Source organism: Rattus rattus, chromosome 12 (genome assembly GCF_011064425.1).
Source record: "Rattus rattus isolate New Zealand chromosome 12, Rrattus_CSIRO_v1, whole genome shotgun sequence".
In the NCBI taxonomy this organism is placed as follows: domain Eukaryota; kingdom Metazoa; phylum Chordata; class Mammalia; order Rodentia; family Muridae; genus Rattus; species Rattus rattus.
Window position 1 is genome coordinate 64,759,259 of NC_046165.1, and position 62,292 is coordinate 64,821,550.

A 62,292-nucleotide genomic window follows, 5' to 3' on the forward strand; every position below is an offset into this window, starting at 1 on the left:
CTAATACCTGTTGAAGATCAGATATCTAAAGAAATGACTAGAGGACTGTAGTTCCATGAGCTCACTTGCATAGTAAGGGCAAGCCCTGGGTTTGATCACCAGTACTGTAAAGCTAATTAATCAATTATGACTGTTCATAACTTTGCTGCCTGGAGTCAATATGAATCACACAGAGGTAATCATATTTCAGGTGCTGGCAGTCGGAAAAGCTGCAAGCTCCACCATGCTTTTCTGTGAGTTTTTGCAAGACCGGACGTTTCTTGTCATCCACACACCCAGCAGCAGTCTGCTAATGAATAGTTTCCCCTTCATTCACGTCTCCCTCCGTTTTTTTGTGAACAGGAGGGGTACTGCAAATTTCACATTTGTTTAATGCTTAAGTATTTGGGTTAACCAATATGAATTCAAAGTGTAAACCATTATGTTAATTTACATTTTAAAAATTTTTCTCTTCCTCCTCCTCATTATTATTTTTATCCCTTTAACTCTAAATCTTGCTCCACTGTTTTGTCTAACCCCTGTTGGATGCTGGCTGTTTTATCATTTCCCTTTGGAAATATGGGATTAGGAGGCATCCAAGACACAGAGGCAAACCCAGCAAGTATATAAAATGATTGCACCGGGGCTGGGGAGACGGCTCAGTGGATACAGCAGTTGTTATGCAAACATGGAGAACAGACTTTAGCTCCTTAAAACCCACTGCTGCAGGCAACTGTAATCCCAGCAAGTCCGCTGGCTACCCGCAATCCCAGGATTTAGGAGACAAGCCACAGCATTTCCAAGCTATGTGTTTAAGGAGAGACCCTATCTCAATGTGTAAGGTAGAATGTGATCAAAGAAGACATCCAGGGCTGGAGAGATGGCTCAGGGGTTAAGAGCACTGACTGCTCTTCCAGAGGTCCTGAGTTCAATTCCCAGCAACCACATGGTGGCTCACAACCATCTGTAATGGGATCCAACGCCCTCTTCTGGTGTCTGAAGATAGCTACAGTGTGCTCATATACATGAAATAAATAAAATCTTAAAAAAATAAGACATCTAACATCAACTTCAGGCCTAAACACACACACACACACACACACACACACACACACACACTTGTGCGCACGCAAGCGCACATACAGAACTTTTAAAGATTTGCAACTAGTAAAGAACTAGTAAAGATTTGCAAATCATATATAATAAACCTATACATTGGACATATACATACATAAAAACATAAACATTGGACAACTGAAGAACAAAAGGAAAACAAAGGGTTGGTTGGAACAGCTCCCTTAGCAAGAAAGGCCCAACCACATGGAAGGATGTTCATTCTTTGTCACCATTATCAAAGCAAGATACCACACTGATCCTAGTGGAACTAATGACGATAAAAAAGAAGAAAAACTGTGCTTGTGAACATATGGAGAAACCAATGTCTGTAAGCATTGCTAATGAAACAAAATATGGCCCAGCCATTGTGCAAAGCAGTGTAACAGTTCCTTGAAAGTTAAGTACGGAATGGCTGCTTGGCCTTACCATCCCAGCGATTCATGTATACACAGTTCAAAGAGTTGGAAGTCTGTGTCCATGCATTAATATTCAAACACCACTGTCCACAACAACCTAAGGGTGGATAACTGAATGTCTGCTCGCTGGAGAACAGATGAACAAATATGTTGGATCTATACAATTACAGTAAGATTTTACCAATGAAAGGATAAAGCCTGAGTGTGTGCTACAACAAGGATGAACCTTGGAAACACTGTGCTGACAAATGACAGATACGGTGATCATGTACTATATGATTCTACTTATGGCAGAGCTTCTCAACCCCTGGGTCCTGACTCCCTTCAAGGTCAAATGACACTTTCACAAGGGTCACCTAAGACCAGTGGAAAACGACAGACATTTACATCACAATTCATAACAACAGTAAAATTAGTCATGATATAACAACAACAATAGTTTTATGGTTGGGCTCACCACAACGTGAGGAACTGTATTAAAGGGTCGAAGCTTTAGGGAGGTTAAAAACCAAGGAGTTATAGGCAATGGCTAGAAAAGGCAAATCCAAAGAGACAGAAGATAGGTTTGTGGTTATCAGCTGCTGAGAGACCAGAAGAGGAAATGACTGTGTCATGGGTCTGGAGTTTCAAAGTATCCTGGAATAGGTGGTGGCTGTCGTGCACATTGGGAAGGTACTGAATGTCACTGGTGCATGCTTTATGTGTACATCCTTTTGCTACTCCGAGGATATGTGGGGGAAAAGTTTCTCCTAGATTCTCAACACAAAAGACTTCTGTGCTTTCAGATATGTGGTTGCTTTGACTTCCAAAACCAAGCAGAGAACAGACCAGCAACTTGCCAGCCAGGTTCTGGCCTCTGATTGTATCCAGTTCTCCTGTTATCTACCCACAGATAGCATCAGCCCCACGGGTGAGAGCTCAGATCCAACACGGATACTCTATGGTGGTTTAATTAGTAAGTCAGGTACAACAAGAGATACGCAAAAGCTAATGATATCAGCCTCGTAGCCGAGGCAGGCATGAAATGAGGGATAGTCTGGCAGAGTGGACCATGTGGATCAACAGACACGGGATACTTCCAGTTCTGGGCTGGGCACAAGCGACAGTGACTATTTTATTATTTTACTTAGAACAGTATTGTGATGGTTTGTATATGCTCCACCCAGGGAGTGGCACTATTACAAGGTGTAGCCCTGTTGGAGTAGGTGTGCCCTTGTTGGAGTAGGTGTGCCCTTGTTAGAGTAGGTGTGGCCTTGTTGGAGTGTAGGTGTGTCACTTTGGGTGTGGTCTTTAAGACCCTCATCCTAGGGCTGGAGAGATGGCTCAGTGGTTAAGAGCACTGGCTGCTCTTCCAGAGGTCCTGAGTTCAAATCCCAGCAACCACATGGTGGCTCACAACCTTCTGTAATGGAATCGGATGCTCTCTAATGGAGTGTCTGAAGACAGCCTGTGGATTCATACATTAAACAAATAAATCTGAGAGAGAGAGAGAGGGAGGGAGGAGAGAGGAGGAGGAGGGAGAGGAGGGTGGAGGAGTTCCTGCTGGACTGAACCTCTGAACGTGTAAGCTAGCCCCAGTTAAATGTTGCCCTTTATAAGAATTGCCTTGTCGTGGTGTCTGCTCACAGCAGTAAAGCCCTAACTAAGACAGGTACACAACTTAAAATGTGAACTGTCTCTGGAATTTGCCACTTAAATATCTTCAGATTGTGGTTGGTCCCCAGTTGACTGAACTGATAAAGTGGGAATGACTGTACATACAGAGAATCATTTAAATGTATGGTGACAGAAAAACTAGAAGGTCTCCATCTTTAACTTCAAGTAGCTTGCCCAGGCTGGGAGAAGGGTCAAGGATGATGATGAATAGCTACATGTCAGAGAAGAACAAAATACTATATCCCATTCTCAAGGATAAGTTAAACCATTGAGTCCAGCCTTGACCGGTTAGGTTCAGTCCCTTCGGAAGCAGTGAGTACTTCTCTTGGTGGCCTTCTCTTCGCTATCTCAAAACTCTCCCTACTTCTTATAATCTTATCCCTTACCTGTAACGAGTGAGGGGCCCCATGTATACATTGGGTATTTCCAGATTTTCCTTACTAAAAAGCATCCTTGGTGCCTGTGTTCCGGTGGACATGTTTCCATCTGCTGCCTGGGGACTTCAGGAAACTGTCCTGGTGGTCTACACTTCCTGGGTAGCATCTATAATGGATCCACATTGCCTTTTCTTTTATAAACAAATGAGTGTTAAAAATTTTTTCTTACAACAGGTGAGAGACATTTGCAATGAAAGACCATGAGGAGAAGGAATTCACCTTGTTCCGCACAGGTCCAGGACAAGGTCTGGGTGAAAAAGAAAAGACACCCAGACCAAGGGAAGGCTGGGACCAGGTGACCTGGGCTCTCCCATGGAGAAACTCCAGCCACCCAGAAGCTCTGAGTGTCTACTGTATGCAGTTGAGCAGAGAGGCGGGATTGTTGCATTCGGCTGTATACGGAGGTAAACAAGTCAGGGTTTATGGTATACACGTGGATCAGGGAAGCAGGTTTAGCTAATCTCAGTAGAAGCAGTGTCTGTAGGGGAGCAGTATTCAGGCCATAAGTATCTAGGGGCACATAGCTACACTCAGTGTCAACATTCGCATTCCAACCAGCTGAAGGCTTGATTAACATCCTCACTAAGGCCTCACTAAATCCACCCTTAGGCTGGGAGGGGGACGGCATGAGCCTTTGCCATTTTCCCATGAGCCTGAGGTTATGGTGTTCTCACAACCTGCTCATGTTGAAAGTTTAGGACGTCACTCACTCCATCTTCTCTGGTCTCTACGGGAACTGTTCCCTCAGTCTGACCCAGTAAGGGAGGAGGGCCAAGCACTACTGACTGCCGTCAGCATCTCTATGAGAAAGGCGGCCCCTGTTTTCTCCCTTTGGCTGCCTAAGACCTGATACGGGTGCCCTCATGGCTATCACTGGCTATGAACACAGCCCCCGCTCTGGAGAAGGCATTGTTGGAACCCTGTGCCACACCAGGAACCCTCATTCACTTGGTGGTCACCAGATGTTAGAGAAACCCTTGCCTGCACTGTGGCAGGACTTCCTCAGCAGAGAGCAATTTCTGAGTGAGATGGGCCTAGTTCCAGCATTGAGAAGTGAAGAGGTATCTAATGTCACGGTGCAGGGTGACATCCAGGGAGAGAAACCGGGTTGCACAAAGACAACTTTATTGTCTCTATTGAAATGATGCAAGGCAGTTTTGGACGACGGTCTTCTTGAGGTTTTTAACTAGCAAGATCATTGTTCTTCTATGACCATGTCAAAGAAGGGGGCGGGGAAGAGAAGCCTTCCTCATTGTAGGTGTTTAGATTTGATATAAATAATAATTTCCTTTATCAAAGCTGCCTCACCAGATAAAAGAACCATTGTGCTGCCTGCAGCGACAGAAAGTCGATGGTGGGATTTGCAGCGCCTCAGAATAGGAGTAATTATCCCCGTCCTGCACACTAGCGCTTCACCCCGCCCCTCCCTTTCATAGTCTCAACCTTAGCTTTGTACCTTTTGGATTAATCTGTGATTTTCCTTGGCTTTTGCAAGCAGTCAGTCTCTCAGGAAACAATTGCATTAAACTTTGTTTGTTTAAAGAGCTCTTACAGAGTAATCCACATCTGCCCCTGGCTGGGGCTGTAGCTCACAGAGAGAACGCGGACTTGCCATGGACAACTTCCCAGACTCCGTGCTTGGGACAAGACAAAAAAAAGTGGGGTTTGGGGAGAACAAGCCAAAAAGCTTCTGTTGATAAAATAGAAGAGACTCTTCTGTGTTGTAAAGAGCAGGAAATGTTTAATGAAATCCATCTCCCGTCTACATCAGCACCACAATAGCACCTGAAGGAAGACTCCTTCCTGTTTCAGACCTTTAACAGCTTCCTGGTATCCAGGACCTGTCTTGTTTGGTAGTGTGAATTCTTATGTGGTAGAGCAGTTACCTGGAGGATCTCCAACTTGCTGGCTTTCAGTACCTAATTAGAAAGAAGGGTTTTAAATGTTCTTACGTTAGAAAATATACTTGAACAAACTATAGCTCAGCGCAGCTAATGGCGACACTGGCATATCCAGGGCATGCTCTGGGCTCCTTGCCGTCGGTATAGTGCCTCTCGCAATAACAAGTCCACCAAGTGAGCTTCTGAAAGGTTTGAGTCCATCCCCCTTTCTAGAACTCCCTAATAAGTTAAAGAGAAATTTCCAATTCATACAAAATGTCATCATGCAAGTGATCGTGACACGTACATTACTAGGACTCCTTTACCCCTACACAGTTGCAATGGGTATCTTCTAATGTCGTCCAGATGAGATGATGTCTCAACAGGAAATAAATCGCTGCCATTTTACTCTCCGTCACTCGTTTCCTCTTTGGTGCACACAAGGTTGACCTTATGAGGCAGGCACACACATGCACACACACACACACACACACACACACACATATATATATGTGTGTGTGTGTATATGTATATATATGTGTGTGTATATATGTATATGTGTATATATGTATATATGTATATATGTATATATATGATGTAAATATATCTTTTATATAAGACCAGAAAAAGATAGACTGAGATAATTATCACTGTGCACAGAGAAACTCATGGATGTGCTATGAAGGAGTGGTCTGGAGGCGCAGCTCAGTGAGTTCAGAGCTTATCTACAGTGTGAGATTTGGTCCCCAGCCTGTGAAGCCAAACCAAACCAAACAAGCCTTACCTTGCAGGTGCTGAGTAATCTTAAAGTGTAATTCTTGCAGTTGATAGGGCCAGACCAGTTACATGTTCAAGGCTTCTCACTGATCTCCTTCAGGTCCCACCAATAAATCTATTGCAATGTTTAGGTAAATTTGGTAAATATGACTCCCTTATGCTCAGGACATTCTGAGCAAGCTTGCAAACTTTCTCAAGCTAGCAAACATTTTATACACGATAAGCTAGGGCCTCTGTCACATACATCCAACGGTATCTTAGTGGAAGTTTTGGCAATGCACACATGCTGAATGTTTTATTACTATTTTTGGTTCACACTCAGAATGAAAATAAAAAGAATAGAAAACCAGAGAATAGTAAGCAAGTGTTTTATCAGCGAGGATTGGTGCAGCTATTTGGTGCTTCTCAGAGCAGGCAGAAAGGGAGAAGGAAAGGTAGCTTTCTGTCAGAGCTCGTTTACCTGTAGAAATCGTGGAATTCCAACACACATTCAGAATCATCCGGAGTCACTTTCCGACATAGGCAATTTACATTTATAGACTGGGTCAAGCAAATTGGACAGTTTAAGTGAGCATTGAATGAGCAGAACATAAATATGTTGGGGCCAATAAGTGGTCGTATTTATGGACTGCAGTAAAACCTCTGTCTCTCTCCACCTGCAGAACTCAGTCTTGCAGGCTGAGTTGAATGCAGTGGTCGTGATATTTAGTGTTGAAACTACAGGAAAGAAAAAATTGAAGTTGAGCTTCTAAACACCTTGTTACCAGGTTAGATGCACTTGAGTGCTGGATCCTGAATGGGATCAAGTGCACGGAGGTTCTCAGAACATACACATCAATAATCCAAAGCAAAACAAACCCAGAGAGCAAAGACTGCCCAGTTAAACATTTCCAGAATACAAGCTTAACTGAATTTTTGAGAAAATATTATCTGCCAGGCAATGATGGCACACTCCTTTAATCCTAGCTCCTGATCTAGACAGTGAGCACCAAGGGAACCAGGGCTACACAGAGAAACCAAGTCTTGAAAAACCAGAGAGAGAGGGAGAGGGAGAAAGGGAGAGAGAGAGACAGACAGAGAGACACAGACACAAAGAGATACACAGAGACACACAGAGAGAGACACACAGGGAGACCCACAGAGAGAGAGACAGACAGAGACACAAAGAAAGATACACAGAGACAGATACACAGGACAGACAGAGATGTAGAGAGACAGAGACACACAGAAAGAGACAGAGACAGAGAGAGACACAGAGAGACACCAAGATCCAGAGAGACACAGCCAGACACACACACACATAGAGACAGAGACAGAGAGCACCTTTATAGGTAGAGCAATCACACTTTAGAATATTTTTTTACAAATGAGTAACCAATGCCACAGCATAGAATCCCTTCTGTTTTATTCATTACAGTAGGTCCTTGCTGTAGACCTGGAGGTGAAACAGAAGACCTAACCCTGATTTGCTATAAAATCCAAATGGAAGTTGGGTGTGGTGGTGTGCACCTGTAGTCCCAGCTACTCAGGAGGAGCTACAGCAGGAAGATTGCTTAAGCTTGGGGGTCAAGAGGCCAGCCTGGGCTAACCTGGTGAGGCTATCTCAAAAGCAAAGAAAGGGCCAATCAGAGTGCTCCCTTAGTTTCTGTCTCTCCCACTCAGGACATATGACCCTGCAATTGCTGAGCTCCAGTCCACGGGGCAGAATGCTATGACACAGGCTGACGTCACAGTGGTGTCACAGCTAGTGCTGTAAGGTAAGCCTGGAGGTTCTTTTTAAAAGATCCTCATCAGCTTCCCACAGTCTGTGAGCATCGCCTCTCTGTGGAGATAAATATGGCATTGACTGCTATGTTTTAAATCAGAGAAGACTCTGAGACTCCTGTGATAAAGAAAACTTGCATTCAGATAATCCATGCTCGCCAATCTTTTTACCTCTTTCATCAGCGCTAGCCATGTTCCACTTTACAGTTAACTACAGATCCCTGCCGAGTTATTTTCTCTACTGCTTCTTGCCCCTCAAGAAGTGGGTCCAAGAGGGTCTGACTTTACCAAATAATAAATTCATGCTGGGTCCAACTGACCAAAGCAAATGAGGACCTCCCCCCTTACACATAATTTTAAACTTAAGAAAAAGTCACAGTAATACAAAGAACGAGTACAAAAGTCTCCTGACTGCCCCTCTTCCAGTTCACCAACTGTTAGCATTCATGGCAGTCTGGGTCCGTTCACACTGCGACTCAGAAACGGTTTACCCCTGCCCCTTCTGATTCGGCACCCTGTCATTTAGACTGAGGAGCCAACATCACTGGTTGCACGTGTTTGGCAGGCTGGAACCCAAGCCCGTTCCCCGTTCTTGAGTATCAGTCCCTGATTTATGTTTTTTCTCTGTTTTCAACAAATTATTAAATCTAAATCATATGCTGTTAAAACACGGCTTTGGTAGCCCATTCCGAGTGTTAAACTGAAGAATAAAATTCCAGGTCTTTCAGAACAGGGAAAAATATATGAAGCTCATAAAAATTCTCCAGATTTCCCACTCTGGGCTCTTGAGCGCCCTCTTCTGGCTGAAAACAATACCTGACACTGTTGAGCAGAGAAATTGTTACAGTCACTATCAGTCTCCGTGGTACTAGAAGCCATTTAAACAACAAGGGTCTGAGATGCGACCAGGGAGTACGAGGAGAGGCTGATGCTGTACTGCCCTCCTCTGTGCTCTTTTGTGGGAATAATCTTCTCCACTTGACTTTAGACCAGGTGGGCACACGTTAGGATCGGAAAGCGCAAAAGCTGGATCCGAGGCAAGGAAAACAATCACCTGATTATTATTATTTTACTTAAAATCCTAAGTAAACTTTCTCCTGACAGGACTTGGCTCTCTGAAGGGAAGAACTTACTCCAATATATTTCCTATAATGACGATCATGTATCATCACAGAGTGCACATTTTCTTGTTGGGCGAACTCAGAATGATGAAAGAGTTTATATGGGATTCATGCTGAACGAATAGATTTTTAGCTGTTCTTTGCAAGCAGATATTTAAAATGACTGGTTACGTAAAATAAACACGACCATTTGTTCACTATATTAACCTATTAACTGAATATATGCATCCCTTAGCATCGAAGTTTATGCCTTAAATATGCATAATAGTTTTAAAAAGAAGTAGCCAAGAAGAACAAAAGAGTCATCGGCGAGTATCTCTACTTCTACCTCGCATGCAGAACCTTGCTGGTTATGTTTAATCCAAGATATCAATATTACAGTAGTAATAGGAGTATTCTGCGGTTCGAGTGAGATGCTGCGACAGTCTCAGACCTTTGAACACTTGGTCCCCAGTGGATGGTACTGTTTGTGAGGTTAGGGAGGTGTGACCTTGCTGGAGGAAGTGAGTCCCTGTAGCTGGGCTTTGAGAATCTAAAGGCTCTCATCATTTCAAGTTTGCTCTCTCTGCTTCATGCTGGTTGTTCAAGGTGTGAGCCCTCAGCTTCCCGCCCACCGTGCCTTTGCTCCGCCATCATGGACTCTGACCCCCTGGGACTATAAACCCAAATAAACCCTTATCTATAAGCAGTCTGGCTTGTGGTGCGTTGCCACAGCAACAGAAAAGGATCGACTACAGACCCTAAATTTGAGGGCAGCCTGAGATATCCAGTATATACGCCATCTTAGAGCTAAGCTTTTGGTACCCAAACTTAATCACATAGCTTTAAATTGTCACTTTTCAGTTTGCTACTAAAATCTACTTGGAGAAATACGATGTTTACCTAAAGTTCTAGTAGTCCAGACCCAGCATGGCCTATAATGATTACCTGCTTTACATTCAATTCAATACTCATTCATTCCGTTCTTAATCACCTTCCTAAATATTTCTCTCAATTCCAGCAGTGGAATCCAGGCCCTTTGGGAATCTGCTCTGAATTCAATAGCATCACAGCGTGAGGGTGCAAGAAGTGTGGAAACCTCTGTGGTGTTGATGCTGTGGTGCTGATGCTGTGGTGCTGAGAGTGTGCACACCGTGAAAGGTGGTGGTTCTGAAGCTGAAGCAACAAGGCACCGAGGCAACCTTTTTCCAAGAACCCCAGAGGGGCGAGCAACAATATACTATTATAGCTAGTTCGGACCAAACGCAAAAACAGCACCAAAAAAAAAGGATTATCAACCATTTATCAAAGGCCTGATGGACACCACACATTTTCTACATCCACTGACTCTTTATCCCACTGAACACCCCAGTGGAGCTTAAAGATACTAGGGCTCAGCTCCATTTGGGTCTAATGTTTCAATTTTCTACTTGCCCTTTGCTTCAGCTTCGGAAGTGGACGGGATGATATTTCTGACCTTTCAGAGCCTGTGTATGACTGATGGCCATCGGTTTGCATAAGTTTCCACTGTGGCTGAGTTACATAACATCAGAAATAAAACGTTGGGATTTGTTAATCTTCAAATGAAGGCAGGCATTCTGCGAAAAGTTGAGAGTAAGTTCTTCTTTATGTAACAGTGGTTGAGAGCAGATGAAACATGGGTTTAGACTTATTATTAGATTACTTTACTTCTAATTGCATGTGTGTATGCACGTGTGGGTATGGGCACATGTGTGTGCTGGTACCTGGGGAGGCCAGAGCTGTTGAATCCCCTCACAGGGGCTGCACATGATTGTGAGCCTCCTCATGTGAATGCCGGGAATCAAACTTGGGTCCTCTGGAAGGGCGCGAGGCCCTCTTAACCACTGAACCATCACGTTAGCTCCTACAGGTCCTTTATTTAAGCCAGCAAATGCTCATAACTGTAAGTCATAAGCCAGGAAGGATGACAGAGTGATCCTCCAGCTCTCCCGTTGCTCTGACACTCCAGCCTCCTCACTTTAAAGCGAAACTGGAGAACTGTGTTTGTTTTTCATTTTAAAGTCCTGTGTAAGTCATACTTTTCTCACAGGAAAGTTCTGCCTCAACGTATTTGATGAGTTCTTTACAATCTCGTTGGTCACTTAGACCTTCACAGGGAGGAAAAGCTCCCACGTGTTTCTGCAGCAGGCCCGTGGTAAATCATCTCTAATTCAGACATGACAAAGGGACCACGGAGCATCTACTTTAAATCAGCTCCACTTTGCTTCTGTTGCAAAGTCAAAAACGAGCCCCGCTCGTGAGTATATCGAGTACATCGGCAGCCATTACACAAGAGAGGAGAATGGATGCTGGAGGAGAAGGCCTTGATTCTTTTGTACACATTGAGTTTATAACTCCCAACCTGTGGGGTGGGGAAAGATCAGACCTACAGCCTTGTGCGTGCTAAGCACACACGATTTCTGAACACCCCTGCCCCCCATCTTAATGATAAAAAGTATGTTAATATAAGTCGTCTACAAAGTAACATTAATTCTTTACCCTTCTATGTATTCCGAAGCTTTCCAAGATGACCTTGGAGTCTCCTGATCAAGACCTTCATAGCCAAATTTTGAATCTGTGTGACTTTAGCTAGCAGAGTGAAATGACAGTGATTGATGTGAGTCCCGAGGCCAGTCCTGAAGAGGACTACCCGCTCCTCTGTCAGCCTTACTTCTCTGTTGCTGTGATAAAACAACTTATTTGGGCTTACGGTCCCAGAAGCCTAGCGGTCTACCAGGATAGGGAGGCAGCAGGCAGAGGGCACAGCGGCGGGAAGCTGAAAATCTGAGCTGAATTACAGTGGCTAAGCTGGAAGAAGGGCAAAGCTTTGAGCTCTCAGTGCCTGGGCCCAGTGATGTCCTTCCAGCGCCCACACCTCCTGCATCTCCCGACAGCACCGCTAACTAGTCAAATACAGGAGCCTATGGGGGACATTTCTCGTGTAAACCACCACCACCCCCTCCCATGCCTCGAGAGCGAGTTCAGGTCTCTGCTAGAGACGAGCGATCACAGAGATGACGATAAGGCATCCATGCCGGTAGGGCAGAGCAGCCTATACCTGCCAGTCTCCGGCAGGCAACTGTGCCGAAAGTAGAGGGGAGGAGCAACCCAGGAGAAAAAGCAACATAGGGGAGGAGCCTTGACTTCCGTCCCTGGTCAGCAGAAACAAAGCCAACCAACCAACCTGTAGAATGGTACAAAAAGCAAGCAGTCTTGGGGGCGGTGCGTAACAGAATCAATGGTTACTACTTATAACTGGATAAGCTCTATTCTTCTTTGTCCAGAATTCTGTGTTAGCTTTGAATTTATGAAAGTGTGGATACGTTACATTTCTATTAGGTAAGGACTATCTCTAGTTTGTGGTTACACACATACAAATATGCACACACGCTCACACAAACACATATTCAGATTACCCTCAGCTTCGGGTCTCTCTTACTCTATAACTTCTTTTTTAACTTCTTTATTTTTTTAAATAGTAGTGGGGATAAACTCAGGCCTTGCTCTGCTGGTGCTGGGCAAACACCTACTGCTGAGCTACCTGGGGGGGTGGAGGAGGGTCGGGGGAGGGTCAGGGTCAGGGGTCCCAGAACTAAGTCCTGAACCATGAGTCCATATCCTTTCTCTAACTCCGTGTCAGAGATGAGCCCCAGTGAGAACAGGTTAGACCCCGAGGCACACGATTGCTTTCAGGTAGGAAAGGGAGAACTCCATCTCCTTTTGAAAACTGGTATCTTTGTCTTAAAACTAATTTTCTGGGTTGGAGCTCAGCAGTTAAGAGCACCGGCTGCTCTTCCAGAAGTCCTGAGCTCAATTCCCAGCAATTGTGGGCAATGATGTGACTCACAACCATCTGTAATGGGATCTGGTGCCCTCTTCTGGTGTGTCTGAAGACAGCGACAGTGTACTCACACATATAAAACAAATCTTGAAAAACAAAAACTAATTTGCTTCTGGGCAGAACAGGTTTGGGGAGCAGGAAAGCCACATTCCCATCACACGGTGGCCCACAGATGCTCCAAAAGCACCCTGAAAGAGTGAAGCACCCACCAGGGAAAATATATTATGGGGCTCAAGAAAGGAAGTGACTTAAAATGATCTCATGCTATCGTGGAGCACTAAGGCCCGAGAGCAATAATTCAACTTGAGGATATCCATTCACTCCCTCCTTTCCCCCAAGTCCTACCAAACTGACTCTGCAGAGGAGAGGCAGGAGCAAAGCAGCTGACTGGAAGACAGACAGACAGAAGAAAGGAGCTTGACTCGGCATGGACCACTTGCATAGCTTTGTTAGGCCTGGGTTCTATGCCCAGAACAGCAAAAGGCTGCTTTCCCCTCACACAGCACCATGGTCTGGAGTAAAGGTGAACACGGTCATGGTCAGCACCATACTGGAGTAAAAGAGAACAGCATCTTCTCGGGCGCTACAGGGCCACCAGCGACAAGAGCAGAGCTCTGCATCAGAGCTCTGCAGCCAGGGTTCCGCAACCTGGTGCAGGAGCGGTGGTTGTTCGAGGACAGAGGGTTGACTGATGCTGGAAGCTAAGACCTCTGGATGCTACGCACACATTCCATAGCCCTCCACTGAGCATGAGAGCCCCCGCCCAGCAATGTATGCCCCCTCCTCTCTCCCTCTCTCCCTCTCCCTGCACACTCTGGCTTGGAACTGACTATGTTGCTCAGGCTACCCTCAGCTCAAGGCTACCCTCTTACCTCAGCTTCCCTAGTGCTGAGTTTGCAGTGTGCTCCAGCACAGGCAGCTGTGGTGTGTTTTAACACACCCCTTCTGGATTATGGCGCTGCTCCGGTTTTGCCGGGGTAGGAGAAAGCTTGCCTGCTTTATCCACGTGCACATTAGGTTTTGGTTTCTGACCAAAATGCCCTTGCAGAAAGTTCTGAAAGTTGGGTTTCCTTTGTTCCTGGCTCAGTTTTTCCAAAGTGACAGTGGGGGATAGAGAAGCAGCAAAAATGTGAGGAAAGCAGCCAGCCTCTGAAATTGACCTGCCTGCCGCCATCTTGTCGCCGCCGTGGGCTGTGAGGTGGAGTCTCTGCCTCCTTCAGAACCGTGGTTGCCCTGATGAGGTCAGAGCACGTGCCCTGTGCTAAACATTTCCCAGCAAAGAGCTTTGCCTCCAGTTGTGAAATTATTAGTGACTTTAAAATCCCTGAAGAGTGTCTACCAACAGCTGTACTTACTATTTTAAAACTGGATAAGAAGTGTGTGTGTGTGTGTGTGTGTGTGTGTGTGTGTGTGTGTGTGTGTGTGTGTAAAGATTTTACCCCCAACACTAAGGAGTGACACACACAGGGAAAGAAATATGCAAAAAAAAAAAAACCCAACCATGATACCATGATGTCACCTTACTTTCTGTGTTCGATTTTTTTGTTGTCCAAATAGGCGGAGCTTTGGAAAGCTCATTGTTATAAACTTCAGTCAATATCAAGAAATTTAATCTGGCATGTGTTTGTGAGCCAGACGTTGGAGATGAAAGCTACCTTGCAGCCTCTGGGGAAACAAGCCCTTTGCTGGCCACTTGGCTTGGGTGAGCATCCTCTCATATTCTCGAACAGTCTGAGAGATACTCGATGGACTAGGAAGTGTCTTTCGAATGCACATGACTGTTTAATTCTCTTCAGTTTAACTGTCCAAAGGATGAATTTCTAAGACCCAGGTAAAACCTTCCAGCCATCATTGTCCAAGAACACCATGCCATCAAAAAGATACAGCTCAGGTCACACTGCTAGTGTGCTCACAGCTCTTTCTATCCAGTGGTTACTTGTCGAGCTAGACACAGTGCTGGTCACTGGGGATACAGGGACATTGGCCTACAGGCAGGAACAAACGTGATGTGGTACGCACGGAGGAGGCAAACCCCTTTCCTTCATCTCAGGGTCACAGCCAGCGTCGAGCCCATAAGGAAAGATGGGAAAAAGAAAGGAAGGAAGGAAGGAAGGAAGGAAGGAAGGAAGGAAGGAAGGAAGAAGGCGAGAGAGAAAAAGAGAAAGAGAACACGGAACCATCAGTGAAGCTTATGTGAGTGGGAACTTTCCGAAGCATGTAGACCCAGAGCATTCATTCTAACACTTATCTATCGATAAAGAGTAGACCACCCCGCAGAGGTGGGACTGGACAGGGATATCAGTTAATGGTCAGGGGCTGAGGGGGTCCAGCCCACTGCTGATTCTTCCTGTCCTCTGCGAGGTTTTCCTTCCTCCAATATCATGGAAATGTTAGTATCTGGAGACCCTCTGGAATTGTTCACAGCCAATGCAGAGCCAATGAGATATTTACATAATTCAAGAGGACTATCAAGACCCACCACGGAAGAACTGTATCTACCCTAGGGAAACATACAGATGTTACAGGCGGGAAAGCCTAGTGAGCACAGCATCAGGAACAAGTGTGCACACCTCCTCGCTGCATCATTGGCAACACTAGCTAGAAACAAAGCCTCTGCTGCCCCCTGGTGTCTGCAGACTGACCTGAGTTTCAAAGTCCGAATAATTTGATTTTTAAAAAATTTCCTATAATTTTCTTTAATCCAAAGCACTTGATATTGCTGTTAATACATTTTAATTCCTCATCCTTGTTGTTAAGGACTCTGTCAATGATATAAGTCAGATATCTAAGTGTGGGAGTCAAGTAGGGCTGGCATTTGCTGGTGGCTGTGTCACTACGTTGATGATAGCTGTAAAATGATCCTAACTAAGGAGCTGAGAGGAGCTGGAGAGCATGATCATGTGCAGCTCCAGTGATTGGACTGTGACGTCATCTTCTGATATAGTTATTGGGAAGGGGTGGGGATGAGCAGTGAGTATCCGTAAAGAGCAGTAGATGTCAGGAAACCCACGGCAGAGGTAAGCAAAGAGACCACAGCCATGGCAGAAAATGCTGGAGACCAGCGAGCACTTTCTGGGATTCCTAACTGCAGGGTAGACCACAAGAGGAAGCGAAAGGTAAAGGAAGGACATCGGGGTTACCCCACTTTAGTTCAGATCTAAGACACACAGTGGGACTTACATGGCTCAGCCTACTCCAGAAAGAAAAATCTTGTTTCAGAGAAATAATTGATCTGTCCAAATAACTGGTGACAAATGACTTCTACACTTCTGCACTTACCTGTTGGATGAGAAGCTTCTGGAATTTGGTAGTTAAAAAACTAGCTAAGCTCCAAAGACCATGAAAAATTAAAAAGTGGACAGCAAATTTAGGGGGAAATATGCCCTTGGGGGAATACAGGTTTTGGTGGGGAAGGGAAAACAGAACACATGGTTTAATAAATCTGTTCGCTCACGCCCCTGTTGGAAGCCAAGTTGCACATCCTCGAGTCCTGAGCCAGAGCCCTGCTGTGGTGACTGGTGCATTGTGTACCAGCAAATGCTTGTTTCGTACTAACTAGTCAATGACTCACCGGCATGAGAGGCTCTAGCAGCCAACTGCTTATGAGCTCAGAGTTCTGTAAGAGTTCTTTGTGATCCAACTCACCCACTGTCCCGTCCTCACAACAAAAGGCGTCCCAGCATTTCCCAGGTCTACACCTACTCCAAAGAATTGTTGTCAAAGTTCACCAGGCTCTGTTTCAGAGAGCAACCTACTTGTCTGCTCAAAGCCTTTGCAAGGTTTAAGGGCTAACAATATCTTCCAGGTCAAGCTACTGTAAGGCAACTCAATATCAAAGGGAGAAGACAACTTCTCTTCACTGAACACAGTCCTGTTTTACCTTACATGAACCCAAAGCTTGGGAATAGTAGACATTTCAAACCCACACTTCTTGTTCGATGCTCTTTGGCTCCAAGGAGAGTATCTTATCTTCTGATGGTGCTGGGAATGGAGCCAGTGGTCTTGAGAGTGATAAGCAAGCATTCTGCTTCTGAGATAAACTCCTGGCCCAGGGAGTATCTTCAAAATGCATGTGCCTCTGCCCTTTTGTCAGTGGGTAATGACAGTTAGGTCTATACTCCCCAGGAATCAAAAGCATGTGAACTATACCTAGATCTTAAACTACACCGGGGGACTAAACCAAGGATTCAGTTCAACCTTCAAGAGTCACTGTAGCCCCAGCACCAGTAGAGGGCAGCATGGCCACGCCAACCTAGTCCACAGACCTCCCCTCTGACCCGCTATCTCGCTCAGTCCTGAAGTGCTCGGGGTCAAGCGCTTGCTCACGTTAGCAGGTGAGAACAGCACGCACATGTTATCCCCAAATCGAGCACCGACTTGCCATAGAGAATCACCCTGGACGGTGTAATTTTGAAAATTCTCTTTGCGGGTATTTCTACAAGCTAAGTTTCTGAGAAACACATCTGCACAACATGGTTAGCCATGCATGAAGCTGAGCTGTCACATTTTAAATCACACTGAATTTGTGGTCTTCTAAGCTCATGGGCCGCTGTGATGAACTGAAGTGTCCTGAGAACGTCGTGCCTGCGATGGAGAGTCTGCAGCCTGGCCTACAGAAACCTGTGATTGTGGGAGGCTGAATGTTGAAGACCTGGAGCCCAGGCTGTCCCTCCAGCTGTCACTGATCCCCTCAATAGACATCTGTTACCCCTCTTAGTCATAAGACCTAACATCCTTCCGGCTCTCGGTAAAAACATTGGAATGTATCATGTGACACTATCTCCCACTAGCCTAAAAGTTAAGAATGTCATCACACAGTGTCAAACCTACAGTAGACACTGTAGGTTCCTCTGCTTTGCTGGAACCTGCCTACCTGATGGCCCACCCTAAACACCAGCAAACACGTTTGATTTATGCCTTTCTTTTGATCTGCGATAATATAATACAGATGCATGGAACCTTTTCTGAAGTGGACCATCTCATGGGGAGGAGTCAGAGTTCCACTCTGCATCGCTGGGAGATAGACAATCATATATGGCACCAAAGAAACTCTGCATTCCCTTTGCAAGCACCCGTTTTTGTCCACAAGCAAGTGTGGCCAGTTTACCCATTCTTGGTTCTGTGTTAGAAACAACTGAGCACGCTCCATTTACAGCATTAAAACACATAGTGTTTTATATGTACTGAGACACACATAGACACATGCATATACATGCTTGCACTCAGGCCGGCACTCACTCACCCATACATGCATGAACACATACACATACACAGTCTGCATACATGTCAGAATTTCCTAGAGAACTGCTTGATAGATCCAGATTTGGAGCGTGAAGGGGATAGGTCCAAGAGTCCCATCACAGCCACATGTCTAGTTTCAGTCGTACACACAGAACTGCTGCTGTGCAGAGCAGGAATTAGGGATAGGGGTGGGGAGGCTGGTAGGGGTGGGTGAGGAGAGAGAAAGCCTTTCTCTGCCCTTAACTCCCCTCCCCATGGCCTGAATAAACTCTATTCTATACTATACCGTCCTGTGGCTGGTCCCTCAGGGAGAAGGGATTCCTCTTGGAAGTACCCCCTTCCCCCACACCTTACCACACATCCGTAGAACATATCCCCTCTCTTTACAGTAGGCCTGACTCACTATAAAGGGGCTGTTTGCTCCCTCCTCCCCCTCTTGCTCTCTCGTTCTCTCTTGCTCCTCTCTTGCTCTTGCCTTCCTGCCCCCACTCTCCCCCCTCTCCTATGGACTCCTATGTACCTGACTACACCTCCATAGAACATATCCCCCCTCTCTTTATCTTTTTATAAACATAGGGGTGTCTCAACATGGGCCCGCAGAGGCACCCCCACCCACCATACCTCACCACACCTCCATAGAACATATCCCCCCTCTCTTTATCTTTTTATAAACACATCAGAAGACACATGTAGGTCTCAATACAACACAAAGAACTACGGTAAACCAAGGGAGAAATAGACTTTCCCAGTAAGGAGCACACCAACTGGTTATCCAATACCAAAGGGTCAGGCCTAAAAATATAAATACGAGTACTATTACACAGACTGATCAGGGAATATTTATGTATCTAGGGATACTACTTAGTCTTTCTCTCAGGCTCCCTTCTTGTCACCATCATGTGACTGAGTTCTGTGCCAGCTTAACTCAAGCAGCACATTTTTTTTTTTTTTAAATCCTACTCCATCTCCTCTTCCGGGCAGCTGCTAAGCCTCACAGCTTGCCTGCCCTGTAGATTTTCTCTTAAACACTAACCAAGGATATCAGATGTCTTTGAGCGAGCTTTAAATTAAACAAGAAAAAGTAAAATAAAATAAAGTCTATTGCAATAATGCATGTAAAAAACAACTCGTGTCACTTCCTACTGATTTTGAAGGTTAAGTTTATAAGCTATTGTTAATTCTATAGCCCAAATGAATTCCTGAGGAAGAATATTGTCTAAGTCTAACAGTATTGCAGTATCACAAAAGAACTGCCAGCAGTTATTCAACCAACCCCTTCCTTGCCCTACAAGCAAAAACAATACCCCTAATTCATATCCAGGTGTGACCACAGCCCGTGTTCTACTTTGTTTGGTCCAGTAATGATGCGCTGTCAAATAAGTCTACTTTTAATCAAGGCTATGTGTGGGAGCTCATTGCATCCAATCAGGTCATAAAGGAAATAAAGATTTGACTTCCTGCTCTGTAATTGGCTGTCACGTTCCATCTATGCTGTGGGAAACACCCAACTCTTTCATTTTCCCCTCCTCCTTGAACATGGTGCAGGGAAAGGTGTTAGAGATTCCCCTCATGACAGGCATCATGATTCCATGATCCTTTACAGGGGCTCTCTACCTTGGTGCATTGCCTTACATCCCTGAGGACTTCCCTTTGGTAAGCATTGGATGGTTCCCTACCACCACCCCCCAGTGACTTTTAGAGGGAACACCCCCCCCAAAAAAAACATGAAAATCCTTGGAAATGTCACCTTGGGAACCAAAGGATTTGTGACCTCAGTGACTTTAGCATCTGCCCTGCCCGTGGTAAACATTCTTCAAAATGTGATGGCAGAAATGTGTCCCTTGGTGTTTCAGCTTCCACCAAGGTGAGCAAACAACACATATTTCCACATACAAAGTGCAGCCAGTTCTTCACTGGAAACTTAATTTACAGTAATATAGAACCAGGCACAGCAACACCGGGTTGGCGTGCCCTTAACAGCGACCCATCTACACGACACGAGTATTCAGTGAGTGTACAAAGGAAGTGGAGAGCAAGGTGGGGACATTTCTCAAACGCAACCAAGTGTTGGAGCAGACACAGCGCATGCAGAGGCTATGAAAGCCTGAGAGGCCTTGGTCTCATGTGGAGAAGAGGACAGCCTCCATGACTAAGTCTCGATGGTGTCCACATCCGAGACCTCGTCAGACAGTAAGGGAACTTGGCATTTGAAGTTGGAGCTGATTAATGTCATTCAAATTTCTCAGGAAAATTTCCATAGCCTCATTTACACGACATAATGTTGCCCATGGGAGTCAAAGTACAGACTCTTGTCTCCTTTAAACGGATGAATGCATTCCACTGTATGAGCAAATCACACTTTCTTTATCCCTTCTCCTCTGATGGATGTTTATTTACAATCTGTAGGCTTTCATACGTGTTCTCAACTCTCTAGAATATCCACGAGAAACTAAAGATAACGTGCAGCTTACATTGCAGGGTGGAAAGTTACATACATGTTAATTTGATTCTCTTTTTTTTCCCCATGCCATTGAATTTTGTGTATTTTCTAATTGGTGTTTCTATTATTTGTTGAATGGAGGCTTTAAGTCTCCTTTCATAATTTTGGATTTTTTTGGTTTCTCTTTTCAGTTTGAGGAATTTTTGTTGGTTCATTTCCTTTTCCTGTTTACCTGTTATATTTTATGTGTATACACTTAGAAATTTTACTTTTTGTTGTACTGGCCTTTAATTTTTTCTTTGTCTTTTGTGTGTATGTGTGTCTTTCCTGCACGTGTGTCTGTACACCACATGTGTCCAGTGCCCATGGAGGCCGGACGAGTGTGTCAGATCCTCTGTGACTAGAGTTACAGACAGTTGCCAACTGTGGTAAGTATGATGGGAACTGAACTCAGGTCCTCTGGAAGAGCAGCTAGGGCTCGCTTAACCACTGAACCATCACCCCTGTCCTGACCTTTTTATGTAACGTCTTTGTTAGAACAGAAGGTAGACAGAGGCATGCCTGACCTCAGGTAGGCAGGGCCATGTTTGTTGGTGACACATCAAGGTGGCCTAAGCTTGTTTATGGGAAATTGAGCCTTATGCCCTATTCTGTGTCAGCAATGAGGGACTGCCTAGGAAAGAGACAGCTAGTTTGTAGGGGTGCACTTTATAGGGCTGGAAAATGATTGCAGCACATTTCTTCCTTGCAGACACAAGGGACACTGGATGTGCAGTATTGTTTCCCCTTTTTCTTTTATAGGAACCTATCATTCTGGACTCTAAGAAAAATGTAGGGTGCCATCTGCTCCTTGCTGAGGAGGGTATTTGTTGGAGGGGGGAGTTCTGTGTCTATTGAAGGAGTGGTAGCCTCTGAAGCAGAGTGTCCTCTGGTCACTTAGCATGAGTTTTAAGCTGTGATGGGTCGTGTGACTCTTGTCCTGAATCCCTGACAAGATTTTTGAAGAGTAATTTTTAGAGAGTTGTAACAAGATTTGGTTACAGAGTAAAACTGAGAAACTGTTCTGGGGGAGTAGGGGTGGAGTGGGGTGGGCAGAAGAGAGAGAGGAGTGGAAGTGGGAGAGACAAAATGGGCTTCAAGAGGAGGTGAGCACGGAGTTGACTCAGGGTGATGCCGACTAGTTCCTTTGCCAGGAGTGCTGCAACAGAATGAGCTAGCAGAAGCAAATGGAGTTACAGAGCATCGACAGGAGGAAACAGGACCAATGTGAAGAATTGTATCTGGCCTGGGATGAAAGGGATGACGCTTGCAGCCAGAGCTCCTCTAACAGCCTTTTTGCAGACAAATGGAGCTGTTGTAGGGAGAGCTATTGAGGACATTTCTATGAAATGGTTTGTTTGGGCAAAGTGAAGTTCAATAAATAAAACATTTCAAAGAATAAATATGAGGATAATAAGGAGGAATGAAGTGCTCACGGGGAGGACCTAGAGGGGAAGGAACCAAAAGCCCATATATAGAAGGAGGCTTATGGTTGAATTTTTGTCTGGGCCCTGTCTCTAGGGCCCATGTCAAAATGTTAGGACTTGTTGGTGCCACATTGCATAATTTTTGGAGGAACACACAAATCCCATCCTTAGAAGGAGTTACACCGTGTCCACTTTTAGATTTGTAGTACTATAGCAGCCTAGGAATCAAGTTGGTCTTGAAGGATGTTAAGCTAATTTGAGATTTTTTTAAGAGCTAGTGAGATAGAAAGGTTAATTGATGTAAAGAAAGTTTCAGTTTTAGTTCTGAGTTCCAAAAACAATAGCCAGACTGACAAAAAGAGGGATGAGCTACTTGGCCCATGGTCCATCAGCTCCCCTTTCTGAGTCACTCAAACTGCTTTCAGGGTTTGGGGGAGTGCTGTTGCTAGGCTGAAGAAAAGGTTGACAAGAGAACCGAAGTTAGAGTGCCTCAGAAGAGGGTCCATCAAAGGGGCCATGATAAAGCTTAACAGTTGACAAGGATTCAGAATGTAAGCCAGGGAATCACCATTGCATAACTTTGTGGAGAAAATTAAGAGACAAAGTTACAGGAGGAAAACTTACATCCAGATTAGTCGGTATAGCATAAGGTTAAATGCAGTTGTACAACCCGCTGGATCAAGACCAGAGTGGAAGGAAAGGTAACTGTAATTAGCTGTTTGTTACACCAGACTCCTACACAAGGGACAAGCGCCTGGAAGCCTTGTAAAAGAAGTCAGCTAAAGTCAGCATCTAAGGGATGACTCTGGACAGAAAGTGTCTAACTGAATTGTTTCCACATATAATGAACTTTCTATATTTATTTAAAATGTTAACATCATCTATCATTTAGTGAATAAAAACGAAGTATCTTAAGTAAAACAAAATTTTTGGTTAGAGAAATTGGATAATGTAAAATTCTAAAAATTGGAACTATTGTCTTAAATGACCATGTCTAGTATTTGAAAGGACAAGGACACATATTTTGTTAACATAAAAGTGTCATATTTATATTCCAGGATTAGAAAGTAAATGCATTTTATAGCATCAGGCTATGTAACGAGACAATGTAATTTTAAGTTGTACTCCCCCAAAATAAATGATTTCCAATTTCACAAAAGTATACTCTCAGAGACAGTGACTGCCTCACTCCCCTCTCAAGGGCACTTCTCTAGAACACTCTAGAATACCCTAAATTTCTACCCCAATCAAGAATAAATTGCACACACCTTTAATACTAGTACTTGGGAGGCAGAAGCAGGCATATCTCTGAGTCTATAATGAGCCTAGTCTAAGAGCAAGTTCCATGACAGCCAGGGATACACAGAGAAACCCTGTCTCAAGCCTTCACCGTAAGAGTAAATGATTCAGTTTACAAAGTGTACACTGAACAGCCAGAATGTTTTTTGCAAAATTAACTCTATTTGTTGAGTTATTTAAATTCTCTACAGCGATTTCATTCCATACACTCAACCAACAGATGCAAGAGGAAAGTTCTTACAGTCATGTCAAATCTTTAATAAATAATTATTATGTAAATATGTTATATGGACTAAATTAGCAAAAAAAAAGCCACAGGCAACTCTTGACTCCTGCCAAAGGATCAGTCTCTAGGCCAGCACAGCGATGGGAGGAAGCATGTTTCCCAACATCATTCTATCTAAAAACAGGTTAAGAGCATAATTTGTAAAGCAAGATACCCACATTAAATGAGCTTTAGCAAACATTGGCTTTTGGGATTTCTTAGGAAATGTCCAAGAGCATCAACCACTCTGCTCCTGGAGAAGGTCGATGACTCTTTGACTCAGGCACATTCAGTGCAGTGACCTTAGGCTTTATTTTAAAGTACTGTTTAAAACAAACAACTATTTCATTGTCAAAGCCCTTATACTCCTTGCAGGCTTCAAGGTAAAAGAGCACTCATTAATTGGTCCTGGAGGCTCTGTTGTGTGGAGACTAGTTTATAGTCTCAAAGCACCATGGGTGAGCCCAGGTTGGAGAGAATCACCTTCCTCTGAATCATCTCCTGAAGAATCCAAATGCTGGGGACATCACTTAATAGAATCATTTGTTGACTCTACAGATATAAAGCCAAAGATACCACTGGATATTCTGAATATCTTTCCCAAGCTGTGAATTTGATTACAGAGTATCTGGCAGCCTCCTCAGGGAATGTAAGTAGTTAGGGTGTGGACCCTGGAATTAGATTTTGTTTAAAGGAAAAATTGAAATCCAGGTAAGAGCATGGACAACTGAACTAGGATGCAGGTTCCCACTAATGAGTGGTAGGCTTAGGTAAAGGTTTCCCTGTTCACAGCATCTGCATACGTCAGCTCAGGAGACACCGAGGGCAGAGTAATGGCTGTTTGCCTCCTTGTTGTGTGAGACACTGAGGATGTGGTGCAGGTTCTGAGATCTTCCACCTGGTAAAAGAATCCATCCCCCTATCATGTGAGGAATGAGGAGTAATTCATCTTTCCTGTAGATAAAGGAGGTTGGTTTTATTCTATTTTGGCCTACAGAGCGTCCGTCATGTCTTATTTCCTCACGCATCCTTACTCCTGTGGGATTGTGCCCCACCCAAAGGCATTACTTGATCCTGGGGATGTCCTGCCATGCAAGTGTATTGTAAATTTAACCCATTTTACTCAAGCATTCGATTTTTTATAGCTAGTTTTAAAAAAATATGCCTGATTTTGAATACTGTTTTACATTAAACTTTAAGTTTACTTTATTTTGATTTACTTGCTTTAGGCTTAATTTTGACATCATACACAGAAAGGAATATAACAAGAAATATAAATTGCTCTTTCCCTCCTAACTTGTCTCTGTAAATGAATTACATGTGTACTTAGCGTGGATGACCATTAACTTTTATATCTTAATCACCTTTAGTAGTTTACAGGAACTTAATAATTTTTATAAGATTACAATAAGTAAGTTTGAGCCTTAGAAATTATACTTCTTGAATTAGAGGCCCTTTATTATTAAAATAAGTTTTAAAACATACAGTCTGCAGGAGACCAGAAACCTTATTTTACAAAAATAAAAAAGGAAAGATTTGTTTTTATGTTTCTCCAGATAGATAAAGCTTAGCAATGGTAGAAAGGACATACGTGACCAGACATACATCTTTAAGTCAGGTTTCCTTAGCCTGAATGGACTATTCTAACCTAAAGGGTGTATAAACAATCATCAGACCTAGGTTGCTCCCAAGTACGATTTCCCATAAACCTTGTTTGTGGTTTTGTCCTCATCTGTTATGTTTTACTCTCAGAACAAAAACCATCATACAAAACTCAACCCTAATCCAACCTATCTTGGAGGCCTGCTGTTGTGTGAACTGTGGGGAAAGGAAATGAATATCTTGGAGCTTTGGTGGTTCCTAACCAAGGAGACAATACACAGAGCCCAGTAGGACTAGGAGTTCTATGGGAGCCACAGTGGCTGGTTTGTAGCACGTGTTTTACAGCACGCTTTATATCAACATGGCAGTGAAGTCACATGGCATGCCCACTCTATAACCTTAATGATGGTGGCCAACCACACGGGTACTTCCAACTTGGTGAGGTTACAAGCCAAGGTGTCGAGAAACCCAAGTTGCTCTTTACTCAGACTCAAAGAGTTGAGTCCAAGATACATGGATGATATGCAGTAGCAAATCTATTTTTCTAAACAAGAGCTGAATCCAGGTTACATATATAGTATGCTGTAGCAAATCTACACTTTTAAACAAGAGTGAAATCTCAGTTATACATAGATATGTTGTAGTCAGTTCAAATTATAGATTTTTTAACTATAAACCCTTTCTTTTTCTGTTATAGATTTTACAGATCCTTTTAAAATCACAGCCAAGGAACTTTCTAATCCTAAAGTGTAGAAAGATAAAATTTACATTTCGACAAAAGCTTCAAAGATAGGTAAAGTCAACCAAATTTTGGTAGTTTCATATGATTTAGGCTACTGTCCTGGGCATTTGGGCAAGCAGACATAATACCATGGTTTCTTCAGGAGACCAATGTTTTTGTTCTCTGTCTCTGTGTCTCTCTCTGTGACTCATTCTCTCCCATCTGTCTCTCTCTGTCTCTCTGTCTCTGTCTGCCCCCCTTCCCCCCAGTAAATGTCTGCATACCCCAAGAGAACATCAGATTCATTACAGATGGTTGTGAGCCACCATGTGAGTAATGAGAGTTGAACTCAGGACCCCTGAAAGAGCAACCACTGCTCTTAACCCCTAAAACATCTCTCCAGCCCCAAACTTCAAAGATAGAAACAAAACCATGGAGGGGAAGGCAGTATTCAGAGAGTTAAACATTACTTGGTGATTACACTTTGCTATTTGTAACCTCTATTGGAACTGGTTTACCTCTCTTGTTCTCAAACACAGTGTTTTTTCCTGGGCTGTTCTGTTTTGCACTCCTGTCCTTGTTGGGTGACCCAGGACAGAAACTTTGGAGAAAACTTTAAAACAAGCATGCTTGAGTCTGGAGCAAGTAGGCATGCCAAACCCCCTCTCTAAAGCTAGCCTTCTCGGTAGAATAGAAGAGCACAAACAATTTTTAATATTATCCATACCCCAAAGACATGTGAGTCTCTGTAAGACTGAACCCAGTGATCTAAAGATCCATAACCAGTGTGTGTGTGTGTGTGTGTGTGTGTGTGTGTGTGTGTGTGTGTGTGTGTGTGTGTGTGTGTGTGTGTATGTATGTGTGTGTGTGTGTGTGTGTGTGTGTGTGTGTGTGTGTGTGTGTGTGTGTGTGTGTGTGTGTGTGTGTTGAGACAGGAGCAGAGAAGCAGAAATGCCTCCTCCCAAGTGTTGGTCAGGACACTGCCCAAACAATCAAACAATAGAGATCACTGCTGTTGCCCTTGGTGGCCTCACAGAAAGGGACGGTAAATCCCTATTGGTGAAGACACAGGACTCAGAGAATTCTAACTGGATCTGAACTGAAAAGCTTCTGGAGAAAAACTGGAAACCTAGCCAACCTCACCCAGGGGTAGTCATGGATCTTAAAGGGGCCTTTTCTACCACACTATCATGCCATGAGCCATGCAGGTAGGAGAAGCTAAAAACCAGCAGGTAATCTTCCTGAGATGGTTTCGCCATGAGCTGTAACATCATAATCGATTTGCCCTTCAGGCAAGGCCAAAGGAACTACACTGGAGGAAAGATTCCTGCTATTAATATGTTTTTCCTGTTATTATTAAGTACATATTACAAGCACTAGATATTAGCCCGCCCTTTGAGCAGGTTTCTGCAGAACAAAGGTGTACTATCTTGTAATGATGCTATATAGACAAATAGGTACTTTTTAAATTCTTAATGATTCTATAAGAATTCCTAAATACTAGTAATTATTAAGCCCTTTATAATAGGAGTGCTATTAAGTCCTTTCTGGTATTAAAATTGCAATGAGAACTCTGTGAGTCTTCATGTATCATGAGTTAATTGCTTCTGAGATAGAAAGCAGGCATTTACAACTTAGAACACATTACAAGGGTTGTAAAACAATTAACCAAAGGTCATGAAAGGAAATTAGCAATTTACTGTAGGAACAAGGACAGAAGATAAAATATTGACTGGGTTTATCTATATAAAGCCTCAATAATAACTTAGTCACAAAATTATAGATTGTAACTTTCAGTGAGCCTGTAGAACTAGTGACAGAAAAATGAATGTCTACTCTGAATGGGGACATATGTAAACATCTCTGTTGTAAACTTCATATTCAATTTATGATTTAAATTCATGTTTGAACTTTTGATGAACTTTTGTTAAAAAAAAATGCTTGGGGAAACTGTATGAGCTACTCCCCTAGAAAAAGGTACCAAAAATAAAAGAAAAAAAAACCCATCCAACCAAACAAAAAAACAAAAAAAACGAGGAATGATGACTTTGCGTGGCATTATTACTTCAGAGCAGGAGGAGAGAGCAAGGTTAGACGGATGGCAGAGTAGATTCCTTGGAAATTAAAGGAAACTTAGAAAGTAAGAGAGCAATATGCAGAATGCAGATAGAAAGAGGAACAAAGGAAAGGTTACAGAGAGAGAAAGCAGGTAGCCTTCTCCTTACCATGGGACACACAGGTCTTTTATTAACAGAAAGGCAGGCTTAGTCTTACTGAAGAGAAAGCTTTTTTTCCCACAGACTTGAGTTTAGCAATAAAAGGGTAGAAACTTTTTCTCTATGCAATAAAGACTGTAGCTCACTTTTCATCCAGAATGAGTGAGTCCTTTCTGCACTGGCGCTTAATCCTTCGCTCTACATGCATATGTAAGCATAGATATATGTGTAAGTATGCAATTATGAGATAAGTATGTGGCTGAGATCAACTGGTTTGTGTGAAGGTGTATGAGTATGCGTGCATAAGTTTATGAATGTATGTGAGTTTATGCATATTTGCTGTGTAAAGGTTTTCTTTCTGGGAGTCACTCTTTTCTCCTGGTTCAATAAAAGTTTATTGCTCCAAACCTCCCTCCTGCCTGACAAGCAAGAGGTGGGGCATCTGAGCAAGAGAGAAAAAAGCTCTAACAATTAATCTTTTACTTCATCCCCACTGTTAGTGTCAGGTTACAGGTTTTCATCGCCCAAGACAGCGGGTTTGGTTTGGTTTGGTTTGGTTTGGTTTGGTTTTTGCTGCTGCTGCTGTTCTTATTTTTAACTCTCAGAATGAGAAAGAAAGTTAGGATTTTTAGATATTATCCCAAGCATTCAGTATTATTGCAGTATATTAAATAAACGGTTTCTTTTATCCCACACTAGATCCAGCACCATAGGGCCACATGACATCCGTGGGATATTTTCATGTCAGTCAACAAAGCATCTCACCCGCTAGGCTCCATCCCATCTCACACTACCAATGGCTACTCTCTGAACACAGCAACAATCTCTCTACCCACCTAGTTCCCAAGGCAGGTTGCCACCATGCCAGATATACACATCCCAATTCCATGGAGGGACCAGTGTCCTGCCACCACACACTCTCTTAAACTCAATTAAATCACCACATGAAAGAACACACAACACAATAACCTCTGATCCAGTTGATAAGATATAATTGCCCACCTAGATAAGATATATTTTGTTCATCTAGACACACAAAACCCTGTACACATTCCATCCCTTAAGAATATTCATAACAACCTGTAAATCTGCAGAGAGAAATCTTAACATCTGCCTCCATGTTCTCCTTCTCCCTTCTAGTCTCCTCCTCTAAAACTTTTCTCCCGCTCATTCTTCCTTCTCATCCAATGACAGGCCTCGTTCTATCCTGTACCTGCCTTCACCTGCATAACGACATCAACCTACACAGTATAGTTAGAGAGGTAGTCGGCCTCCAAGACCACCAGTCTCTAAGCTACAACAGTCAAAAAGAAAGCTACAACTAGTCCAAATGCAGAGAACAACTGCCCTTGGGTATCCAGTCCCAAAGGCATATCTACACCTCAGCCACTACACCTACTATTCAGGAAACATCTCAGAAGAGGGACCGTGGGGAGTAAAAAGACCGTAAGAGCCAGAGGACCAGGAAGTTTTCAGAACACCATCTTCTAGTTGTTGCCGGAAAGTTCCACCTACAAAATCTCAACAATATGGCTGCCTTAACAAGACCTGAACAACCGCCAACACCAGCTGACTTGCTGACATGGGTGAAATCTCCCAGGGGTCCCACATCTAGATGAAGAGTAAATAATAACAGAGGAGAAATTAGCCTTCCCAAGGATAAGCCCCCCCCAACTAGTTATCCAGTACCAAGTGATCAGTCCTAAAAGCATATACATACAAGCACATATATGTATAGCTATATCTATATATTATATGCATATATAAAATAAGTATATAAACAATTATAGTAATTAAAGAAAAACATAAATTTAAAGGTGATCAGGTCTGTGGGGAGGGAGGAGATTTGGAATGATATTTTAAATAAAAAATACAATTTTTACGATTTTTGTTAAAAATTATCTCTGGAGTTATGGGTTGTCGTGAACCACTCTGGATGTGGGTGTTGGGAACTGAATTCAGATCCTCTGGAAGAGTAGGAAATGCTCTTAAGTGCTGGGCTATGTTTCTGACCTTCATGGCTTCATTTTAAGCCATGCCTGGTACACTTTAAAAATTTCATTGGGGACTGAGGAGATGGTTCACTGTGTAAGTGCTTTAGATATAAGCTTCTGGATCTCTCAAACCCACATGAAAAAAGCAGGTCTGGGTAAGGCTGTACAGCCTGTAATTACAACTGTGGAAAGTCTGAAACAGGAGGATGAAGCTTCATTGCTTGCTGGCCAGCGTAGCCAGTGAACTCCAGGTCCAAGGAGAGACCGTCTCAAACTTTTGGAGGGCCACAGAAAAAGACAACCTCTGAACGGTAAGCGCGCGCACACACACTCTAGTTAAAAATTCATTACAACGGACAACTCAGATTTTCCAGGTTCCACTCTTAACTCTTTGATCCTCCCAGTTCTCCTCTCTTCACAGTTTGTGTGGGCTTGATAAGAAGCAGAACCAAATTCCCTGGGATCCGCCCACATCTGACAGAGGGGTTCAGATGGCCCTGCTTCCCCCACCTCGCCCACTCCGGTTCTAGGTTCGCCCCTCTCTGTTTAAGTCCTTCACTCTGCTCCCCTGCTGTCCCGAACCAAGAAAACTTCAAGCGTCCTTCTTTCTATAAAAACCACTGAACACAGATTGATATACATAGCTGCACGAGAACGATAGCCTCAGGCAACCACCTCAGCGCGCTGGACTCTGACGTCACACAGGCGCCGGAAGCGAGGGACATGCTAAGACGTCATCTTGCTGCGCAAAACAAGCGGTTGTTGACAGGCCGCAGAGGCGGCTGAAGGTGAGCTGAGTGGATCCTATCATGCCTGACTGGGCGAGTTGTCCTGGGCCGAGGCCTCTGGGCTGGGGATGAAAGAAACGGATCCGATGCAGAGTCTGGAGGGCTCCGGGGCCGAGAGGTCAGTCGGCACGCAGACGGGCAGCATGACGGGTAAGTGTAGTGGCCTTCTCTCCCTCCCTGCCCCTCGCCTGGAGCCCTACCTGCCCGAGTCTCCCTCTAGCTCGGCTTCCTACCTGTCCTGTGTCTCCCACTAGCCCGGCACCCTACCTGCTGTATGTCTCCCTCCCGCCCTGCTAGCCTGCTTGCTACTCCACCCTTACCCCCCCCATCCCTGCACAGCACTTCCCTGGCGCCTTGCCTGCCCTGTGACTCACAGCGACTCCTGCCAGGCCGGGCTGCTCCCTGGTCTCCTTGCCAGACACACGTTCCGGACTGTGTTGTCCAGGCTTCATCGGTCACGTCCTGCCCTGCACTGGCGATTGCACCTAGAGTCAGTATCCCGGAGCTGAATTTGCGCTTTTGCAAATTCACCGCAAGTGATGCCTCCCTCAAGTTTCGCCCTATGGTTGAAGACCAATCGTGTTCTAACCATTGCCCTTCAAACAATGCCTAATTCCAGTGGGGTAGGGATGGGAACCTTGCACCACGACTACATCAGAGAGGAGGTCTTATCTCAGTTATTACTATTATTGTTATTATTAATTTATTCTCGGATTATTTTCAGAGCTTTTGTATCAGTGGGGTGGTATTTTACCTGTGGGGTGAGCTGAAGAAAGAAAGAAAAAAAAAAAAAACAAAAACAAAACAAAACACCAAACTTTGGCAAGTGCCACCAGAGGTCACCGAAAGTGAAACTGTGGCTATTCTTGCTTTTATTCTCCTACCCGCCAATCCATCTGCACCTCACTAGTAACTTTGAGCTTAGCTCCCCAGCCTTCACTAGCGAAATTCTGAAGTGCTTGCCCTCTCTTTTATAGGTCAAATACCAAGGCTTTCTAAAGTGAACCTTTTTACTCTGCTCAGTCTCTGGATGGAGCTCTTCCCGGGAGTAGAAGCCCAAGGGCAAAAATCTCAGGTACACTTTGTCTCCATAGATAGTGTTCGCCCTTGGAAAAGCAGTAGTCTAAGTTTGATGTCATTGCTGTAGTCCTCACAGTCAAATCCAGCAGGCCTTAAGACTTGAGAAGTAGCTTCACGGCTTTTGTATGTTATGCTCATAACTCGCAGTGTAATAGCTCATGTTTCCAGTCTGAGAAGTGACTGCTAGTGTATGCCATGATTATCAGGTATTAAGGGTTTTCTTTTAGAGACGTTTAACGCCTTAAAATGTGCGTTGTAATACTCAACTCACAAACCCTTTTAGCTTTATTGTCCACATTTGATCTTGTCATAATTCTCTTTATGCACATTTACCTTGAATCCTTTTTTGACGCAAAAGTTGTAATGTGTAAGTTTCTATTATGAAACTTCCTCATTCTGATAGAGAAAATGGAGATAAGGCGTTCTGATTAAAATGCCTTTCCGTCAATTGTAGTTGTAAAACTTCATTAGAAACAAGGACTTGGTTTTTAACAAAGGAGTCGCTGATGTTTCCGTGCTCCCCTCTGGCTTCCTTCCCTTCATCTGACAGATGCCATAGAAGTTTTGTTTGTTTAAGAGAAATACATTGGTTTTGTTTTAAATAATTTTATTTGAAATCTTGTTTAGAAATCTGACCCATACCTGTTTAGTTTAAGGCTTTAAAATTAAAATCTAACTAGACATGGAAATAATTACAAGAGGCATCAAAATAAATCCTTGTGTCCTGAAAGCCGGCCAACTTGGAAAGAGGCTTGACCTAGGGAAGCTTACAACTTTTATATCCTGACCCATCCCTGCTATTGTTCACCATGGTACTGTCTTCCCACAGTCCTTGTTTTCCAAGGCCAAAGCCATGGAGCCACAGTGTCAGTTAGGATTCCCTTTTACCCCTTAGCTGTAAGCCTGGGGACCCAAGGCACTGCACGAAGGCACCCTCAAAGTTGTTCTAGCAGTGTGTGCTAGCCTGAGAGCTCGATTAGAAGTTTTAATGTTGCCTATATGGAAATTATGTTGTAAGTACCAGAAAACCAAATTTACAAAATGCATAGATTATCATTGTCACCTGCTTGTTACCTACTCTAGGAAAGCATATTAGTTTTATTAGTTTGGGTATCATGGCTGCTAGAAGCAAAACCAGTGATGGGGCTCGAGAAGAACAAAGTTACTCCATTTTCATCATTTTGTATAAACATTATTATTATCATCATCATCATTACTATCATTATCACTATTATTATTGAAACTGAAGATAATCCAGTAAACTGGCAGCATTAAAAAAGTCATACTACATATGCTTTCAGGAGACTTCTCTTTGTACTGGTTAATACACTTAAATTTTTCAATTTTTCTAGCTTCCTTTCTTATATAAATCAGGACTACATGCCTAGTGGTGGCACTAGCCACAGTGGACTGGGCCTCTCATATCAATCATTAATCAAGAAAGTACCCTAAAGGCATGTATATAGACCAATCCAATAGAGGCAACTTCTTAATTGAAGTTCCTTCTTCCCAGGGGTCTCTAGTTGTGTCAGGTTGACAAAAACCACACAAAGTATATCACAGAAGCTCCAAGATGCAGTTTGGCATGTAGCTGTTTAAAGTACGTGTTCATTATTTATAAAGTGAACAGAAGAAAAATCCTCACTACTCTACCACCTAGAGACTGTTGGCATTTTCTATTGTTTTATCCTTTTTCTTTATTTTACTTATTTGAGATAGTCTGGATCTTCTTTCACTAGATAAAAGAAATTCATGTGCTTTGGTGTCATTATGTGTATGGGAGCAGCAACTTGATCTGATGTTTTAAGAGTAGCCAATGGTTCATAACCAGCCTGCCTGAGTTCACATTCTAGTTCAAGCTCTTGCTACTTTGTATAACTTTGAATACTCTATTTTACATTTCTCTTTCCATTTTAGTACAATAGAAAATGCCAGTACATACAATATGTTTTATCTTGAGGTCCTGGCAGTTGAACCAAGAGCCCTGTAAGACAAGTGCTTCAAGTCCTGAGCATACTGCTAGTTTATTACATGGAATTCTTATACACAGTTAAACTGACAATGCTTTACTACTTTAGACTGTTTTGATTATGATTTATTTAATTATATAACACTATTGCACTGACGGTCATTTACATTGTCACTTTTGCCAGATTTAATATTTAATATGTTTACTATATTTGCAAATATGACTGGTGTCCGAGTTCTTCTATGCTATCAAATACTTACATTGTTGGAAATGAAAACAGAATTTTTAAGTGTCCAGTCAATGATTGAAAAAATAATTGTCTGTGAAATTTATAACAAGGCTGGGAGGCAATTAATGAAAAGTTTGAAGTAGAAATCAGGTACTATAAAAATGGCTGACATTTCCAAAGGATTTTCTTTCCTACTGGTTCATGCTTTGTAGTTTAATTCTGTCTAAATTATGTATCTGTTTAAAAGTAGAAATCCCTTGTTTTTCTCTACACATCCACAGTACCTCTCTCACGAGTTCTGTCTGCCTGATATGGAGATTGTGGCATAGGGCCTTCCTGAGCTTTTCCGGTACAGAAGCAGTGTAGCATTGAGATGAAGGCAGTGTTCTGGCTTACTAAGGACTAGCTGTGTGACCGGGGTTGTATTTTTTAATTTGTCCTTGCCACAATTTTTCTCATTTGTACCATGGAAGTGATAACTCTTTTAGAGAATTGTAATGCTTAAATAAAATTACTTGAAACCTTTTTTTTTTCACAACTTTTCATTAATCATGAATTGGTAGGAAAGAAAATAATTTTGAAATGTCAAACATCTTCATCTATTTCAAACCTTTTTCTTACCCTCCTGTCCCAAACCATAGCCACTTAGGACACATTAGGTACCTCTTAAAAACTCACTTTTATAATTACCATTACTGAACTCACTCTCACCTTTTGTCAGCCCCATTATGTCCTATATGTCCTGCTCTGTGTGAAGAGAAACCTCATTTCTGGGATGTAGGTTTTCTTTTTTGGAGGTTGTTCCCTTTCTAAGAGACAGCATTTGTTTTGTAAATGTAAGCTCAGTGATCACCAACACTGCCATTCTTACTTTAAAATTGCCCCAGTTTTTTAACTGTTTTACCTACTTGGACCTCGCAGAATTCTACAACACTGTCTCAGTCTCTCACTTGGCTGTGTTCACAGTCCTAAAAGTTTGAGGGTTGATTCCAGAGCACCCAGCTAGGCCTATGGCTGGCATCTAACAAAGGATCTTAAGCACTTATTGAACTAATTGAAGGGCCAGGCTCTGTTACTTTTATTTATTTAATTAGTTTCACGTGTATGAGTGTTTTGTCTGTCAACCACAAGCTTGCCTGGAGCCCATGGAGGCCAGAAAAGGGCATCAGATCCCCTGGAATTAAGTTACAGATAGTTGTGAGCTGCCAGGTAGGTGCTGGAATCAAACATAGTTCTTCTGGAAAAGCAACCAGTGTTCTTAACTACGAAGGATATGTAATTCTTTATCTTCTGAACTCCACTTAATCCTTCAAAACCTTTGGACTTTTACATTGCTTAATACTGTCCCAAGTCTATGACCTCAAAATATAGTTTCAATCCCATAAAGGCCTTGCTTGCGAGCTAGCCCGAGCAAATAGTATCCAAGCAAAGTGAGACATTGCCATAGAACTTCACAGGGAGGAATCCAGCCCTTAAATCCTAAAATGTGGAATTCATTAATCATTTCCCTCTTAATCTGATTCTAATTAGAAAACTGAAGAGGAAACCCGTGGTCCCTTAGGAGATAATGAAGACTTGGCCAGAGTATCTACTGACAAAAAACAGGTGAATTGCTGTGTGATTTTACAAAAGATGCACAAGGTCATGATAACAAAGCACAGGAGTGGGAGACAGTCCTGTGGAGACCTTGATGGTCAAGAGAGCTTCTCACATTTCTCCATAAAGGCCTGGTGTACTGACAAGCCTATATGTCTTTCCTGTTTGAAAAGTTCAAGTGGGAGTATTGTGTAATGTTCTCCTACCTGTTTCAGTTTTCAAGTGTACTGTCTAACCCTGATTTCACCCAGATGTGTTGAGCAATGCCCCGTGGGTCTTCACATGTGTGTATCTTGGTTATTGTGACAGGAGTGGAAAGTCTAGCTGCTCTTTATGTGGATCCTTCTCGAGAGTTAAGGGTTGAGGTAATCAATATCTCCCCTGGAACAAACAGTAGATTGTTTGTCTGTCGTCTTGGTGTTCCTCTCCTAATGTCAGGTCCTGCTGTGGGTCCAAGCAACCATGTGGTTCCAGCTGTATCACTCCCTGTGGACCGGGAGGGTGTAACCACCACAGATGTGCTTCTTACTCTTCCGAGTCCTTTGTCCCTGTCCCAGGAGTCTTGTCTGCTATTGTGAATGAAACAGGGCAGACAGACCAAAAGACAAATCCCAACCTCTGTGATTCTGCCTGGTGCCTCCTGTTACTCTGACCTTGAGTTTCCAGAGATGGTCATTCATCATATATGGAGAATAACATGCGCGTGTATTTTGAATAAGCTATTATTTTGATGTCTATTTTGATAAATTTCCTGATTAGTTCTGGGAGTGAGTCTCTTCACTGCCTGATGTGATTTCAAAATAATTTGCCTGAGAATTCTTAGATGTTTTCAACACAAGAGAAGCACAAAGGGGAACATTAGCAGATCATCTAGGTCAGTATACTGACTGAAGCCTGTGCAAACAGTGATCCTGTTCTATCCTGTTTTAATGGAAAACCTGTGGCTAAAATCATATAGAAACTTACCAAGATATGCATGAAGTAAAACAAAAGCAGGATGCAGAAGCGGTTCCCAAAAAGTCATTGTGCTGAGGCTGCAGTAAGTAGACAGTTCAGACAGAATACAACTTGGACTTCTTTGATTTAAGTTTGGAAAGAAAAACTCCTTCTCAAACTAAGGTCTTTGTGAAAAACATCTCAAATTTGGTATTTTGTTCTTAGCTAGAAGCAAAGTGAACAGGTGTTTTGGGGGGTCAGGGGGGTAGGGTGGGCAACATTTTGGGTTTTCCAGACAAGCTTTCTCTGTGTATCTCTGGCTGTCCTGGAACTCGTTTGTACACCAGGCTAGCCTCAAACTCAGGAGTTTTGCCTGTCTCTGCCTCCATGTGGTGGGACTAAAGGCATGTACCACCATGCCTAGCTGTTTTTATTTTGTTTTAAAAGAATTCAACAAAGTGATAAACTTGGGCTAAAAATTGTTCTAAGAGGTTGATAATATGCTTCCTGTATCTTGGGAACAGTGTCACACATATTCATTTGTTACTGGTTTGTTTTTTTTTCTGCTGACAGCATAAAGCCTGTGTCCTTCACCTGAGTCGTAGCCACTCCAATGACCATGTGGTTCGGTTTTAACAGCATTGACTCTGGTGACCAGATCCTTTGATAAGGCAATTTTTAAAAAAGGTTTATTTTTATGTACAGTGTTCTGTCTGTATATATGCCTGCATACCAGAAGAGGGCACCAGACCCCATCATAGATGGTCGTGAGCCATCATGTGGTTTCTGGAAATTGAACTCAAGACCTCTGGAAGATCAGTCAGTGCTCTCAACCTCTGAGACATCTCTCCAGCCCTGATATGGCCATTTTTATTGGTTGCTTTCTAAAATGAACAGTTTTGCAAACAAACTTGGTTGAAATAACATGCGCCTTGTATTCAGGGATGTACCATTCTCAGATACTTTGCAATAAAGAGAGGAAGGTTTACACATTGCAAATTTGGAATCAGACTTATGATTGTAAGCCGGGTCTTTAGTAGCTGAGCTATCTCTTCAGCCCAAGAATTGAAAATTAAGGTCATCCTGGGTTATATACTACAATTCTGGCTTTAAAAGATCTGTAATTTTAGAATTGAGATGATGTCTGCTTTAGTTTTGCCTTTATTATTTGAATCCTTCAGTCATGTCTGAAACCCAGAGGGATTTCCTTATGCTTCCTTTACCATTTTGAAGCTTGGAATTAAATAGTCTCAGCCTGGGTGGCATGAGAAGCAAGTCATCTGACTTGGCTTTTGGCCTTCTTTGGGCTAAAATAAGTCCATCTTTCACTAGAACAACATAATAATAGTTACATGTGTAACTGATTAATTAAAAACCTTTGTTTTGAAAGTTTCTCATGTAAAGTCAATATGAAGCTCTCAGAAATTCTTTGTGTACCTAATTAGATATCTATTTTTATGCAGACTGTGATTAGGTAAGAGCTAAGTATAGCTTTTATCTCATTAGAAAATCAAATATTACCCATAAAAGGATAGTCTGATGTTGTAATTGATGGTGTCATATTTTGTCTTAATTAGGTGAAGAAAACTGGTCTTGTGGTGGTGAAAAACATGAAGATCATTGGTCTCCACTGTTCCAGTGAAGACTTGCATACTGGGCAAATTGCTCTTATTAAGCATGGGTCCAGGCTGAAAAACTGTGATCTTTATTTTTCAAGAAAACCGTGTTCTGCTTGTTTGAAAATGATAGTGAATGGTGAGTACAGCCAGGGTGGTCTGGGGACTCAGCTCTTTATCTGAGTGAGGACGAGAGAGCACATCCTTAAATCCACAGACAGTGAGGGGTGGAGATGCGTGTTTGAGGGCCATGTGACACTTGGTAAGAAGGAAGAGTCTGAACATGGCTTCTCTGGGCTCAGCCCTGACCACTGATCTGCTAAACGACCTGGTAAATTACAGGCTGATACCGTATGACAAAGGACCCCCACACTTTCAGTGGCTTAGGACAGCCTGTCACCCCTACAGTTGTCAGACCTGAGTTACAGTCGTCACCCGAGTGACGCTGAGCAGCGGGCAGTTCAGTGCAATGGTTGGTTTGTGGGGATGGGCATCCATCTTCCCCTGCTCTTGTCATCCTGGGCCTCACTTAGTCCTCTGCATCCAGAGAAGGCATATCTGCTTCTCAAAAACAAAACCCTGCTTGGGAGAGGTTGGCTGGAGAGCTCAGTGGCAGCGTGCTTGCCTAGCATGGGTGAGGCCCTGGTTTTTCCCAGCACAACAGAACAAAACAGAAGCCATGACCTTTACATTCTGTAGCTCTGCAGGCTCTGGCTGGGCAGCTGCACCAAAAACAGCCTGTGGAGGAAAGGGTTTATCTGGCTTACGTGTCCAGATCAAAGGCGTTCATGGAGGGAGTTCAGGGCAGGGTCTCAGCTCAGGAGCTGCTCTCTGCCTTGTTCTCCATGGCTCCATGGTTTTTTCGTACAGCCCAGGCCCAGGGGTTGCACTGCCCACAATGGAGTGGGCTCTCACACACTTATCATTAATTAAGAAAATGCTTCGCAGACATACCCAGAGATATATACAGACGTCAGATGCAGGCAGTTCCTCAATTTCTTGAGATTCCCTTTTCCCAAATATGTATAAGTTTATGTTGAGTTGACAGAAACAAGCCAGCACACTCCCAAAGGTTACTATAAACCTTGGAAGGGCACACAAAATTTTAATGTGTAGATACCTAATTGCTTCTGAGTCTATTTTGTAGGTAGGCAAATGTGCAGATGATTATATCATTTTTAAAAATGTATCTTACACATGTGTACCTGGTAGGTCTAGAAAGAGGGCAACAAATACAATTCCCGGGCCTTTCGTTCCAGGCTTACTTGGTATCAGATTAATGACCCAGGCTACTGATGCTGAGCTCAGAGTCAGTGAGCCTGCAGGGTGCTGTGTCGTAAAGGCCTCAGCACAAGCTGGATCTTCATGGATCTGTTGTTACTATTCTGTTTCTATGGTACATGGCCAAAGCAATGTGTGGACAAGTTTATTTCGGCCTGTGGTTCCAGAGGACTAGGGTCTTTTGATGGTGAAGGAGGCAAAACATCCGGCAGGAATGGGGGCAGTAAGCTGGGAGAGAACTGGACGTGCAGTAAGTCTACAGACTGCCCAGGCCTGCCCCAGCAAGTTAGTTCCTTCAGTAAAACTGTACTTCAGGAGCTTCCACAACCTCCTGAAATGGTGTCACCACACAGGCCAGAGGTTCAAATATGTGATCCTGAGGGAAACAAGTCTCACGAAAACACCACAATGGGTTGAATGTAGAACAAGGGGTCTTCATGTTGCTAGTCAGGGCGGCAGCACATGTAGTAATAGTGGAAGCGTGGGGCAAGCCTCAGCATTAGAGTAGTGGTGGGTGGAGTATGGTGACCTCTCAGGGAGAGCTTGGGAGACTGACAGCCCCTATTTTGTGTTATGGAACACACCCGTTAGAAACAAGAAAACTCATCTGTCTCCTTAGCTCTGGGCTGAGCATGCCTCGTCTTAGTCTTCTGCGTCAATCCCAGCTGCCTGTAAAGTAACTGCTACAGACCGCAGTGTGAGGGTCGCCTTAGGGACCACGTGAGTGACGTAGTGACTGAGCTCACAGTGACCGGGCCTGCCTTCCTCCTGCATCTTAGTTAGGTTTCCCATCGCTGTCCACTGGTTGTGAGCAGCCACCTGCAACTCCAGCTCCAGGGGCTCCAGCAGCCTCTTCTGGCCTCCGAGGGCCCTGGGACTCACATGGACAAACATAAAGTAAAGCCTTTTATTGAACATGAGTACATAAAACCTTTTTAATTTTGATGAAATTACACAAGATACTAGCAGAAATTTTTCTGTTGTAAACTATAATAAACATTTGGTGTTTACATAGCAATTTTATTCAACCTTATAAGAAAATTAAAATACTTTTTCATGTTTATGGCCCAGTTATGTTCCTTTTACAAATTGCCTATTCATATGTTTTGTTTCCCTTAAGGTCTTTTTAGTAAATCAGTATGAACTCTTATTTAATGAGCCAACTGTGTCTCTATTACTACTCCTTTCTGCTGTCACACTGGGTGGAAAATGCCCTCAGGTTTGTTCTTTCCTTAGTATGTAGGCTTTGCAAGGTTGGTGCTGCCCCCCCTCTCATCACCCCCTCTTCACCTATGAATATTTTTCTTTTAAAAATTCTTTGTAGTCATCAAGAGCAGATGATATAAAAATACCATCATAGAACTCACTGCTTTGTATACTAATTTAAAGCTAGTTAAACAACCAAGACCAAAGTCACATTATTTATTCTCCTATTTTGGTCATCGAGTTATTTTTAATGTTTTTAGTTCAAAGATGCTGCACTAAAACAAGAACTTTTTTTCTCTTTAGAATATGACTTTTGAGAAGAATTCTGAATCTGAGACAGGAAAAATTTTAGTGTTTAAATGAATTATTTATAATTATTTAGATACAAAACTCTAGGCCTTACTAGGTATTAGCTATAACATTTTCAGAAGCTACCATGGCAACATGGAAAAACCTTGGAGAATAACACTTATACTGAGCTGCCAGCCACGCCTAGCAAAGCTGGGGGCTCTACACTCAGGCATTGTTAGGGCTGGTGAACATTCTCTTGAAAAGTCAGGTAGTAAATATTTCAGGTTCTGTAGACAGTACTGTGGTCGGTAGTCAGCCCCACCGTGCACTGGTGCTCAGTGCAGATGCAAATGAATGAGCAGCATGCCTTTGAGTTAGTCTGAACCCTGGAATTTTCACTTTGCATCGTCCCATATGATGTAGAATATTCCCTTGTAAAGCCCTTACTTAACCTGTCAGCTGAAAATAGACTCATCATGGAGTGGACCCATTTTGGCCCATGGGTATTTGTTTGCCAACCTTCACATTGCATAAGTGACCATGTAGATGTTTGGTTTGTCAATGGTAGGCTGGATTTAGATAGAAAGCTCTCTCTATTCCAACTTGCATCAAATAGTGAGTGACCTTTTCTATTTTTCTATTTTAGCTGGAGTTAACCGAATTTCTTACTGGCCTTCTGACCCAGAAATAAGTTTGCTCACTGAGGCTTCTAGTTCTGAAGATGCAAAGCTAGATGCCAAAGCAGCAGAAAGATTGAAGTCAAACAGCCGGGCCCATGTGTGCGTCCTCCTCCAGCCGCTGGTGTGTTATATGGTGCAGTTTGTAGAGGAAACTTCTTACAAATGTGACTTTATTCAAAAAACTGCAAAAGCATTGCCGGGTGCTGACACTGATTTTTATTCTGAATGTAAACAAGAAAGAATAAAAGAATATGAAATGTTATTTTTGGTTTCAAATGAAGAGATGCATAAGCAGATACTGATGACTATAGGTCTGGAGAACCTGTGTGAAAACCCCTATTTTAGCAATCTAAGGCAAAACATGAAAGACCTGATCCTACTTTTGGCCACAGTAGCTTCCAGTGTGCCCAACTTGAAACACTTCGGATTCTACTGTAGCAACCCAGAACAGATTAATGAAATTCACAATCAGAGTTTGCCACAGGAAGTTGCAAGGCATTGCATGGTGCAGGCCAGGTTATTGGCTTATCGAACTGGTGAGTTCAATGCTTAGTTCATAAATGGGGGCTGAATGTCTGGGTTACAAGTGACCCTGAAGTGAAGTGGCTTCATATCTGTGCTAGAGTTCCTGACACAGATACTAACGTCTTGCTGTTCCAACAATGTAAAGAAGTGAGCGAGACCCTGTGTATTCTGTGTTCTCATTCAGCTCTACATTTACAAACCAGGACACTTCAATCCCTTTTGCTTCTTGTGTGTATGATTCTGTGATTCAAAAGACAACTACGACACAAAAGAAAACGAAAGTATTTTATTTTTATTTAATGTTTACTAGTGTTTTGTCTGCATGTATGTTTGTGCACTACATTCCTTCAGAGCGCAGAAGAAGGTGCTGGACTCCATGTAACTGAGTACCAGACAGTCGTGAGCTGTCATGTTGGTGCTGGAAATCACTCAGGTCCTCTGTAAAAGCAACAAGTGCTCTTAACTGCTAAGCCATCTCTTCAGCCCATGTTTTCTATTTTTAATAAAGACAGAATTCTGAGAATTATAAAATAAGAAATTTAGAAGAAAAGAATCAAGGTAAAAATGTTACTATAGAGTTTTCTGGTTGTGTTTTTCCCAGCAAGTTAAACAATCAGTCTTACTCTTTTACATGTTTGTAAAAGGAAATTATTGCTTAGTGATGTTCTTTATGTTTTGTCAAGTGTAGCATCTCAACATTAGTTCATTCTTAGCTAATGTTTTTCAGTGTAGAATTCCCACCTTTTAACTTCAGCTTAGAAGGAAGTGCAGAAAGTGCAGATAGGAGGTGGGGAAGTAAGACTCACTTGGTGCACGTGCTGTGCAGTGGGACCTTCTCTACCTACTTACTGCTTAGATGGAGTCCTGTGCAGTTCAAGCTCCCCATGTAGCTGAGGAAGACCTTGAACTTCTGATCCTCCTGCCTCCACCTCTTGAGTGTTGGGATTACCATCATGCACCTCCTGGACCTGCTTTATGTTGTGCTGAAGATGAGAGGAACCCAGGGCCTCATGCAGGTTAGGCAAGCACCCCACCACCTGGGCTGCACCCCTTGCCCAGACACTTAATTATCCCAAGAAAGGAGGAGAAGAGCAGGAAAATCAGAAAGGCCTGTACAGATGGCAGGGTCTTTAAAAGACCTCAGGTGGAGTAAACGGAATGGAGGATCTCAACCAACACTGTACAGACTCTCCATGGAAACCTTAAAAGGTACAGATGTTCAAACTCACCTGGACCTAGCTGTCAGCTGGGTACAGCCTAGGTCTTTAAAAGTTCTACAGGGTGTTCTCATGTTAATCAGGGCTGATGATCACCTAGAGTCCGATTTTTATCATAGAGTTACATACTCTACTATAAATTACATTTCATATTACACATGGGTCCACTTACTATTCAGGTGTATACATAAATCCATGCTGGTACACTTGAGTTAAAAGATTTCAAGGAAAAGAAAATGATGGTTTTGGTTTTTTGTTTTGTTTTCGGGGAAGGGTTCTGGAACTTAACTCCTAGTTAAGATGCGACTTGATTGTCCCTGGCCCATGTGAGCTCTTCCAGGGGAGATTCACTGGCACACTTACCATTTTCCCTGAGAACTAGAGTATTTATTAAATGAGGGAATCTTTTTATATCAAAATAAACGCCTCAGGGGCAGGGCAGGTGGCTCAACAGGTAAAGTGTTCTGCTGTGCAAGTGTGAGGACCTGAGGTTGGGTCCCCAGCACATCTAAAAAGCAGGGTGTGGTTGTAAGTGCTTACAACCTCAGGGCTACCACCGAAACAAGATCTCGTGGGCTCCTTGGCCAGAGAGTTCAGCTAATTAATAAGCTCCAGTGAGAGCCCTTGTCTCCAGAAGTAAGGTCAGAGCACAACACCCAACATCAGCACGTGGCCTCTGCAGGCACATAAGCACGCATGCACACACACGCACGCGCGCGCGCGCAGACACACACACACACACACACACACACACACACAGAGAATAGCACCCTCAAAACTGTTCCGATTTACTCTGTGAGTCAGACGTTACTGTGACAAAGCGTCAGAAGGCAGCTGTGGGCAATGCAGGTCCCTAGCCCTGGCCTCTTTCCTCTGATTGGTCAGGAGTCTTCACCAGAGCCAGGAATCGGCCTTTTTATCAGGCACCCAGATCTAGAATGATAACAAAAGCTGACCTAGGTAGGGGCCAGCTAGCTAGCTTGGAGAGTAAAGGACTTTGTCAGGCCCCTCTTCCATTGTGGAAGAAGAGAACTTCTACCAGTTGTCCTCTTGACTCTTCAGTGCACAGTGACACACATATGCACATGCATGTGGGCACACATACACACAAATAGAATTTTAAAACCTAAAGAAAAACTAGATGTGCCTGTAGGCATGAACTATGGACTAAAGAAATCTCTGGCTTCAGGCATCTACAAGCCTCAGGAATCTGATTAGTAATCATAAATTGACCTTTCCACAAAAAAAGAAAAAAAAGAAAGAAAAAAAGAAAGAAAGCAAAAAATTGGCCTTTCCTTCAAAGATGTGCAGAAAAAAAATAAAAAAAATTAAAAAAAACAACCAACCAAAAAACCAACCAACCAAACAAACAAAAAATCCCCACAGACTAAAAGGAGCAATTTCCTAAGAATTAGGGATAAGGTACATGCCTTTAATCCTGACACTCAGGGAAGCTGAGGCAGGAAGACTGAAAGTTCAAGGCCAGCCTGGGTTATCTATTAAGAGACTGTCTCAAAAAGCAAACAAATAGGCAAACAAAGCAAGTGAAGATCAAGAATCATCTCTTCTTGAAGAAGTAGTGAATGTTCCCTTACAGCTAGCCTTGCCAAGCACAGAAGTGCTCCCTATGGGGAAAGAGGTGCTCCCTATGGGGAAATGCTATTTCCTTATTGACAAGGTCCAGTCTGTCCCCTAATTAAGAGAAATGATAGCTCCCAAGACCAAAATCCTAGTAGAAGAAAGACATTGTTGCAGGGGATGTGGCTTTTCATGTGGAGACTTTGATTTTATTTATATATGTATTAGGTACTGCTTTGCTTAGGTTCTTATTTTGAAGGTAATAATATTGTACCTATAATTTTTACCACTATCTTAGAAATGAGCACAAAACATTAATTTATATTATCTTCCTGCATTAAATCACAAAGGTCTAGGAAGGAAGGAAACTGTTGGTGCCAGACCCCCCACCCACCCACACACACCGTAGAAGGCATCACCACGTACTCCAGTGTCATTTCCCTCCTCCTCGAACAGCTTCCTCTTCTCTGCCATGCCCCATTCAGCTGCTAGATGCTTGAGGACCAGACCATGTCTCTCCCTCCTTCTGCAGTCACTATGGACACATGTGGCTCACAAAATGGGGAAAGCTTTTTAAGGGAAATCTTAATGTTAGAGAGAGGCAGAGAAAAGGTTGGGTTAAAAGAACTAAATTTTACTTAATTGCATACCTAGAAATGGAAAATTTAACTATTAATAAAATTGGTAAAAATAAATGAGATCCATATAAAAATGCTATAACTTTGAATTGGAAATACAAAGTACCCAAATGTGCTGTGCTTGAATTTGAAATGCAAAATTTTATTGCATAAGTATAATCTTTGAGTTAAGGCATCTTAGATTTTTCAACAACATGCAGGACTTTTGTCTGAATTGTGTATAATGGAAAAGTAGATGTTTAAATGCATTCACAGGAGAGCTCAGCTTGAAGGAAATTGGAGGGGAGGATGGTTGTACTAACCCTTAGCAGTATGGATGGCCCTGGGTAAAGGTACACATAATAGTGATTTCTCTGTAAATATCCCTACTTTGTCCTTTGTGATTTCGATAAATACTATGGTTTTATAATTCATTCAAATTTGTCTTAGAAATTTAAAACTCACTCTAATGTAGAAGGAAAAAGAAGACCTTAAATAGAATTTCTACTTGAACTCATTTTTTTAACAAAAGTATTCCCATTAGGTCAATTTTCCATGATTAGAGTGTAAAAGAAAACATTAGAAAAAGACAAACTTGATTTTATCAAATGGTTATTTCACTAAATCAGTTCTGTTAGACATTTCGTATGTCTTCAGCTTCATCACCTGTTAGAAGTGGTCACTTAGGTCCTGTCCTGTTGGTGGAGAGTCAGTGAGGATGAGCTGTTCCATTAATAGCTTGAGTGTGCCACTGCCATTCAGGGGTTGTCACAGAGACCATGTGTGGTGGGGGTCAGTGGCTCTGTCTGGTTATTTGGTACCTCATTCCTGTGTCCTGCACCTGAAAAGGCTTATCTTGAGAGTTTTGTGTAGTTAGGGCAAGGAATTGTTGCTGCATTTATCATGTATGTTGCAAGAAATATGTTCCTATGATTTGGGAAGAATGGATCTTGGTACTGACAATGTTGATTTTTTTTACTGAGATAAATATCCTGTCTTTCAGAGGATCATAAAACAGGAGTCGGAGCTGTCATTTGGGCAGAAGCGAAATCTGTAAGTGTGAAAATAATTGTTTAAGTATTTAACCTGAATTTTGTCCAGTCGGTCCTCGAGCTGCTACAGTTTGATGTCTGAGACAGGATTGTCCTCAAACTCCTCAGCTCAGTCCATCACACTCCCTCTGTCATCTGAGCGGTGACAACTGCAGGTCGTGCTGTTTAACCTGATGACGTATTGGACTGTACCGACTGGTTGAGATTAATGTTGTTATACTGGTGAATTTTATTAAGTTGTAGAAACATCTGTTCCTCCCTCAACAAATATTAAGGTTCATCCACTTAGCGAGCCTTTATTGAACACCTGTGAGTTGGTTGGACACTACCACAGTGAACATTGAGCAATTTAAATTGGTTAATTACATGGTTTTTGTTGAAAGAGGAAGGGGTTTATTTCAGCTTCAGTTTCAGATCATAGTTTATCACTGAGGGAAGTCAGGGCAGGAACTCCAGGGGACTGCAGTAGAAACCATGAAGGAATGGCGCTCACTCCTAGCTTGCTTTCTGCCTCCTGCTCATCTCGTTCTCTAACATGACCCAGTATCATCATCCACTGCAGGCCTCGCCTTTTCCATCAATTACAGTGAAGGAAATGTCCCACAGACATGCCCATAGAGCAGTGTGATGGGGCAGCTCTTCCGTTGAGGTCCTCATGCCACCTGGCTCTAGTTGTCCAAGTCGACTGTGAAGTCACGCAGCACACCAGGCTCCCTTTAACAACAGCACTGAGCTCTCTACAATCACGGATGCTTTGTCATCTGCGCTCGCCTCACCTGAAGCTTTAAACGCGCTCAGACACTTCTCCGAGCTTCATGTCTCTCCTGTTCTTTTCTCTTGCTGGATGAAATCAGGAAGCAGTAACCATTACATGGCTCGAATACTTGTGTCTTTAAATTCAACATCAACCAAGTTCTCAGAGGTTGAGAAGAATGCAGCCAGACCATTTGTATCACATTGTCAGCACATAGCTCAGCTCCTGATAGACTCCTTGAAGCCTTTGAGCTAAGCCTTCTCTGCCCAAGTTTGTCATAGCACCTTTGTCTTGCAAGGCCCTACCAGAACAGCCTATCATGATCTACTTAAAGTATCCAAGGGGTTTTCTAACCTAAAGTTACAAAGCTCCCCACATTCCTCTAGCAAACTAACATTAAAGACCTAAGAGACACATGGTTGGGTTTGTTACAGCAATGAACCCAGCTCTCAGGTCCAGTTTTGTAAATTACACTTTCTTTAGGAAGGGTATTGTATGTCACAGCACACACGCGGATATCAGAACAAAACTTTTGATGATTGTTTCTCTCCTTTGACTGTGCGGGTCTCTGGGTTGGCAGCACGTGCTTTGTTGGCTGAGCTATCTGACCAGCCTGAAGACGGGGGTTCAAACACCACACTTTCTGCTTTCATGGTCTCCTAGGGAGGGATGGAGACAAAGACGTTGAAAACACACTAGCGTAAGTGTAATTATGGCTGATATTACAAGCGCACAGGAGGAGGACCCGTGTTCTCCCTGAAGAAATGAGAGCGATCTCCCTGCAATTTTGGAAGGCCGTTAATCTTAAAGAACAAGTGCGTGGTCATCAAAGAAGTCAGGTCGATCAGGAGGAAAACATGCAGAGGCCAACTGAGTTCCGTGCATATGATAGATACTCAGAAACATGGAAGGTTAAAGGAAAGTACATATTTTCTTTCCTAACTAAATCACTATAGCACAGTTGTAGCTCACCAACAGAAATTGTGCAGAATATTTCTAAGTTTTCTGACTTACAGAAGTTCAGAACCTCTCACTCTTATAAATAGTTCAGTGTGCAGAGCAATCTAATGTGTGCTGGGTGGAAAACAGAGTTTGAAATATGACTTCGATCCCTAGGATTTGTTACTTGCTTGGGGAGAACTGTCTGGATCAAGTAAAATGGTTCATAACTTAAAGACAATGGTGCTAACTGCTAACATCAAAGACAACCTTGAGGTCATAGCATATCGGATGCTCCATTTGTGTTTTAACTTTTAAGTTTCACTTATTTCCTTGCGCTAGGGGATGTATATGCGTCAAGATGCACAACCGTGTTCTTCCTTCACCGTGCCGATTCCAGGGATCAAACTCAACTCACCAGGCTTGGTGGCACTGCCTTTAGCAATTCAGCATTTCTCCAGTTCAGGCCTTGTATTTCTTGATGGCTCCATTTGTTATAGAAATGGAGTGAACCTTCTTTGCATGAAGTATGAGAGCAAAGTGCCTTTCAGAATACTAGACTCACACGGTGCTTCTGCTGACCCCACAGAGAAGCTGCGATGGGACTGGAGCCATGTACTTCGTAGGATGCGGGTACAATGCCTTTCCCGTTGGCTCCGAGTATGCTGACTTCCCGCACATGGATGACAAGCATAAGGACAGAGAAATACGGAAGTTCAGATACATCATACATGCGGAGCAGAATGCTTTGACATTTAGGTATGAGCTACTTTTAGCCCCTGTCCTGTAAAAGACAGCAGAGATTAGTTGAAAGTAGATCTCAGTTGTTGTCATCTGTTTTCCCTTAAACCCCTAAGAGCTCCTTTCAGAAATAGCATCTTGAGCTTTGGCATGGCCCTGCTCCTGGACGGGAGGCTAGATTAGAGCACAGAGAGCTCAGCTCTTTCCATTTCTTCAGAAATGGTTTCTTCCTACTCTCCGCAGTGTGCATCTATTGGATGCTTGTCCTTAGGGATTTGCCCTGCTACTTGTGTTTGGATGTTAGCATTCCTTTTGTTTTCTATATTTAGAGCACATCTATTCTGTTTAGGAAATAGCCCCTTGGTTAGAGTTACAGTTGCTGTGATGAAGCAGCATGACCAAAATCCAGTTGAGGAGGAAAGGGTTTATTTATTTGGCTTATACTTCTACATTGTTGTCCATCACTGAAAGAAGTCAGAACAGGAAATCAAACAGGGCAGGAACCTGGAGGCAGGAGCTGACGCAGAGGCCGTGGAGGACTGCTGCTGACAGGCTTGTCCCCATGGCTTGCTCAGCCTGCTTTCTTAAAGAACCCAGAACCACAGTTCAGGGATGGCCCCACCCACAATGGGCTGCCCCTCCACCCCCATCAATCACTAGTTAAAACAATGCTCTACAGGCTTGCCTACAGCCTGAACTTACGGAGGCTTTTCTCAACTGAGGCTCCTCTCTAGCAACTCTAGTGTATGTCAACTTGACATAAACACAAATAGCCAGCACAAATACAGATGTTGTTATGAACTGAAGTGTTTTAAAGAGCCTCTGTGTGAGAGGACCCGGCAGGAAGTCTGCTTGCCACACTGTCTTCTGTATGTGGCAGGGAAGCTGCACCCAGCAGATCTCAGAAGCATCGCTTCCTAAATGAGGCCAGAGGTTATGACAGTGTAAATGGGGACAGTCTCGTGGCTTTACCCCTAGAAAGGCAACAGGCAGTTAGTTAATAGCTATGGAGAGAAGGAGAATCCGTCTTCTCCAGGGATGAGGCCCTGATGAGCCAGTCCTAAGAGCTCAGCCCCAACCATATGTGAGCCACTCTGAACGGCTTCAGCAGGTTGTGTTTATAAATATATGTACGCACATGATTAAAATTAAAGAATAGGGGCTGGGGATTTAGCTCAGCGGTAGAGCGCTTACCTAGGAAGCGCAAGGCCCTGGGTTCGGTCCCCAGCTCCGAAAAAAAAAGAACCAAAAAAAAAAAAAAAATTAAAGAATAAGGGCTGGAGAGATGGCTCAGTGGTTAAGAGCACTGACTGCTCTTCCAGAGGTCCTGAGTTCAAATCCCAGCAACCATATGGTGGCTCACAACCATCTGTAATGGGACTGAATGTCCTCTTCTGGTGTGTTGAGGACAGCTACAGTGAACTCATATATAATAAATAAATCAATCTTTTAAAATATTAAAGAATAAGAGATGGTGAATTTGAGGAGTAGGAGTGAGATGGAAGGAATTGGAGAAAGGAATGGGGAGGAGACAGAGTAACTACAGAACTCCTGTACGAGATTCTCTAAAGAAATGTTTGAAGTGCTCTGTCAGAGATTGCAGTCCAACAGCCACATGACAGGCTACCACAGCATGCACCAAGACCGTCCTCCCCTCTCCCTCCATCTTCTTCAGTATAGGTTTACCTGCTGTGTCCTGCACAAGGATTTGAATATGTCAGATCCGAATTTTTAAAATACATTATGATGGGGAAGGTTAGGGGAACTGTAGCTCAGAACTGGATGTTACTATTTATTCATTAAAGAAGCATCTAGCAGTGTATGTCTAAATTAGAGCTCAGTCTTTTGGCTGCTGTGGTGGCTTAAGGGCTAATCAGACAGTTACTTGGCTCTTAGGAGCTGAACCCCATTGTCTGGAGTCCTGTGAAGTACATATGCAGAAAGGACCGCCCATGTGCTACACTCCTTTCTCCCCTGCGTCCTGTGCTCTCAGCTCCTTTCTAGTATGGTGTCAAACATACCAAAGGCTTACAGTCAGTGGTTGTCAGTTAGGACTGTCAGATTTTTACATACTTTGAACATTGCTAATTTAGCAAAAACATTACTCGATCATTATTTGTAATATTGCAAATTTAAAGTTTAGGAATTTCTCTAAAAACTTGGTCTTTCATAACAGCTTTTGTAATATTTTTATAGATGTCAAGATATAAAACCGGAAGAACGCAGCATGATTTTTGTGACGAAATGCCCTTGTGATGAGTGTGTACCTTTAATCAAGGGTGCAGGCATAAAGCAGATCTATGCTGGCGATGTAGACGTTGGGAAGAAGAAAGCAGACATCTCCTACATGAAGTTTGGGGAGCTCGAGGGCGTCCACAAATTCACAGTGAGTGCCTTTCCCAAAGCGCACTTCCCGTTTGGTAACCTGCTGACCATTGTGGGTTTTAGGAGTGTGAGTGCGCTATGGTCACTGAGTTTATTATTATGTGTACGTTTACTGAGGTGTACATTTTCAGCAGAGGATTCCCGCCCTGCTCCTGCACTACACCTTGGCAGGGTTGTGCATTGCCTTTGATGTCTCGCTGCCCTCCCATAGCTCTCTCCAGCCTGGAGCGCTGGGTAGAGGTGCAGGTCACTGTAGTAGTCACAGCACACAGACGCACACATCCTCAGGAGGGAGAGCGAGGGAAGAGCACCTCATCCTGAAGAGTTTTTAAAGGGACAGAGGTGGCTCACGGGAAACTCAGAGTCTAACATAGTTCTCTCTGCTCAGGCTCTTAAAAGTGCTTCACTGTGGAATATTCTGGAGCATGCAGAAAAGCTGTAAGAATTTTGCAGACATTTTCCCCACAGATTGTTGGGGTGATATTAAATTACTCTGTTTCCATAATGCCATGACCCAGATAGAGCCACAGACTCAAGAAATAAAGTGATATTCTGCGGCAGTGAATCCACTGTTCCCACCAGGCTCCTGCTTAGCCCGGTCATTCTCTGTGGAGAACCACCTTGTCCAGGATCACAGGCTCCCTTTTGTGCCATCCTGGGGCCTCAGCCTGGCACCTACTGCCCCATCAGTAGACTAGAATGTGCAGTGAGTAGGAGTGTTTGTAAGGAGCTGCTACAGTGCCAGCCGCATGCTCCTGCGTACACAGTCCGAGCATTGGGAATCAAAGCATACTGTCCTGTATACACATGGATATGTTATTAAAGCAGGATGTGCTCACCGTAGACTAGGAGTGAGTGCTTCAAGTGTGCCTTATTCTGTAACCTATATCTAAAGTGGTCAACATGGGACTGTTTTCTGTGTTGTTAAAAGTTTCAAAAATTAATAATAATCAAACATATTCCAACCCAAACACCTAGCTGATATAATTATTTCCTTTGTTACATAACTATATCATTTCCATTTTTATAGTTGTAAAAAGCCTTTCTATAAATATTTTGAGGTGAAAGTTTAAAGTTACTGATTTTTACTGTTTTGCTCAAAGTAATGGATTTTGGTGGTTTGGTGTATTTCAAACATCCCTTTTTTGATAAATTCTTACATAACTCCACACCTACTCTTTTAAATCCCTCGTGTGTGTGTGTGTGTGTGTGTGTGTGTGTGTGTGTGTGTGTGTGTGTGTGTGTGTGTTATACACATGCACATATGTGTAAGCTCACCAATGAATGCCCATACATAGGTCAGAGGTTGATGTCAGGACTATTTCTGTATTACTCTCCACCATCTTCTCACCACCTCGTCTCTTTCTTGGGGCTAGCCTCAGCCATCTTTATAAGAGACCAGAGTCTGAGTCACATGTTTATTCTTTATTGCTCGGGCCTTGCTTAGCTAGGGTAAAACTTAGTAGATGGACCCGGGATGGCTCAATGGGAAAGAGTTCTTGCTGCACAAATAGGAGGGCCTGCGTTTGGATCTCAGGAATTAACATAAAAAACAGGTATGGCCACGTGTGCCTGTAGCTACAGAGCTGGGGAAGGGAGAGACAGAGATAGGAGGATTGCCAAGGATTGCGGGCACCAGCCTGGCTGAAAGACTGAGAACTCCAGTTCAGTGAGGGACTCTGTTGTGAAGGAATGAGGTGAAGGGCAATAGGAGAGGATGCTTGTCTTCTGGCCAGCACAGGACACACACATATATGTATGTCTAACACACACACATATACATTTGACTAACACATACACATATGTACACACACACACACCACCACCACCACCACCACCACCACCACCACCAACAACAACAACAACAACAATTCAACACAGACATTTGCTCTCTCAAAAGATTTTTCCAACAACCATGGCACCTTCATGGAGCTCATTACCAAGCCAAGATAGCCATTGTGAACTTGGGTACCTAAAAGTCACCTCCAGACCAAGTCAAGAAAGCCATGAAGGTGGCATTAATGTATCGATATTGGCTTATTATAACAAGAGTGAAGAAGAAGCCATCCAAGGTAAGAGCAAAGAAAAGTTAGATGATAAGACCCCCTCATCATCAGCAAGTTATGGTCCACCTGCATTGGGCAAACTTCAGAAGAAGCCTTTGGAAGACCCTCTGGGTCTCAAACTGGATTGTCTTATTCAGTGTCCACAGGAACTTAAGGCCAGAAAGAAGTTATTTCCATGAAATGATAAAGTCAGTATTCTCACCATTAAATTAACCTTCTTGGATGCATGGGAAGTCAGAGAAGAACTGTTAGATAAAGAGTTGGTGAAAGCCCTAGGCATCTCCAGCTTCAACAGTTTCCAGATTGAAAGGTTCCTGAACTGAAACAAACCAATGGCCGTGCAGGCTGACTGCCCTGTACCTCAGCCTGGACAGTACAGTCTAGTACCATCCTTCCAAGAGCATCAACATCACATCCCACAGCTCCCTGGGCTGTCAGACAGGCCTGGGGCCAAGCCAGAGGACCACCAAGTACTCAAGGATTAAAGATAAAGAGACCACTACAAAACACAGGAAAACCTCAGCCCAGGTTTTGATTTGTCTCCATATCCAGGGGAATGTGTTAGTGATGCCCAAGTCTAACACCAGCACACATACATGGGAGCTTTGACTTCCAGCTGAGTGATGGGGAGATGGCCACCATCCTTAGCCTCCTTAGGAACCAGAGGGACTGCCTGCTGCCCAAGACAGTCCATACGGGGAATGTCCCTACAACACAGAGATCAATGCCAGATCATCTGAAGAGACTGCCTGGTGGATTCCCTCTTTGCTAACATGCACCACATCCCTCCTGCACCTCACAACCTTTTAGCCAGGCCTGCCTGACATCATGCTGTGGCAGCCTTGCCGGAGGACAAAATCCAAGTGATGCTGTATTTAAATTCTCATGCCGAACCATGGGAAGACTGTGCAGAGAAATGTGACTCAGAAACATTGGTTGCTCTAATATGATCTGACCAAATGTTTGTCAAACATGAGGAACTCAGCTAACACTGGGGTTATACACATAAAATAATAAAAATAACAATAGTAACAAACATTAAAAACAAAATTAAACAACACCTCAGTGGGTCCTGGAGATAGACATTCCCTGGTTTGTTTGGGGCATGCAGATTCTAATTCTGTCTCTGTGTTATGTCACTGTGACCTCGGAGAAGTTGCTACAGTTCTGTAGTCTTCCATTTGTCACCTCTTAAATAAGTGCAAAGGGCTGTTAGAGCCCCTTCCTTCTCTGAGGACTTTGATTCTGATTCTAGGTTCATATGATCTGATTGATCTAATTTAGGATTGTTCACCTTGGTAGGCATGTACACGTGTACACACTAACTCCATTTCATGGACTTTTAAAAGCTATTTTGATAATGAAAAGCAAGGTGCTGATGTGATGTTTATTAACTCATTTTAAACATATAAATAAAATATCTGTACCTCCTACAGTGGCAGTTGAATCCGTCTGAAGCTTATAGTCTTGACCCAGATGAGCCTGAAAGGAGAGAAAGTGAGTATCTCTAAGCATTCTGTTGAGGAGGTAATGGTACGGAGCAGTAGATAGTGAGTTTCTAAGAGCAGACGACGGACTTATTTGTGGGTAGATGCAGGATGGTCTTTTCTAAAGATTAGATTCACTTATTCAACTTGATCGTAAGCACGTGTGTTTGTGAGGAGCTGTGTAAAGTGCTACTTGCTAATTACTCCAGTAACAGAAACAACTGCATGCAAACTGAATCTGTAAATTATATTTCTTTCAAACATCAAGCAGCAGCATTCTCCTGTACTCGTGCAGAAGCTTCTTGGAAGTGAGTGAGGGAGCAGGGAGTACTTAGCACAGATTGTGAGGGTGGAGCAGTGAGGGCATCTGTGTTCTTCTAGAGTGAAGACACAGTGGCCCAGACCACTGGGAGCAGGGAAAGATCCTGTTTACTTTAATACCTTAATGAAGCAAAATTACCACGAGTGAGTCACATCTTCACACTTATTATTTGAATATTAAGTAAAACCATATTGAATGTAATATTTCTTTGAGAGTTTCTGCAATTCCATAAGTGAGAGCATGTTTGTTTTAAAATGGTATCTTAGTTGTGATTGGGTTCCAAGTAACTGGAGTCCCTGTATATTTTCTTAAAGCAGCAATGACTTGGTAATCTTGAAAAACCCAGAAATACAAAGATCTCTATGAAAACACGAATGTCTTATTTATCATTTACAGTCCAGAAAAAAACATAAGTACTACATTTTCTTTTTGGATTTTTATTAAGAAATAAAGGAAATAGAGATGAGACCCTGATCAAAGGTGTCTGAGGGCCAGTGCGAGTGTCCTGTGGTTAGGGAGAGAGTGTATTCTGCTAATGTAGAAAGACACATTCCTTTGTCTTTTGAAATTAAGAGCATCTGTCCATCAAAAGACCCACTGAGAGGGTGCAAAGGCAAGCCATGGAGCAGAAGACATGTGCCACTTAAATCAGCCCAGGGCCTGAGTCCGGGATCTCAGGAGGAGAAAGACACGCCTGCAGGTGAATGGAGAGTGGAAGGCAAGGACAAGGAAGACTGCTGGGATATCAGGCAGTGTCTCAGCCACCCAGTCAAGTGTGTGCTTCTTGGTGACAGTTCCTTAAGTTCAGCTTATGTTTTGATGCATTTTTAAACAAGAATTTTATATCAATAAATAATATGGTTTTCTCCTTTTCAATTATGGAAGAGCTTCCTAGTGTATAATTTTCTTACTGTGAATTGACCCCTTTGAAGTACAGAGCTCACTGGCCTTTGTACATTCAGAACTGTGTCCCCACCAACGCAGTGTAACTTGAGAGGTTCATTGCAGTATAAAGAGATGTGACTCACTGCAGTCACCCTGTCCTTCCCAGCCCAGGCCTGGTCAACACCAGCAGCTTTATGGATTTGTCTCCCTGGCCACTTCCCACACAAGGACACACAAGGTGTGTGGGTCCCTTTTAAACTTCAGATCTATTTAAAAAACAAACAAAAACAAAAGAGGAGAATCAGAGAAATGGAAGCCAAACTTCAGCTCTTTTGCTACATGGAGGCTTGACTCCTGGCCATATCCATCTATCTGTCAGCAAGTAACAGAGACGTGCTGCCTCATGCAATCTCAGGGACAGAGGCAGGGTAGGGTTGCATGCAGAAGGGAGGTAGGACTGGGTGACTGTCCCAAGTATCCTGTGCTGTAGGAACAGAGTTCAGGTAAAGCACTCTTTTTAAATAAACACTAAACTTTCAGGATGATAAAGATACTGTTCAGGGACCCATATTCCCCTCGAAAAATAGAGGTAAGAGGAATGTGTTGCTAGAATCTGACTTATAAAGTCAGCAAACACTAAAGTCAGAGGTGACCCAGGACAGCTGCTGTACACACCGCCATGAAAGCCAGCCTGGGGTCAGCCACTCAGGCCAGTGGGGATCTGCTGGAAGGTGGTGAACTGAGCCCCTCAGCAGACGCAGATGCAGTCTCTCAAAGAAGGTCATCCATCAGCTTAGACCCACAGAGTGTAAGCTGTGACTACATGACTGAGAAGGCAACCAGCATGGAGAGTGCACGTCATGAATGGAGTGAACAGAAGCAGGCAGCACAGTTAGTGGTTCTGCATCAGAACTGCCTAACAGGACGGAATGCAAGTGAAAGCAGCATTGAAGCAAGGCTGCTATAGTGGCATACGCATCTAATCTCAGCTCCAGGGAGACTAAGGCAAGAGGAGTGCGCTTTGGGGGCTAGCACAGGCAAAAATCTGAAGGATCAGGAAGTTCTGAAAATGGAATTTGGAGAAATAAAAACCCACAGTTGTTAAACAGTAAGTAGATGAGGTAAGCACTTTCATAATAGGCACCTGCTGGTATCTAAGAGAGACATCTAAACAATAGACTACCTACTGCCTTCTGCAGGTAAGTGGGTTGTTAGTGTAGCCCATGACGACGAGCTCTTACCTCACAAATACGTGAGACCTAATCTAAAGAATTAGTGATTAGAGGAAAAGATAATTTAAAAAATCATGGGGGGGGTTTAGAAAATTCTAAGTATTTTTATGATTTGGAGTAATATATACAATATATATGTATATAATAGATAACACATATACATAAATGTAGTTTAGGACATAGACAAATGCTGATTATAAAAGAAAATAATTGGTAGTTCTTAAAAATTGATAGTTCTTAGCAAGTACTTCACTAAGAGATATTATAAAGAAGATTGAGGAAAAGCCTCAGAGTGCCTAGGTATCAGCCCATTCCAGAGCACACAGACTCTTGAGATTGACAACAGGGAGATGTGATGGGAATGGAATTGACTTGGTGACTCATTCACAGCAACAGAAATAGAAATGTCCGGTGACGCCGGGAGCAAACCCACAGGTGTCGGTACCAAGCGAGCGGGGGATGGGTGCTCAGAATGCTGTGAGTGGTGTGCAGGCTGGAACTTTGGATCACATTGTCTGGATTAGACATTATCTGTAAAACCCCACGTGGTACCTCCGACGGCACAGCAAGTCGGCTTGCAGAGAGAAGCCCCGGAGAAGCTTGTGTCCTACAGAAGTGATGGACAGTTTAATAAATGATGTTCTTCAGAACAGAAGCTGGAAATGACCTGAACGTTTCTCTTAACAGATTAGATTTTTAAAGAACTATGTAGTGTTCCCACTGGGGGAACCTACTATGAAGTGAAATAAATGTCACTACATTCTTTCACATGGATGAATCGTAGAGATAGTGTTGAGTGAAGACCGTAAACAGCAGTGCCGAACTGTAGGATGAGGAGGCCAGCAGTACATTGTTCCACACATGCCACACAGTTATCTAGGGAGCAGTGACACGGAGGGCGGCATGTGGGATTCCTGGGGGTTGGGAGCATCACATTTGTCTCTTGGTCCCATACAAATTTCCTGCAGATTTAACTGAGACAACTCTTTTTGTTTATTTGGCTAAGTTGTAAATATATTTTGAATATTTCAAATATAGCACAATCAGTCAGGTGGGGTTTTTTGGGTCCCCTTGGGAAGATGGTTATGGCAGTTTTTCAAGGAGCTGGAAGCAGAGGGTGGGAGGGAACTTGCAGGTGGTAGGTAGTTTGCTGGTGGCTTCACAGATGTCTGCTTATGCCAGACTCGTTGGGCTTTACACTCTTAGTACCCTGTAAGCACACGGAGCTTATGGCACCGATGAAGCCATCAGAAACCAAAAGCTAAAAGGAGCTCGAAGCCAGCCACTTCCCCTGGCACGTCCGTCCTGAGGTCGCCAGCTTATCTTGGGAGCCTGTAAACGGGGGTCCATTCTCCATGCTCCAGGCAGTGTGTACCTCTCAGGAGGATACACAGGTACATGTTGTCTCCTCCAGATGAATAGTGACTCCTGCAACTCCACACCCCAAGAAAGTTAAGTGTTGTTTGCTATCCCTTGCTGAGTGAATCCTGTTTGTCAGGGGTTCTCAGATGCTGTATTATCCGTGAGTTGTCTAGAATGTGGCTACGTTTTAAAGTTTGGGGTGTTGAGATGGGGGAAGAGGTTGAAGGTTGAGATACAATACATGTTCCTTTGCCATAAGCATGATTTGTCCTCCCAGCCTGAATGGCTGGACCCAGTCCCCGTGGCTCTGTGTGTGCTTCCTGACGAAGTTATTCTTGCATGCTAGATGGTGTACTGAGGCGCAGGTCTGCAAAGGAAGAGCAGCGCAGCAACAAGAGGCCACGTCTGGAAACCCGCTCTGCAGGCCGGGCTACACTGCAGTAACCCACATGCTTTCTTACTGCACCTCTCAAATGCAGCCTGTGGGGTTGTGACTAACTGAGAAGCTTTTACAGGGCTGAGTTGTAATTAGCCTCTGAGTGCTGTTACCTCGGATCTTTTTACCTCAGCATGCAGTGTGTTCTTCCACTACACCAAATGGGGTAGCAATAGTTTGAGACCAGTACAAGACCTGGACTGCTGCTGTTGATCCAGATGCTCTGAAGCCAGTTTCAGAACGGTTCATTCACAGGAGGGGATCTTCCTTTGACAAATAGTAGTTCCTGTGGATTACAAGGATGACAATCAGTAACCCTCCAGGCAATAAGATTCCTGGCCGTCTTTTAAGGCTCCATGTATAAATAACTGAAAGGCTGCATAACACTAAATCCTTCTAGCCAGGACCTGCTGAAATAGACTGACTTAAAATTGCTGTGCCTACTCTCCATTTCACACGAGTTTTGTAAGTAGCCTGGGGATTTAGGTCAGTGGAGCAGTGCTGTGAGAGCATGTGCCAGGCCCTGAGTTCCCTCCTTAGCACCTCAAAACAAATAAAATGTAATCTCACCTAAATGTGTTGCTGTTGTTGTTGTTGTTGTTGTTGTTGTTGTTGTAGTTGTAGGGTCTTGCTCTGTAGCCCAGTCTCACTTCAGAAGTCACCATATAGTCCAGTCTGGTCTCAAGCTCATGGGTGACTGTCCTGCCTTGCTCAGTCTCGAGTGCTGGGTTCAGAGCCACCCACGGCCATGCTGCGCCTCCTAATATCTCTGCTGCCTACATTCACAGTAGCCTGGTGGACCACAGTGCAGTTACACTGGTTTGGGTAGCCACAGGAAGAGACTGCGGTTCTGAGGCAGTTCTGATGTTTGATGTCACTGAAGGCAAGCCTCAGATTTGATGATGGTTTCATCCTGGGAGGTTAGGTCAGGCAGTAAAGTGCGTGCTTTTCAAGCAAGAGTACCCTAGTTCAATCCCCACAGAAACCAATTTAAAAACAAAAAAGCGAGGCCTGGTGATGCACACTTAAACTCTTAGCACTGGACAGGTAGGTGATTCTCTTGGGTTTGCTCGATCCCCAGCCTGGCCACTTGGTGAGTTCTGAAACAGTCTCACCTGTCTCAGAGAATCAGGTGGCTAGCACCTGAGGAACAACAGCGTAAGTTTGTCCATGTGTGCATGCACACATACACCTGCACACTGCCTACCAACCTTGATCATGTGTGAATGGGGAAGAGCCATTTGAGTATTAGAATTCATCTGTCTACCCACCTTCTTCCCTCCCACCCGTGTACCGTGACAGTGTCTCCTGGCTTTGATTTGAAGACTTTGAAGAGAAGGCATTTTAAGACCGTTTGTAAATCTCAGAAATACTCAGTCTTTAGATAGACACATCCTGAGTGTGAATAGAAGAGTGGGTCTCTCAGTCTTTAGATAGACACATCCTGAGTGTGAATAGAAGAGTGGGTCTCTCAGTCTTTAGATAGACACATCCTGAGTGTGAATAGAAGAGTGGGTCTCTCAGTCTTTAGATAGACACATCCTGAGTGTGAATAGAAGAGTGGGTCTCTCAGTCTTTAAATAGACACATCCTGAGTGTGAATAGAAGAGTGGGTCTCTCAGTCTTTAGATAGACACATCCTGAGTGTGAATAGAAGAGTGGGTCTCTCAGTCTTTAGATAGACACATCCTGAGTGTGAATAGAAGAGTGGGTCTCTCAGTCTTTAGATAGACACATCCTGAGTGTGAATAGAAGAGTGGGTCTCTCAGTCTTTAAATAGACACATCCTGAGTGTGAATAGAAGAGTGGGTCTCTCAGTCTTTAGATAGACACATCCTGAGTGTGAATAGAAGAGTGGGTCTCTGGTTCTTGTGCCTTCTCTTGGGGCTCTTCTCCTGTTGGTTTGTCTTGTTTACCTTTGCTGTGGTTTTGTTTTATTATATTTTTTTTAAAGAAAATGATTTTCCGAAAAGAAGAAAAAATAAAAAGGCACCAAATGCCAGAGATTGGCCACCTTCATTCTGAATTTGATAAACAAGACAAGCTTCTAATTCAGAAATTCTGTGGCAGGCCCCCTGGCCAACAATCCAGGGGAATCAATATAATTCAAGCGAGGAAATCTCATTGTGGCTACTCTTGGCAATGTGGCTACTGATTCAAAGGTAAAAGGAGGTTTGTTTTTTTTTTAAACTCATAATCAAAATGTCCAAATTTTACACACAAAAACATTTGGCTCTTTGCCAATTGGATCCATGGGCCTCTTATTGGGAAAAAGCATTCGGACTCAAAGGTTTAAATGTCCACCCAAGAGTTATTGATTGACATTCCCAGGTGTGATGGCGCCGGTACGATAAAGCCCTCCACCTGCTGGCCAACACACTATTGCACAACTGCCTTTATCATTTTGTGTGAATCCTCGTACCGCACCACACCAACACTGGCAGTGCAGTATTTCAGTTATTAACAAGGACCTGAATACCTGCGTACCGCACCACACCGACACTGGCAGTGCAGTATTTCAGTTATTAACAAGGACCTGAATACCTGATATGAATGAAGCAGTCAGTTCCAGGGTTTACTGGGCGCCCATGCTGATATGTTAACCATTGGCCTGAAGCACAGGCATACTGAGTGGGTCAGGGGGGAAAATCCAGCTCAGTTCTCCGATAGAAGGACTGTGTCAAATATGACAGAGCTCAAAATTTCTTAGACACCTTAGGTAGGAAAAAAAAACAATTGGCTGTTTTAGAATTTGATATTCAATGCAACCATAAATTTGTGGGGACAAGTT

The 62,292-nt window shown here is 43.3% G+C and overlaps 1 protein-coding gene across 2 annotated transcripts; it reads left to right on the forward strand.

The window, feature by feature from the left end:
* The first annotated feature begins 30,950 nt into the window (after positions 1-30,950).
* Cdadc1 (cytidine and dCMP deaminase domain containing 1) lies at positions 30,951-60,076 on the forward strand. Of its 2 annotated transcripts, none has more exons than XM_032917283.1 (10): positions 30,951-31,169; positions 31,997-32,094; positions 35,828-35,902; positions 38,407-38,584; positions 41,870-42,439; positions 46,844-46,893; positions 49,175-49,344; positions 51,523-51,712; positions 55,214-55,274; positions 56,160-56,470. In XM_032917283.1, the coding sequence occupies exons 1-10, from the start codon at positions 31,088-31,090 to the stop codon at positions 56,231-56,233; spliced, it is 1,548 nt and encodes a 515-aa protein (XP_032773174.1). In that variant the 5' UTR covers positions 30,951-31,087; the 3' UTR covers positions 56,234-56,470. The 2 variants fall into 2 exon arrangements, with proteins under 2 accessions (XP_032773174.1, XP_032773173.1); XM_032917282.1 differs by lacking the exon at positions 56,160-56,470 and adding an exon at positions 59,412-60,076 and having other exon boundaries at positions 30,952-31,169.
* The last annotated feature ends 2,216 nt before the right edge of the window (positions 60,077-62,292 follow it).

Coding starts and splice junctions, on each gene's coding strand:
- Cdadc1 (XM_032917282.1), top strand. CDS start 31,088: ATGAAAGAAACGGATCCGATGCAGAGTCTGGAGGGCTCCGGGGCCGAG. Junction 31,170..31,996: donor GCAGACGGGCAGCATGACGG/GTAAGTGTAGTG, acceptor TCTCTTTTATAG/GTCAAATACCAAGGCTTTCT. Junction 42,440..46,843: donor GTTATTGGCTTATCGAACTG/GTGAGTTCAATG, acceptor CCTGTCTTTCAG/AGGATCATAAAACAGGAGTC.